General features: G+C 52.9%; 1 protein-coding gene across 1 annotated transcript; it reads left to right on the top strand.

The window, feature by feature from the left end:
- The first annotated feature begins 29,154 nt into the window (after positions 1-29,154).
- On the top strand, positions 29,155-38,783 carry CCR7 (chemokine (C-C motif) receptor 7). Its single transcript, XM_004684219.1, has 3 exons — positions 29,155-29,196; positions 34,812-34,861; positions 37,558-38,783. Exons 1-3 carry the CDS (start codon positions 29,187-29,189, stop codon positions 38,635-38,637), a joined length of 1,140 nt encoding a protein of 379 aa, XP_004684276.1. The 5' UTR covers positions 29,155-29,186; the 3' UTR covers positions 38,638-38,783.
- Positions 38,784-66,182: the final 27,399 nt, after the last annotated feature.

Genomic DNA, 66,182 nt, shown 5'->3' on the forward strand with positions numbered 1-66,182 from the left:
GAGTATTCCTTCCCGGCCCACTCCCCAATACAGAATACCCCTTATATACTAATAGCTCTCCTAGGCTGAGTAAGAACATCCAAAGCAGCGTGGCCCCTGCCTCTTGTCTGGTAGAAGAGAGAACTCTGCCATCACCCGGAGTCCCTGGGAATGAGGACTTTTGAGTACATGTATCCTGGAAAGCAGAGGGGGGCTCCTCTGGGTGGGCGCCTGAGCAGGAATCCAGCCTAGGGCCAGGGGGAGGGGGGAGCAAAGGGGGGGATGCAGAGCTGTGAGCCCGGCTCCAAGTTAGCTCACCTGCTCCACCTGGCCCCCAGCGCCTGGGAGAGCCAGAAGAGACAGGTGGACACCTTGGTCCCACATGTGAGATGGGACTGATTCAACAGCCATGTGGCAATCAAATTTCTAGCCACAGGAGGCCGATTCCATCCATTATGATGCCAACCGTATGCGTTAAGGATGGGGAGAGGACTCACGAAGCAACCTGGAGCAATGCACATGTTGTAGAGCTTGGTCCTGCCCAAGATAAACCAACTCCAGGGACAAGCACGACTAGAGATGAACCCGACACCCGACGGGAAGCCACCTGCCTAGCTCCCGTGCATCTGAGGGAGAATTAGGGATTACCTTTTAGTCTCTTTTCCAAACTAAGTTTAATATAGTGAAGCCATTTTCTTTAAAAAACAGGGAAAAAAATGGCCCTCCCTCCCTGGTGGCGCAGCAGGTTAAAGCGCAGCACTGAGAATCTAAAGCCGCTTCCGCATGAGTTCAATTCCCGCCTGCCCCGGAGGTGACCACATGGCGTGGCAGACCTCTCCTGACCCGCCCGCTGCTCCCCTCAGCAGTGTACTTCGTCGATCTGCCTGTTCTGCTCCCCACTCTGTCTCTGGTGAAGCCTCTCGCCGCGCCTGAGCCTCTGGCCTGTACCCCAGTTCTGTATGCACAAATAAATAAATCTTTAAAAAAAAAAAACAGGGAAAATATCTTTAATGTAAAGGTCACATGTACGACACGGCCATGAAAAATGAAGTCTAAAAACTAAACCGCTGCAAATCAGACCTATTACAAAAGAACCACAAAAAAGAACAGTCTTGGTGTAACACATGTGGAGTGACCAAGGTAGAGAAGAAACAAAAGTCTGCACAGAATTAATTCTCCTTTCCACTCACGGAGCTTAATTCTTCTGTCCATCTTCCCACACTCTGGAGCCCGAGGTGGTGTGGGAACACCCAGGCCAGAAGAGGATCCACCAGCCAAAGAGCCCCGGATTAGCTGAGCTGCCCCCAGGCGGGCTGGAAGACATTAATAAGAGGCTGGTGTCCTTCCAAGAGACGATCACTGAAGGATAACAAGCCAGGCTGCCGTCTCCATGAAGAGATGGAGACTGATTCAACAGCGGCTGGGCTGGGCTGGGCTGGGCTGAGCGGCTTCCTCCAGCGCCCCGGGTGTGTGCAGTGACTAAGGAGGGATGGGGTGCTAGGACACGCTCCCAGGTGCCACGGCCCAGCTCTGGGATCAGAGGACGGTCAAGTGCAAGGAAAGGCAGCTCCCTCCCTCCCGCATCCCTCTGTCCTTCAGAAAAGGCCTGAGATATTTTGTGTCCCTTTTAGACAGGAATGCTTCCTGCGCACCCAGGTTAAAAAAGGCACCGGGGACATCAGTGAGCCCCATCGCTCTGGTACTCCACCCTCAAGTGATGCCCATCCCAGACCCAAGGTCTGCGCATCATGAAGGAACCAGGTGTCAGCTTGCAGGAAGCTGAGGCCTTCAATCCCCTGGAACATTCACTTAGGGTCAAAGGTGGCTACCTCTTTGCTCCTTGCTCTGCACCCCAACTGGCTATATCCTAGAAAGACAGAGGAGTGGAATGGGCCTGGGAGAACCTCCATGGCCTCCCCTCCTGAGCCTGCAGGCGTGGCAAATTCCTTCAGCACCAGGGACTTATTTGCAAGTCTTCCACCACCTGCTGCCTAGCCCAGGCCAGTAGGCTGCGCCACTGTCTCTGGTTGTCCTTACTGGGGGCCGAAGCCTTCCAACCCCACCCCAGTGAGACATTCATGCTCCCAGGCCCTGGGGGCTTATGCTCAGAGTATTCCTTCCCGGCCCACTCCCCAATACAGATAGGGTCTGCTCCAGAAAAGACCACAGAGGCGCAAGGATGGCTCTCCCTGTGGGCTTCGCAAGTGCTCACCGAGAGCTTCATGGAGAGCCCAGGGTAGGCTACTCAGTGATGAAGACCAAGGTCCAGCCAGGACCTCATCCGTGTATCAGGGGGACTCAGAAGAAATGGCCAAAGGTGCACCCCCATGTGAGGACATCAGGGCAGGCTTCTAGGAAGTTGTTTGGCTCAGAAGGAGCAGTCAGAGAGGGCGGAGGTTGGGGGGGTAGAGGAAGGTCCCTAGAGAAGGGAAAGAAGGCCCCACAGACCCACAGAGCAGAGAGAGGAGAGACCTGCCAGGAAGGCCGGGGAGGGGCGTGTTTGGGGGCTTTGTCCACAGGTTCCAGTTCCCAGCCCAGATGACTCTCACCTAAGTCACTCCCCACAGGAGGCGGGGGAGGGGTCTTGGGATGTAGGAGGGAGAAGACCCAGTGTGACCATCCTGTGGCCTCAGGCTCTGTTCCCACACTCTGGCTCATTTTCAGTTCTGCTGGGAGACCCAAGGGCCTTGCATTTGATCTGAGTCAAGCAAAGTGAGGAGTACCCCTTCCCTGGGTGCCAGCACCCTGGTCTCCAGCTCCGAGTCCCAAACTCTAACCAAGGCAAAACCCACAGCAGGTGGGGTGCCCCTGCCCACCCAGTCTCCTGTCTGCCTCATGGCCAGCACCTCATTCTGAATTTCAGCTAAACCGCACCACCCATCTTTCCTAAGGGGCACGAGGACTTTCCCCTCCATTCCCTGGGACCATGGCAATTTTATCGTCACCACTGGGACCTCTACACGTGCCCACCCACATGACTGACTCCCAGCCTGGGACACTGAGCAGGCCTCTCTGCCCTGAAACTTGGCCTCAGAGACCCATGTGAGGCCACCTCAGTCCCCTCAGCCCTCTGGCCCCCCAACCCCCCACCTCCTCTCTGTGCTTGTGTCGACGTCTGCCCGAAGCTGGGAACTGTTCGCCTGCCTGCCACTACTCTCCAGGTCACCCCACCAGCCTCAGAGCTCCCCAAGGTGTGGGGGGGGGCTGGTTCTGAGCTGCCCCAATTCCGCTAAAGTTAGCTGTGGATGAAGCCTGGTGAAACAGCAGCACTGCCCACTCTGGACTCCAGGGATCCCTTCCTGGGTCTGGAGCAGGGATCCCCGGGAACAGAGTGCAGGGTCAGGATCTGCAGAGGGTGACTCAGCACCAAGCAGCTGGCTCCTGTCTTCCCTGGCCAAATGGCCCCACCCAGAGGACAGCAGGCCGGGCTCCCCGTTCACAGCCCGCTCCCCACCAGGTCTGGGTGAATCTCCTCTGCCAAGCTTTTGTGAAGAAACTCAACCCCACCACCTCTCCAAGTGGCTGTGAGTGAAGAATTGCCTCCTCCCCCGCAGAATACCGGTCCCCCACCCTGGTGTCCTGCCCTGGAACTTCTCCAACCTGCCAAGGAGAGCTCAGGGCGGCTCAGGACGCCCCCACCTGGGCCCACGCGGGGTGGTCTGTGGATGGGGCCCAACTACCAAAAAGTACGAAGTACTGCTCAGACCCAAGGGGATTTTTGGTTGTTGTCTGCAAGGCAAGCGGTGCTGTAAGAAAATTCTCCCCTCTTATTTTCACTTCCTCTTCTCTCTTTACCCTGGGAAGGGTAAATCCTGCAAAGTTGGGCAGCTGACGTGTAAAGTACCAAAACAACACTCCCCTGCTTGTGTTTACCAGGGCTCTGGCGGCAGCCACAAGACTGGCATCTGACCTTCCAGGCTCAAGGCCTGAAAGCATCACTGGGTCAGAACAAACTGTGGGGCAGAAGCGCCCGCTGTCCAAGGCACCAGCCTACTGCCCAGGGGGCAGCGCCAGCCGCCGGGCCGCCCCGTGCTCAGGCAGCTTAGCAGGGGCTGTGCTGGACCACACCGCCCTCCCCTCCCCTGGCCCTGGCCCGGAGTGGGGTGCGGGTGGGGGGAGGGCCCCCGAGGGTGCCAGCCTGCTCCCCTCCCCCAGGAGCCAGACCAAAGAACAGCGACTGAGGGGGAATCAGTCCCCTCGCCACACCAGCACCCAGCATGTCACCAAGCTCTGGGACCAGCTCCGCGTGGGCCAGCATGAACCTTAACACGTGTTTATGGGCACAGAACTGCAGCGCCAGGTCCCAGCGAAGGTGGGAATGGAGGAGGAAGGGCCAGAGAGACGAAAGGACCTGGTCAGTGGGTGTGGGAAGTAGGGAAGTGGAGAGCGAGGCGGCGTGGCCAGAAGTGGGGGGCGGGGGCGGCCTGGGCTCTCCCAGCCTACCCAAGAGCCAACCCACGGTGCCCTCCTCCAAGAGGTCTTCCCCGCCCCTCCACACCCAGACGCAGAGAGCCCTGTGTCCGGCCAAAGGAGGGGGCCGAACCTCAGCCACCGCGTGCCCGGAGCCTGGCCGGCGGAGGGTCTGCTTTAAGGCCTTCAGCGTTCTCCCGCCTGACTCAGACACACAGTCACACGCGAAGGGGCTGTTCCTTGAAGGCGTCAGTGACTGAATGGCGAGCATCGGCCGGCCCCGGATCGGGCACCGGCCCCCACACCCCCTCGGCTCCATGTAATTACGCCCGAGCTGGAGCCAGGGGCTTCCTCGCCATCTGAGAACCATCATCAGCCGACACTGACTGAGCTTCTAGGTGCAGGGGCCGCATGGAGGGGCAACGCGCAAAACCCCCTGCCGCCAGGAGTTCACAGCCGCTCTGCGCCCGCCTCCTCTGCGCCCGCGCCCTCATGCCCGCCCTCAGCACTTTGAGGCATGACTGTCCCTGCTCTCTCCCTGCCATTTCAGCTCCTCAGCAATACATTCCGAGGAGGAGGCATGTTTGCTGCCTGGTCCGCATCTGCATCCCCCGCCTCTGGGTGCAACCGGCCCTCCTGTTTTAATTAAAGTGAAGTCAGTGGAAGGAGCTTTCATCATGGGATGACGCGGGAATGTCCCGATGGCCACCCTGGCCGTGGGCACCCCGCCAGCCTTGGGCCTCTGCTGCGTCATTCGCTGCCTGGGGCTTCTTGCTCGGACACACACCTTGCTACTCTGCCACCAGGCTCCCAGCCGCGGAGAGTCTAGGGCTCAGCAGGGCTGGAGCGGGGCTGTGAGCCTCCAGGGTGAGCTCCTGCTGCCATGTGGGTGCTGTTCTTAGGCAGCATTTCCCACCTGCTGGGTGGAGTGACTGTCTCACTGGAGGTGGGTGCTAAAAGACACCGAGAACCTCACGTGCACAGAAGGAGGGGGCGTGGGTACCACAGCCCCAGCCTGTGTGGTTTTCGTACCTGGTGCAGCTTCTGCCGGCAGAGCACACAGCACTGTCTCAACAGAGATTGTTTTATGGAACAAAAAAATGTAGAGATACAGATAATGCACAAAAGGAGCTATTTTAGGTCATCACATGAATTGTTGCAAAGTGATAAATCCTTTCTTTGTAGCAAGTTTTCAGGATGTGCATTTGTTAAGTCTTAAAGTGAATTTGGGCTTGCACATCCTTGCTAAAAGTGGTGGGCGGGCGGCTCCCAACAGCAGTCCTGGTTTGCAAGCCCCTTTCATGCCCACAGCTCGAGGAAGGGGCTTCTGTTCCTGCCCTGGCCAGAAGAAAGCCTTCCCATTTCTGCAACAGGAATTCAGAGGACGCACTGTCGGACGAAGTCCTGCACTCGCCGTTCCACAGCTAATAAGTTACGTCCTCTGCATCCCTCTTCTGTTTCTCGCCATAAGTAACCGTGAGCTCCTCGGGCGGCTCCAGGCTGCCCCAAGGTGCTGATGCCAGCCTGCAGACGCCCCGCCAGCACCAGCACATGCACGGAGCAGCCCAGCTACACCCTGCAGCAAAGTAAAAACCAGTTCAAAGAATCAGCTCTGGGACCACATAAGGCTGAACTTTTTCACAAAAACTCCAAATCTTGTGCTCCTGGGTGATAAGCAGGGTCCTGTGGCATTGTCTCCACTCCCACCAGCTGGCCTTGGTGAAAGTGGGCCCTGGATTCCCTGCTCAGCCATGTTGCGGGCTAAGAGTCCCGAGGCTTCAGAAACACCTACCCTGTCATGTACCAGGAGCCCAGGGACCGTCGTAATTCGTTTTTGTTTTTTTTTTTAAGATTTATTGATGCATACAGAACAAGGATACAGGCCAGAGGTGCAGGGACACTGAGAGGATTCACCAGAGACAGCAGGGAGAACAGGCCGACGGACAAAGTACACTGCTGAGGGGAGCAGCGGGCGGGCCAGGAGGGGTCTGCCTGCCATGCCAAGTGGGTCAGCTCCCTGGCCGGGGATCCAACTCATGCTGCAGTGGCTGCCGCTGGCTTCACAGTGCTGCACTTTAACCCGCTGGGCTACCAGGGAGGGCCCAAGACAGCCCTAATTCTGACTGGTTTTCTCACTTCAGAATGGGTTGTGTTGGAAAACGTTCCAGCTGACATCTCTGTATTCCTAAATTGCCTGGGAGGCAGCTCTCTCAAATCATCAGAAATTCATTGGAATTTTTCTCTCCTCCCACTTGTTGGGTGGAGTCAATGAAACCCGAGACCCCAAGGGCTTTAGAAGCACAATAGAAAGACTCAATTATTGTCCACAACAGGACTGAGAATTTTTTCTCCTACTTTTTCCCCCTGGTGATTTACCAGTTGGGTGACTGGGACCCACTCAGGGCAGCATCCTTGGGTCCCTTAACCTTCCCTCCCACCACCACCACCCCCCACCTTTCCCCCCAGCCCCTTCAGATCCAACTTGCACTTCTCTTTGGAGAGACTTCAGTGAGAAACAAATAAACCTTTATCACTAAGTCTTTGTTGCTGAGCTTAGCTTTGCCAAATATTTCCCCTCACCAGGGATGAGCAGTGGGGAAGGAAGGAGAGGGGTGAGGGGTGGGAAAGCAATCATCACTAATCACTAAAAGTCACTGGAGGGGGGGGTTAGAAAAGCCACCTCCCAATTAAAGCTATTAACTGCTCATCAAGTTCTGTCTCTCCCTGTGGAGTCAAATATTGAATTTCAGTTGCCCGCTGGGGTCTAACTGTGATTCTAATTAGTCAGACACAAATCGTATGTCTGGTTTATTCTGGGGACTCTTCAGGATTTCTGAGAAACAGCAGCACCCTCACATCCACCATCTACCCTAACAAAAATATCTACACACTTTCGTAAATGTAGTCTACCTAATTCTGAGAACTCTCCTGGCCTGTCCCGCCTTCCTAAAATGTAACTGACTTCAGGGCTCTTAGAGCCGATTCATCCCCTCCTATAAGGCTACTTCTCTCCCCCATCACCGCTGCTCAGAAAACACAGACCACTATACAAACAATACACAAATGATGATATATACAAATGTGTTGTGGAAAAGCAGCTCACGACCTACTCAGCACACGGAAGGTTCCAGAACAACCAGCACTAGGAAGATTCAAGTTATAGCTTCTTATTGTCAAGCCAGACATGGATTGCTGTGGTCATGTCTCCGTGGTTTTCTTTCCTTTCTCGTGCCTATCAACATTGCAAAATATTTTGTGAACACTTTCATCATTGAAAACAAGTCAGAAAATATCCTACTTGTAAGAGGTTTAATTATGCCAACCCATCCCCCCAACACACGCATGTGCACACACACACACACACCCTGGCTCCAAATTAATATGCTGAAATCCTAAGCCCCAGACCTCAGAATGTATTTGGAGACAGGACTTTGAAAGAGGTGAGTAAGCATGAAGTCAGCTAGGCATAACCTAATCCAAGGTGACTAGTGTCTCTGTAAGCCGATGTGAGCACACAGACGGGACACACAGAAGGGCGGCGGAGCAAAGACAGTGAGGAGGCAGCCCCAGGAAGCCCAGGGTCAAAGAACTCAGGGACAGCAACCCAGCCTCCAGCACTTGGGGGAACTGAGTTCCCGCTGGGAAGCAGCTTCTACAAAACCAGGCACAATACCCATCTTTCACAGCCAGTTCAAATGCCAGCCAGATAAGAAGGCCTCACTCCCTGGCTTCCAAGCTTCCGTTGTGTGTCCTGTATTCAGCCTCACTGGAGTCACAATGGCTCAAGCTTTTGTGGGAACTGCCTAAGGAGAAGGTCTTTGTCCCATAACAGCTTTCACTTGCTAGGCTGGCCTGGGGGCCCAACAGGTGGCCGCTAAAATGAGGAGAAAAGAGCAGCACAATGAAGTTGCCCGAAGCCACTACAGCATGAGTTCGATCCCCAGCCAGGGAGGTGACCCACGCGGCACCCTAGGGACCCCTCCTGACCCGCCCGCTGCTCCCCTCCGCAGTGTACTTCATCAGTCTGCCCGTTCTGCTCCTCACTATCTCTGGTGAATCCTCTCACCCCCACACCTCTGGCCTGTACCCCAGTTCTTGTATGCACTAATAAATAAATCTTAAAATAAAATAAGGAGAGGCCTGTTCCCTGCACGGCCGCAGCGGCACAGGGCAGGTGTGCATTGCGGGTGGTTGTGGTTGTCCCAGGAGGGCACCACCTCTTACCAGATGGGTATCTGGGGGGTATCACACTTCACACCCAAACCTTAAGAGTTCGCAAAGCACTTCCACTTGTGCGTTCTCACTCGGTTGCCACAGCAACCAAGATGACCTGTTGTTTCCCTGTTCACAGGTGAGGTTACCCTCCTCAGAGATGGTGAAGAAGCAAAACATGTAGTTGTGAAACTTTCGGCGATGACAGCTGGAGTGTGCAGAGGGCACAGGTCCCCAGGCACCCTCCCCCACACGGGCACGGATGGCACCCCGGCCTGCTGCACAGACCAGGAAGTGGAGGCTGTGTGGGGTCACCCAAGCTCACACGGTGAGAAAATGGGGTATTGGCGGCTTGCAACTTTTACACTCACAATTCACACTCAGAACTGCTCCATCACATCACCCCTCCCCACATAAAAAAGAGTATATTGAGGGTAGGAGATGAGGGGACACCCAAGGATTGCTCCACAATTCAGATTGCCTTGTCTGGAAGGTCTAAAATAAGGTGAGATTTGCGCTGAGCCTCTTCTGACATAGCTGAGTGGAGAGGATGGGGTGGGGCCCACCTGCCTCACCTACTGCTGTTTACAGCTAGTCTCATGAGACAGATTTAACCACCCTATCCAGCTCCCCACCCCTAGCCCAGCTCTGGAGCCCCAAGTATGTGCCAGCCACTGGGCTGTGAGGTGCAGGGATGCAAAGAAGGTGAAGCGAGCCCCTGCCCCTCCCCCCCTCTCAGAGGAAGTCGGTCACACTAAGGAACAGTGATCCCAGAAAATAGGAATGGATTATACCGCTGGGTGCTCTGGCTCTCTGCAGGTCTTGCGGGGAAGCGCTGGTCCTGGTTCTGGCGCTAATTGTCTGTGAGACTTTGGACAAAGCACAGCCCATCCACCCGCGTCAGCTTCTGCACCTGGAAATGAAGTCACTGCACCTGTGTTACAGAATGGCTTCCAAAAGCACTCTGCAGTCATACAGGCAGTTTCCATTCCCTCTCTCTCTCATTAGAAATGTGAGTTTAATGATAAGGAAGTCAAAGCAAAGAAATAGGTTTAAAAGTCAACAACGTATAGATTAAAATCATGGGAACTGGGCCCTCCCTGGTGGCGTAAGGATAAGTTAAAGTGCAGCATTAAGAAGCTGGCCTCAGCTGCTTCAGCACAGTCCTATGCCCGGCCCCGGAGCTGACCCACATGCACAGCAGACCTCTCCTGTCTCCCTGCTGCTGCCCTCAGCAGTATACTTCCTTGATATGCCTGTTCTGCTCCCCACTCTTGTCTCTGGTGAATCCTCTCACCGCCCCTGCACCTCTGACCTGTACCCCAGTTCTGTATGCATAAATAAATAAATCTCTAAAATATATAAAATAAAATCATGGGAACCAATGGACACTCACATTTGTTTAATTTTTTATTAAACAAAAAATGAAGCCATCCATTCTCCCTGGCCCACCTTATGGTTCCACACAACCAAGAATTCCAGCTCTGGCAATGAGAATAAAGAAAAGCAGCTTTTTATTGAAAGAAAGGTAGAAATAGCACCCATCCACAGCTCACGTTCTACACCACTCCTGGCCCCAGGGTAAAAGACCCATTAGGTCACAGCACACACACACACACACACACACACACACCCCAGGATGGATGATGCTTTCAGAAAGCATGAAAGCGTATTAACCTCAAAGGCCCCAAGGGAAAACAGGAGGAAGAGGGTTAGGTCATAATGTGCAGTCAATAGTGGGCCCATCCGGATCCCAAGGGCCAGTGGAGGCCTCTCCTACTTCTGCCCCTCCGTCGGGCTCTCTCTCAGGGACAGGGACCGCCTGTCACTGGCTTATTTCACATATACTGAAGAGGCAAGAGAAAGTCTTACCCCATGGCTTAACACAAGGGGAATAAATTAGAGTATTGCCCTAATGACCAACACAAAGCCACCTTAGCCTTGGTATGTGGTTTATTCCTTTTCTTCTTTCCTTTTTGAATGATAGGAAAAAACATATTAAATGCACAGAGGAAAATTCTTCCATGTGGATCAAACCCTTGACTGCTCTCAGCCAGTCTCCCAAGTTAAATAGCCAAACACAACTTTAAGTATAGCCACTGCGATAAGATGACCCCTTCTCTGGCAGGTAAAGAAGGGAGGGGTCTTTCCCCAATCGGTCCCCTCTTCCACAACCTCTGGGCTATATAAATAACACAGGACCTTTGTGGATGGTTCTCAAAGTTTGCATTCTCAATCCACCCAGCAAATCAAGGGCCTTAGGTTTTATAAGAAAACCTCACCTTCCTGAGCTGCTGCAGAAGCCAAGAAGATGTGGTAAAAGAGATTTCCCAGTAAGTGTGCCCACAGGGTTCCGGGGCTTCACACAGTGAAGCCTCTGCCAGGCGACTGCTGCTGGGGGTGGGGGGCTAAGCAGGACATGATGCCATTGCTGCCATATGCACCTGCTGCCATAGAAATGTACCCAAATCACCTTCATTCATTCCTCTGACAAGCATTATGCCACCTCTCAGCCCAGCACCACGTTCTACAAGAGGGATACAGAAGTGCAAAGACAAAGTCGCAGTCTCCACGAACTCAGGGTCTAGAGGAGAAATAAAGACATCTCCATGCCTTCCTTCTCGCCCCTAGTTCCCACCTCCGTTCTATCACCCTGATAACAGGAAATGTGACCAGGTGGGCTGAGTCAAGTTGGAAAAAGTATAGGGTTGGAGCATTGACTACCATTTCGGCTAAGAACCCAGCAGAGTCCGAATGTTTAGAAGGCACAGCCCATCGCTTCTCGGCCTTTTGGCTAAGATCAAGGTCAGCCCTGAGCAGCCTCGGGGGATTGTCTGTGCAGTACTACTTGGGGAGGTGACTCTCTAGATTCCCAGTAAGGGACTTGCTTAAGAAAAGAGAAAATGTTCACAAGGCTGTACACACCACCTGGTCCCCTAGAGAAAAGAACATGGTAAAAGTAAAGAAAGAAGCAGGCAGCCAGGATTATGCTGCGACAGGCAAGCAAGAGGAAAAGGGGTGAAACGCACAGGTCAGCTCTGTGCAAGGGCCCCGCGGCCCGGCCCAAGGGATGGGGTTGCAGAACTGTTACCACCTGCTCTTTTCTGGCTGGCAAAAATATGGAAGATGAATGCAGGCGAGGGTAAGTAGAATGAACTCAAACCCCATCCTACCCCTCTATGACCCTAATAACTTTATGCCAAGAAGTTGGGTCTGGTTGTAGCTGGTTGTGTCTGGGGCTGGGGCTGGTTAGGACTCGCTGGGACGGATCAGGTCTGGTTGGGACCAGCTGGGTCTGGTTGGGACTGGTTGGGTCTGATGAAGCATACAGCTCAAATACTGCTCATGCTTTATGTGGACAAGTAGTCAACACAGAGACCTGAGTTCAAGTCTCGGCAACACGCTTGCTTGGAAGGAGCAAGCTTCAGCTTCCTTATGTGTGACCTGGGGGTCACCATCAGTACTTAGCATGGGATATTTGTGAGGATTAAAGGAGACCACTGTGTAAAACATCTGAACAGTGTCTGACAGTAAGACCCGCATCCTTGTTAAATCTTATTACCAGCTACAAGGAGTCTTTCCTGAACCTCCCACAAAAAGCAACCACGGCCCCATCTTGAAATCGCATGGTTGTCTGAATTTATGTTTCATTTTCTGTCCTTGAAAAGAAGATCCCTATTTGAGTCATACATATCCACAACATCTAGTTAGAATTCAAATGGCAAGTGAGAATTTCAATGATTCCTGAGAAAGGAAGAAAAAATAAAGAACTTAGAAGCAATGACGTCATTGGCTGAACTATGCAAGTTGTGCCAGCTACTGAGACAAAAAAAGGATGCAGTTGCTGCTGCAGCTTGGAATTCAGCTTGCTGGTTAATGTGGGCTCTGAAGCAGACGAGCTACAGGTGTGGTCCACGGGCCTCTGGGAATGCAGCTCTCCAGGCCTACAGCATTAAATCTGGACTTTAACACAATCCCCAGTTGACTCCTATGTATGGGAAACCTAAGAAGCTATGAGTTGCCCAGGGTTCTCAGCCTTGGCTACACATTAGAATCACCTAACGAGCTTTGAAAAATCCTGATCCCCAGGCTGTTTCCCAGGACAATCAGAATCTCCTGTGTTTTGGTCGCTCGCATGTTTATTCCGATATGCATCCTGGGTGGAGAAATATAGGTCTAGACAAACTCTACAGGTCAAGGACTAAGGCTCAGAGAGGCAAGCTGATCCAGGCAGGGTCACACAGCGGGGAAGGGACAGGGCTGGGACTCGAGCCCCCATTCCTCAGCTGCAGGGCTCTTCACTACACCGCTGCCCTGCAGCCTTGTTGGATAGTGGGAGGAGGGGAGGGTTCCCCCGGCTTCCCTTTGCGGTTTGGGGGCTTTATGGTTGGGTCCTGCGGGAGGAGCGTTCGGATAGCCTTGTGCCTCGGAACTGCCTGTGGGCCTCACCCCCTGATGTGGTGGCCAATCTCTGGCCTAGAACAGCCCGTAGAACACTCTCAGCCACCCAGACTGACCCTGCCATTCCCACAACCCTTGTCTTCCCAGAGACATAGGATGCTCAGGGACTGTCCCACCACCCCGGTCATACAGTTCTCAGAACTCAGGTGAGGTTTCTGAGCCCCCACCGGCCTGGCTCCTGGCTCCTCTCAGAATGTCTGGGACAGGCCCGCTCTCTACTCAGCAACCGCGATGTTCTCGAAACCATCGGGCTAGAGGCTCCCGTGACTTGTTTTTGCTCTCTTGTCAGGTTTGGGGGGGGTGGTGTATGTCTCCAACTCTGGTAGTGTCTGCTTTCTGGCTTGTTCTGGTGTGTTTTTGAAGTGGCTTTTTGTTATTCTGCCTCGGCTCACTCACCTTTCTCAGCAGCTGTGGAAAATATCGGCCCCATTCTGCACATGGATACCGAGTAAACAGCCGTGTGGCCGGCTGCGCAGATCTGCAGGGATGGGACTGTAGAGTCTGGGAAAATACACACGGGATACAGGCGGTGCCTGTGATCGAGGAGGAGGACAGGCAGGCACAGAGAAGCAGGAGGGACTTTCTAGGCACTGGACGAGCGCAGCCGGGCAGTCCTGTTCCCACTGGAACAGGACGGGATGGGGCTTCCGCTCCCTGGGCCACACACTAGGGAGAAAACTTTCTGGTCTCCTCGCCTGAAGACTGGGCTGTAGCCAGAGCGGTGCTGTCCAGGGTAGTAGCCACGAACCACTTGTGGCTACCGGAGGCTTTACATGTGGCTAGTGTGACTAGGAAGTGAATGTTCTTGTTTTTTTTTTTTTTTTCATACTTTTTATTTGAATGCAAACAGCTATGTGTGCCTCGTGCACCTGTCAACAGTGGCTTCCAGCGTGGCTGCACCTTTGGTTTACCTGGGGTGACCGGAGCACCAGTACCAATTCACTGGCTTAAAGGTATAGACAGAGCTTGGACAACAACTGGGTGACCAAAGGATTCCTCCTCCTCCACCTCCAACCCTGATTGCCTCCATCTGGGTTGATTTGATTCCTGAAGTTTTCACAATTTGAGGACCAAGGTGTTTTCTTAGAGAATTAACACTGGATACTGAAAAATGCCAGAACTGTCGTCCCGTCCACATAGAAAATTCAGAGAAACAAAAGGAAGAAAGGTTAAATGTCCTAAGATCCCACCACTCAAATCAAGGGTTAAAAAGAACTGATGTGTAAATCCTCCCACACATGTTTCTCAATTATAGTGATATTTTCTCCAAAATCACACTCATCTCCAGCCCTCCCTGGTGGCACAGCAACAGAAAGCTGCTTCAGTGCAAGTTCAATCCCCAGCCAAGGAGCTGACCCACATGGCGTGGCAGACCTCTCCTGTCTCCCCGCTGCTCCCCTCAGCAGTATACTTTTTCAGTCGGCCTATTCTGCTCCCCACTCTGTGTCTGGTGAATCCTCTCACCTCCCACACCTCTGGCTTGTACTCCAGTTCTATATGCATAAATAGACAAATGTTAAAAAAACTAAATCATACTTATCCCATGCTTCTTCCCATGTAACTGGCTTTTATCCCTTTGCTTATTTGCTTAACAAATAATTTGTTTCTCATCAATAGTAATGAGGACACAGCATCCTACTATATAAGCTACTATATTTATTTATCCAAAGCCATATTGATATTGGCCGCAGCTTTGCTATTGCTTCTTTTAAAAAGTTGCTATGGGGGCCTCTCTGGTGGCACACGTGGTTATATCTCAGCACTACGAAGCTATCAGCAGCCACTGCCGCAGGAGTTCAATGCCATGGCCAGGAAGCTGGCCCACATGGCACAGCAGACCTCTCCTGTCTCACTCACTGCTCCCCTCAGCAGTGTGTTTCAGTGGATCAGCCTGTTCTGCTCCGCATCCTGTCTCTGGTGCATCCTCTCACCCTTCCCCCCACACCCACACATACACACCTCTGACCTACACCGCTACCCTTGTATGCATAATTAAAAATAAATCTTAAAAAATATGCTATGAAGGATAGCAGTATCTTTATGAAAATCCATTTCTTCCCCCTTTGGGAGAGTGGAAAAAGAGAAGAATTAGGTCAACATACAAAACCCTAAGTAATTCAAGTTACTCTCCTGAAAAGTTGAATCCATTTACCTTCCTACTGACAGAGGCTGAGAGCATCTATTTTTTTATAAAAGATTTATTTTATTTATTTATTCAGACAAGAACTGGGGTACAGACCAGAGATTCGGGAGGGTGAAAGGATTCACCAGAGACAGAGTGGGGAGCAGAACAGGCAGAGTGACTAAATACATTGCTGAGGGGAGCAGCGGGCGGGTCAGGAGAGGTCTGCTGCACCATGTGGGTCACTCCCTGGCCGGGGATCGAACTCATGCTGCAGTGGCTGCAGAGAGTTTGATAGCGCTGAGACTTAACTAACCCCTGTGCCACCAGGGAGGCCCTGAGGACATCTATTTTGATGCATGTTAGGAACTGAGCTTTCTAGATTTAACAAGGTTTTTAAAAATGTGCTGCCAGCATTACTCCAAGCTCTGAAATTCAGCCCAGCTTTCTCGATCTGACTAGTCCAGGGCGCCTCAGGCGTGGGCAATAAAAATGAGGAGGTGCTGTCCTGACCCTGAGTACTCAGGGGAGGCAGGGAGTCAAGGGTTTGGCTTTAAGTCAGGGAAGACAGCTCAGATGCTTCAGGAGATGACTGTATCCCAGAGGAGGGAGGACCTGCTACTTCCTGGCAATGCCAGGGGGTCTGGGCACCGGGCATTTGCACTGGCTGGAGAAGGAAGTACAAACCCTGGCAAGAACGGTGAGAGGCGGGGACAGGCGGGGACAGTCAGCCTAGAAAAGTGTGACTGCCACAGTCTGCTGGCTCCTATATTTAGTCCCCATAGTCAGAAAGTTCCCCTTGGATCTACCAACTATCACAACTGCTGCTTACATCCCCTCTGTTCTTCGTGGTGGGAACAGGAGCTCACCCCTAAAGTCACCTTCAGAGACTTCTAGATCAGGACAGATCTCAAATATTGTATGGTATTTTTCTGTCTGGATTATTCATGCCCTTAAAAAAATAGAAAACATAGATATATTATGTCACCATGTCTCTTAAAAAGATTAATTGCCACAGACAAAGTCATAGGGCCAACGTTGGGGTCCTGAGCCTCAACCATCACAGTGTTATTAGGGGGCTTGTGACAGGCTCTCCCTGAGTCTGTGTGGACTAGGAGAATAGCAAATGATTGGAAAAGCATTTTGTTAAAAATGACAAGAACTAAACAAACAACGTGTGACTCCCGTGAACTTTTGGGTCCATGGTCACATCATGCAGTGTCTTGCCTTCCCTCTTTCTGAGTCTCTGTCTCTCTCTTTCTCACAAGTACACACCCTTTAAACACGCCTCTGGTGTCCCAGCATTTCAGGAGTAAGACGAGGCCCCAGAGATGGCCTTTCTTTAGCAGCTCGCTGAAAATGAATTAAGGAACTTGCCCGCTGTGGCTCTGAGAGAGGGGCCTGACAGCCAAGAGACCTTTGAGTGTGGGGTCCCTTTCCCACCCTCTGACGACACTACCCAATTCTGTCCTATCGCATCAGGCACAGAATGAAATTCCCCATCTGCCCGGCTTTCACACACACACCCCACCCCGGACAGTCCCCCACACGCATCACAGAACAAAAACAAAAACAACAAAGAAAAACACCCTGCCACCCCCTTGCCACCCTCACCCTCCACTGCACATTGCCCACATGCTGGAGTTCGTTAATTCGGGTTTTAAATACTAGAAATGAACTGGCTTTTTTTTTTTTTTTTTCACTTCTGCTATTTACGCAAAAGTGCATGCCGGGCCTCAGCACCAAACCCACCTTATTCAAATGTATTTTTAGATTTCTCAGCTATAGAAACCTACAAAATGCCAGAACGGGAAGGGTGATGCAGTCAATGAGAGAGAGGAGAGAGAAGGGGACAAGAGAGGAGAGAGAAGGGGGCAAGAAGGGGCCTTCTCCCAGTCACGCGCCAGGCAGATTCCACCTCCTTCCGCCCTTGCAGCCAGCGACTCGAAGAAACCCCAGTATCGATGGGGTTTTAAAGATACTGAAACTGAGATTCTGAGGAGTTCATCGAGTAAGTAGCAGGAGCTGTTCTGAAAGTGGGATTGACTGAACGCCAAGCCCTCTGGGCTGAGCAGCTCCCCCCCACCTCCGCTCACCCCTCCCACCCTCTTCACCCCCTCTCCCATCTCCCTTTTCTACCCTGCCCCCATCTCTCCCCTCCCCCACCCTTGTGGGGCAAATTCACATGCACCGCTCAACCTGACTGCATGCTCAAACTCCCTGTCTATTTGTCTTTTCTGCTTTGGAGCAAAAATAAGGGCAATCAGGAAGGTTCTGGAAGCCTAAGGGTTTTCACTGTGCCCAAAGTAGTGGCACAGACCTCATTGTAACCTGGGTGACCGACTCCTGCCCCTTGGGAATCTTGGTGGAAAGGAGCAATAAGGCTTGTCGGAACTTTCCAGAAACAGCTCGGGATGCTCAGGACCAGGAACTGCACAGAACTCCACTGTGCACTGAAGGCACTTAAATGTCTCTAAGCCTCTACTTCTCACCTCTTGGTTGGCAAAGATATGCCCACCTGGCAGGGTGGGTGTGAGGAGGGGTGAGATCACCTGAGGGAAGGGTCCAGGTCAGCTTCACACCCAGTAGCCGTTTCCTCCCTCTCTCCCTTAATCACCCCAAAGGAGAGGGGCGGGGAGAGGGGTGGAGGCCCCTGCCAGCTAGCCGGGCTGGCAGGGAACAGCAGTGCTCTCTCTGATTTATTCAGTCTCCAACCTTTACAGGCCGCAGGCGAGGACACTAACAGGGTCCCACGCGCCCCGTTCAGTCATCTATGTTATAAATAAAGCTAATCAGCTGACTGATAAAATAGTTTCTGTCCCAGGGAGAAAATCAAGGTTTCCATAATGAAGAACACTTCAGCATGACTTGAGAGGTCCTGTCCAAACGGGGGCTTCTCGGACTCCACAGAGCCTGCGTCCCAGCCCCAGCCTGGCCTTCTCATCCTGCTCCCCCATCTGCAGCCGGCCGAAGGGCTTCTGGACCCTGGGACCCGGAAAGTGACACAGAAGGGGAGGCGGGAGGGGGACACACACCCACGCTTCTTCCTGCCAGGGAGGAGAGTAGTTAGAGGCCGGGTGGGCCCCCCTGCCAGAGTGACGGACACTGCTGTCGCCTCACGGCTCACCTGCCCTTAGCAAGGATGCACCCAGAGCTGGAGCCACACCAGCTGCCTCCTCGCGGCCTGAAGTCCCACACCTGACATTTGAAGGGGAACCATCTTTGGGCCTGTGCTGTCCATTTGCTACCATCTTTGTCTTTTCCTACGGCTGGGTCAGGGGCCCAGAGGGAAGCTCTGATTGCATATGTTGCTCCTGACACGTAGCTCCTTCTCCTCGCTACCTGTATCCTTTGCGTGGCAAGGCTTTGCTCCCAAAATGATAGTCAGAAACTAGATTTGCAGTTGCCAGGGATTGAGGATGGAGGATGGGGTTGAGGATGGAAGAAGGCGAGGACCAAGGGGTAAGAGGCACTTTGGGGATGTGATGAAACTTTGTATCCTATATCTTCCCAGTGGCTACCCATTGGAGACATTTGTTAAAAACCCCAAAACTGGCCCTCCCTGGTGGTGCCGCAGGTTAAAGCACAGCATCGAGAAACTAAAGCCGCTTCAGCATGAGTTCGATCCCTGCCCCGGAGGTGACCCACATGGCATGGCAGACCCCTCCTGGCCGCCTGCTGCTCCCCTCAGCGGTGTACTTTGTCAGTCGGCCTGTTCTGCTCCCCACCCGGTCTCTGGTGAATCCTCTCACGGCCCCAGCACCTCTGACCTGTACCCCAGTTTTGTATGCATAAGTAAAATCTTTTAAAAAAAAAACTGTATACACTAAAATAAGTGACGTACTGTAGGTGAATTATATCTCGCACAATTATGTAATAAAGATTCTTCTTTCAAACCACATTCTAAGCAATGAGCAAGACCATGTCCAGGTGACTGTGCCTGGGCGCCTCTTGGTGCGTCTGTCCCGTCGTGCCTGCAGAGCGGTCCAGCATCGGACACACCTTCCTTGCGGAGGAAATCCCTTGTGGTCCTGCCGCCCCAAGTGCAAATGAAGAACTCAAACTCCCAGTCTCCCGTGCAGCTGGGACGTGAGCATGTGACCTACTCCCCACCCACCCGAAGCCCATATTAAGGGTTTGACTCAGCAGTCAGTGCTGTCTGCAGACCAGGGCTACCTGGGGCTTTCCTTTTCTGGTACGTGGGTAGCTGAGACATCTGACTTGGGGGCTTTCGGCAATAGTGAAACTGAGCTCCTGCTTCCGGCTAGTAGCATAGAGGGGCAAGAGTGAACCAGGATTTCTACTCCTCACCCTCTGCTATGCTGCAAAGTCTCCTGTGGGAAAACCCGTCACTTCTGCGTCTCCCTTTCCCCGTCTGTAGAATGGACCTCATGCTGCTGAACTCACAGGGTGGGTGTGGGCTTAAACGAGGAGATTCTGGACCTGGCATGTGGTCAGTGCTGAACAGAAATGAGCTCTCGTCCTCCACAAACAAGACCCTTAGATGGTGACCTGATTTGTCAGCCTGCAGCTCCCCCAGGTCAGGGACCCTGTGAATGTTCCTCAGACACCACCAGAGCTGACACCAGCCTGTGAAGAGGAAGGGTAGGTGGCTGGAAATACCCCCTGTTACCCTCTGGCTCCCCTGCCCAGCTCCCAACAGCACCTAGAAATGGCCAAGAGTTCATGAACCCTAGGTGGAGCATACCTGAGCTCAAATCAACAGAAAAATGTTTTGGTTTAGCTTAACCCCATGGGTGAGCACCGAGAATAGGCCAGCGGCTGTGTGAAGCACCTCTGAAATGTTAAGAAGCACAACTTCATTGTAACTGAGGGAGGGGGAGAGATGCACGCGCGTTGATGAAGCAAGTCGGAGCGAGGACGCTACAGAACATGAACAGCGAGCCCCCGACCTAAGGCGTCAGGCATGGGGTGAGGCCATGGGAACTGGGCCCTAAGAATGAACTAGGGTTGGACGGAGGGAGAAAAAGGCAGCAGCTCCCAGACCTGAGAAAGAGCATGTGAAAAAGCCCAGGGGAATGAAAGTGGACACTGCTTTGTGGAGCTCGAGTTGGCCCAGAGGGCGTAAGGTACAAAGTGGGTGCAGGAGGGGGTGGTTGGAAGCCCGAGCCGGCGAATGGGGGAGCGAGAAGAGCCCCAGGAGCAGGAGCCAGGGGTGCTCATCCAGCTGCCTGGGAAGGCTGGTTTGGAGAGGGGCCCCCATCTTTTCTTTCTGACTAAACATCTCTGAACCCACAGCTCTACCGAGAGATGGTTAAAGGGACCCCAACACGCACCCACAGAGGACACCCAGGCTCACTGGGTCCCACCCCCAGGTGAGGGAACATGAGGAAGGGCTGGGGGAACCTGGCTGGCTGAGCTGACGCGGGGCCCCACCCTGTCCCAGCTGCCCCAGCACATGGTCTGGGACTGAACAAGCTCAGCCTCTGCTTTCTAGTAACTAGTTGGTACAGACTCCGCTGCTAGACGCCAGCGTGATCGGCGGGCGGGGGTCCGGGTCTGCAGGGGGAGCGAGGGCCCCTCTGGACGCCTCGGTCAGCGATGAGAACCACCTCATCACTTTCTGCCCCTGCTCTTACCATGAGGCTACTTCAGTGGCTTCCGGTTGCCCCGGCCCACGGTGCCAAGATAGAGGTCACCGCAGGAGGCAGCACCAGGTTTCACTGAGAGTGAAAGGAGCCCCCGGATTCTGGGCACCCCCAGCCGCCCGGACGGCAGCCCAGCCAGGGCAGCTGGAGATCAGAGGACAGCGTGGCCAGCCACGCCCTGTCTGGCGGCCGAAAGTTCGCGGAGCCATTCTGGTAGAATAAACTCCCCTGCTTTCCCTTTCACCTTCCAGCAGACCCCCATTCTCACCTGGCCCCGCCCTCCCAGCCCGAGTGGGGTGACCTGAAAAACACAGACCCATGAACCCTTCCTCTCCATGCCCAGTAAGGAGCCCGCACAACAAAACAGGAAGCATCTTCTTGTCAGACAAACCCATTGTGTCTCTGAGCACTGACGTTCTGGCAGGCGAGGTGGCAGGAAACCACCCCCGGCCACCGCAGCAGGTGTCAGGGTGACCTGAGGCCCCCCAAGCCTCTGCCCAGCCCTCCTTCCCTTTTTTTCCCTCCTGGAGAGCAGTCTGCTCCGTCAGCAGCCCTCACGCCCCAGCATGATAACCCCTCAGCATACATCTGGTGGCCTCAGGCCTGCTTAGGGCCTTCCTAGGTCCCTAAAAAGAGCACAGTCCCTCGCTACATATCATTCCCAGTACTTTCCAGACCACACAAAAGGCACACGGACTGAAATGCAGAGCTTCCCTTTTAGATTTTCTGATTACAAAATGCAAAGTTCAAATCAGTTTTTCTCAGAGCATCCCTATCTGGCTGCAGCTTGGATGGCTGCAGCTGCTGTTGGACAGCCCGGCCCGGGGGTGTCCACCCTTCTCAGCTTCACGAAGACTGTTCCCAAGTGAAACGGAGGTGAGGCAGGTGAGATGTGTGAGCTGAGACTTTGCCCACTGAAGGACGGAGGGCCTGGAAGCTGTGCACGCTGTCAGTGGAACCAAAGAGTGCCTTCTGTTAGAGGCAGGATCAGCCTCCCTCAGGGGACTTGGGGTCCACTTCCTTCTGCTGGATCTCCCCAGACCTCCTTCTCTAGGTCTGGATGGACGGATGGACAAGTAGAGGAGAGGGAACCGGTCATCCCTGGGATGACCTTCTGAAGAAGGTCTCTGTTCTCTTTTGCTCAAAAGTGGCCCTGTTCTTGTTTATAACAAGGAACTGAGTCCCTAGCAGAGTAAGTTATTCTGTGACCTCCCGTTGACCGGGTCATCCACAGACTGAGTGACTTGCTGAGTGTTTCTTCCAGTTCCTGCTCCCTGCTCATTCTCAGAACCTTTTGTACCCTTCCCAGAGAACAGGGCGCAGGCACCTTGTCTGAGGGCACCTTTCCAGGCAGAGAGACAGCCACAGACCGAGCCCTTCAGGTCATGCCTAGCGTCACCCTGGCAGAGCAGGAAAAGTCCCTTGTCTTGAAGTCAAATGTCAAGTCAATTTTAAAGTCTCGTTTTCCTTAATCAAAACATTGAAACCTACCAAACAACAGCTTGGGGGTTAAGTGAGATAAGACACAAGAATGTGCTTAGAAGTATGAAAACCTCAAACAAATGTGAAGCCTTGTTATTTTCCATCAGGCGACACACCCGTTGGTCATTAGTTGACTGTGGGTTATTAGGCCTTCAAGTCCTAGCACTTGGCCCAATACGAGGCTGACAGAGTGCTCAGGAAATGGGTGCTGGCGGGACAGATGCGAGACTCCACGGATGTAACGCAGTGAGGAGCAGTCAGCTCTGGAAAACAGTGCACACCGTCTGCTTCACGTTCACCTGGGGGAGAATCACACTAAGGGCATAACAAGCAAAAGATATGTCACATGCCACATGCAACCAACTCCTTATGCAGGTAACAAAGCCCAGAAACCAGAAACCTGGCCCAAAGCGTGCATCTCCCCTATAAAGAGCCTGAGTTAAACAACGTGGCTCAGGTAAATTCCCTGTCTCGTGACCCATCAAATTGAACCATTCCAAGACAGGAGCAACCTGTTCAATGTCTCCTGGACCCAGTTTCTGACCTTGGCTCTTGCTACTGACCACTCACCACTAGCCTCCCCCCTTCACCTGTAACGTCCCTGCTCACCTGGGTCGTTTTTTCCAGAACCTTCCTCATTCCCTTTCTATGTGCTCCTCAGGCATATCAGGCTTGCCTCACCCACCCCATTAGTTCTTACTGCATTACACTATATCGTCTGTTATTTTTAAAATATTATTAAATATTTAATGAGTAAAGGTAGAAAGAAAAGTACAATGAGATCTTTGTCCAGCACAAGCAAAGCATTGTCAATACAGTCTTAGCTCCTGGGTACCCCTCTGTTTACACCCCCTTCTTTCCCATCCTGAATTAGTTTAGTGGATAGCTTTCATGTGTGTGCTTATACTTTCACTGCATATCGGCATTTAGCTCCCTCTTTATTTTCCTTACCTCCACCTCTGAGGAATGAAATATTGTGTTCACCCCCCAAAATTCATATATTGAGGTCCGAACTTGGAGATGGGGTCTCTAAGGAGGCAAAGGAGGTTAAGTTAAAGTCATAAGGGCAATTCTAATTCTGATCCAAAAGAATTAGTGTCCGCTTCCTCTCATTATCAAACCACTATTGAACTGTACCAAACCATATAAAAATATTTTTTAATCACGTCATTTTTCAAAACAATGTAAAGACTGCCCCAAAGCACTTTTTGTTTAGCCTAGGATAGAAAATGGTTTACATGTCACTACTGTATAAGCCGATTTGGAAGTCGCTATGGGGGTTGAGAGGAGAGAGGACAATGAAGGTGGACCTGTCTGGGCCTCAAAGGGTGAAATGGAACTTAGAAAGTCATTCTGGGTGTCCTACATTATACCTCTCATGGAGCACAGACTCTCAGTCAACACTCATTAATTGCATGCCAGTATGGGCAGACAATCAGTGTCGGGAAGTACAAGGGAATCCCCATTGCCTCACTCAGAGACCAGCTAAGAAACTGAAACTGAAGGTCAACGTACGCAGTGTTCACACAAACAGCACCAGAGGAGTCAGGAAGGATGAGAATGCAAGGGCCTGGGATCAGCACCACCAGCGGTACTTAGAAGCCAGAATCAGTACAGTGTTCCATATCACACCCTCCCCACAACATGGTACATCTGCCACAAAACCCCCCCATCACTCCCTGTGGACTGTGGACGCCACAGCTCTGGGACCTTCTGTGGGAACCAGTACCAGCTGGAGAAGCAAGGAAATCCTTGAGGATAACAAGGATGATCCTGACAAGGGAAATGGAAGCTAACGTGGTTCAATCCCACTACTCTTCAGATGGACAACCAAGAACCAGAGAAAGGAAGTGACGTGCCCAAGGTCACACAGCAAGTTTTAGCAGAGGCGAGACTGGAACACAAACGTCTGCCTCTAAGTTCATTTTTTTCTTAGAAGCATCTGGCACATGGAAAAAGATACCTGGAAGAAATTTCTGGAATAGTGCCAAACTGAAGTTGCCCTCACCTCCCTTATCTCTATTCCAGATAGAATCCCTGAACGTCCTCTTCATCTCGTTCAAAAGCTTGCTCATATCTTTAACAGCAGTGGGTCACAGATGCCAGTGATAAGAGCAGCCAAAACATTCGGACCGGAAGAAGAGTTCAGTGAGGGCTTCTCATGCCTCTATTTAGGGGATTTCAGATATCAGAGAGTGGTTAAGTAATAGGCCAGGTGCCACAAGTAAGTCCTGACCAATCACAGGTGCCAAAGCTTAAGTGTCTCCTGAGCAGTTCAATCTCCTCACATTATACTGCAGAGAACTGAAGGCCTCCCTGTTTGGCTGCCTGCTCACCCACAGGGGAAGGGGTAACTTAGAAAATGACTATCTTTTCTCCTCTTCTATCTCTATGCACACTAATTCTATTAAAGTTCTTTTACACTATTAAAAAAAAGAAAGAAAGAAAGAAAAGAAAACTGAGGGCCAGAGAAGGGAGTGAAGGTAATCCAATGTTGTACAGGGAGTTTGTGAAGAGAAAGATTCACTGCACCATACTCTGCTGGATAGTCTTTACAATTCTGGAAAGAAGAAAAGCTATTCTATTTGTCCATATCCCTTATAGGCCCAGGCTAACTTGGATTTTCTGCCTTTGTTTTAGGTAGAGCATCATGTCGAGTCTATACTGTTCATCACTGTAGGCAACAGTTTCTTAAATGTGACACCAGAATCACAACTGGCAGCATAAGTGATCTAATAGTAACTTCCATGCATTGAACTCCTTGAGAACAGGAATCCTAATTCATTTAGGATTGACAAACAAAACGTCCACTCTAGAGTCTTTAATATAGGGAGTTTGTTATATGAGGGTTGGAGGACGAAAGGGCTACAAAGTCAAGTGGATGGTGAAGCTACTCAAAGGTTAATAACAGCAAGGAATTGCCATCATCCCTAGAGAAGGAGGCTGCAGAAGAAGGTTGTGTTACCAGATTCCAGAAACTCGGGCAGGAGCTAAAGCTTAGGTGAGGCACCACATAGGTTAGCTCTCGTTGATGGACTCTGGGATGAGAGACACTGCTAGCAATGTGTTTGGAAGCAGAGAAAGGAGCATCCTAGTAATGATGGAAAAAGAGACCCTATGAGTAATGCCAAGAAGGAGTTGGAAATGCTGCATTAATATAGACTTAAAATTATTTATAAGCATGGGCCCTCCCTGGTGGTGCAGCGGGTTAAAGCACTGCACTAAGATGCTTAAGCCACTTCCGCATGAGTTCGATTCCCGCCTGCCCCGGAGGTGACCACATGGCGCGGCAGACCTCTCCTGACCCGCCCGCTGCTCCCCTCAGCAGTGTACTTCGTCCATCTGCCTGTTCTGCTCCCCACTCTGTCCCTAGTGAATCCTCTCACCCTCCACATCTCTGGCCTGTACCTCAGTTCCGTATGAATAAATATTTTTAAATCTTTAAAAAAAATTATTTATAAGCACAATGGACATTTTATAATAAAAAATCTAATCCATCAAGATATAATAAATAACATGTATGCAGCTAAACAACAGAGCTCCACAATACATGAAGCAAACACTGACAGATTAAAGGGAGAAACAGGAGACATAAACATTGGGAGACTTCAATAGCCTCCTATCAACAATGGATACAAGTAAACAGTAGATCAAGGAAATCGATGATATAAACACTATGAACCAAGAGAACCTAACAAATTTCTATAGACTACTTCACCCAACAACAGCAGAATATACAATCTTCTCAGATAGACAAGGAACATTCTCCAGAACAGATAATAAGACATAAGACAAATCTCAACAAATTTGGAAAAATGTGATTATAGAGTACATTCTCTGACCACAATCAGTAGCAGGAGGAAATCTGAAGAATTCCCAAATAATCAGAGGATCAAAGAACTCACAAAGGAATTAGAGAACACATTAAAATTAATGAAAATGAAAACCTATGTGATACAGGTAAAACAGTGCTTAGTATCACTCATATATAAAAAAAGTAGAAAAAAAGAAGAGCTGACATAACCTTTCTCCTTAAGAAATAAAAAATAATAATAACAGAATAAACTAAAACTAACCCAACTAAAATCTAGACTTACCTTGATACTAAAAACATACAAATAGGTCATTTGAAATAAAGCTACAGATCAAAATCCCTTATAAACATAGATGCAAAAATCCTCAACAAAATATTAACACACCAAATCTGGCAATAAAGAAAAAAATTATACACCATGGCAAGTGACTTATCCCAAGAATTCTAGATTGATTCAATCTACAAAAGTAAGTCTCTGTAATATAACATAGGGAGTCAAATAAAGGGGGCGGGGGGAGAAAAACCACCTTAGTACTCACAGAAAAAGCTTTTAACAAAACTAAGACTAGAAAAGAACAAAGCATATAAAAATTAACTCCAAATGGAGGAGAGTTAAATGTCAGAGCTAAAACCATAAAACTCTTAGAAGAAAACAGGAACACATCTTTGAGAACTTGAATAAGGCAATGGTTTGTTAGATATGATCTGAAAAGCACAAGTAACAGAAGAAAAATTAATAAATCAGATTTCAAAATTTGAACGGTTTGTGCTTCAAAGCATGCCATGCAGAAAGTGAAGTAACACAGAGAATGAAAGAAAATATGTACAAATCATAGAGCTAATAAGTAATTGTATCCAGAATATATAGTGAATTCTTGCAACACAGCAGTGAAAAAACAAATAACCCATTTTAAAATGGGCACAGAGAGCCTCCCTGGTAGCACAAGGGTTAAGTCTCAGCACTATCAAGCTATTGCCAGCCACTGCAGCATGAGTTCAATCCCTGGCCAGGGAGGTGACCCACATGGTGCAATAGACACATTCTGTCCCACCTACTTCTCCCCTTAGAAGTGTATTTCTGCTCTCCACTCTATCTCTGGTGAATCCTCTCACAACCACTCCACATCTCTGGCCTACACCCCAGTTCCTGTTTGCATAAATAAATTTTTTAAAAATAAATCTTTTAAAAGAATTTTTTTAAAGATTTATTTATTTGTGCATACAGAACTGGGGTACAGGCTAGAGGTGCAGGGGTGGTGAGAGACTTCACCAGAGACAGAGTGGGGAGCAGAACAGGCCGACTGACGAAGTACACTGCTGAGGGGAGCAGTGGGCAGGTCAGGAGAGGTCTGCCACACTATGTGGGTCACCTCTGGGATCGAATTTATGCTGAAGTGCTTTAGCTTCTCAGTGCTGTGCTTTAATCTGCTGTGCCACCAGGGAGGGCCTAAAAGAATTTTTTTTAATGGACACAAAATTTAAACTGACATTTCTACAAAGAAAATATGCAATTGATCAATACATACATGAAAATGTTCCAACCTCATTTGTCATTAAAGTAAAGCAAATCAATGGCGTGCCTGCTGACAAAGGGGTTAAGTCTCAGCACTAAGAAGCTGTCCACAGTCATTGCAACAGGAGTTGGATCCTCAGCCAGGGAGCTGACCCACACGGCACAGCAAACCTCTCCTGACCCACCCACTGCTCCCCTCAACAGTGTGCTTCATCGATCCGCCTGCTCTGCTCCCACTCTGTCTCTGGTGAAGCCTCTCACCCCCCACACCTCTGGCCCATACCCCAGCTCTTGTATGCATAAGTAAATTTTTTTTTTAATAAAGAAAATCAAAACCATAGTGAGATACCACTTCACACCCATTAAGAGGGCTAAAAGAAAAAAGAAAACAATAATAACAGCTTTGTTCAAGGGTGTGAAATCTGCACAAATTGCTGCTAAGAATATAAAATGGTGAGGCCACTTTGGAAAACAGTTTGAGGGGTTCTCAAAATACTGAACATAAAGTTGCCCTATGAAGCAATAATTCCATTCCAAGAGACATACCCAAGAGAAAAGCATATGCCCACACAAAAACTGGTACATGAATTTTCACAGCAGCATTATTCCTAATACCCAAAAAATAGAAATAGCCCAATGTCCAAATGATGATGGATAAGCAAAGTGTGGTGTAGCCACTACAGGTATATTACTAGGCCGTGAAAAGGAATGTGGAAGGGTGGAAGCCGTAACATGGGTGAGCCTTGAGCACGTTGTGCTGAGCCCACATGTAGAATTCTATTTCTGTGACTTTCCAGCGCCAAAAAAGTGATAGAGACAGAAGTAGACTGTGGTTGCTGAGGGCGGGAGGTGAAGGTGGAAGTGAGTAGTTATTGTTAATGAAAATTGGCCGCGAGGTATTGGGGGCTGGGCGTTGGCATGAAGAGTTGTAAAATTGTGATGGTTACAAACTCTGGGATTAGACCGAACCTACTGACTGGTACCCACTTAAAGGGTGGGCTTTAAGAGATGTGAGTCACATCTCAAAAAGCTGTATTTTAAAAGAAAGGAAGAGACCCAAAAAGATGAGAAAAAGAAGACACCTGAAACGTCCCCTGCTTCCTGCCATCACCTGTCAGTGCCTCCCCTTGGCCAAAGCCGCTCAGCAGTGGGAGGACAGAGCGGGTGGTGTGAAGAGCTGTGGCGCCGCAGGCGAGGGAGGGGAGGGTCTGGCCTCATGCGCCCCTGCCTTCTCGGCCCCCAGCCCCGTCTCAGGCTGCCGTCAGGCAGGGGATGTTGGGCCCCGTTCCCCTGTTTTAGTCTGAGCACCTCGAGGCTCTGCCATGCTGCCCGTGGGGCTTTTTGAATGTAAATTGGCCTATGATTCACGATCCTATGACCAGTGACGTTCCCCTACTCCTGGGTCCCGAAGGCCCAGGGGTGCCGGGTAAGGCAGGTTGGAGGAGGAACGAGTGGGAGTGGCAGGGAGGGGTGGCTTTTCTCACAGCTTAAAAAGGGGCTCTATACCACTTCCTCCCCAGACTGGGGGAGCGCCAGGCTCAACCAACACAGCCTTCCTGTGTGGTTTCAGATACCAAAAGCACCATGGATCTGGGTGAGTGGACCTCTTTGTTATACAAGGAGGGGTACTGGGGTCACTCTGACATCCCGACTGACTGTGATTTGGGGATAGCGGTGGAGGGGTGGGGTGCAGAAGGCATGGGGTGCCTCTAGAGAAAATCAAGTTCTGCTTTGGTGGGAACCGGCTGTTCTGTGGCAGTGTCACCCTGATCGCCTAAAGAAGGGGGCACCTTTGAGACCGGGGAGGGGCACACTCGGTGCCAGGGAAGACAAGGGAGGACAGAGTGTGTCCTTCTCCAGCGGTGCCGGCTGAAGAAGGAAGCAGGGCTGGGTTGGTGCTGATGAGGACAGTGGGGTCTTCTCTCAGCTTGGGGTGAGGGGGAGGCCCTCGGGGGTCTGTTTCATCAGGGGGCTGGGCATGACCCCTTCCCTCACCCACCTGGTAACAAGGGCTTCAGATCCGCTCTCCTGGGGGTTGGAGGGTTGGTGCACAGAGCAAACGGGATGCAAAAGCTGCAGCGGCGGCTGGCTCTGTCTGCTCCCTGGCGCGGCCCCTCAGCTTTGCACCGGAGCCTGGCAGGGTCAAGGCTGGGTGAGCCACATGGAAGAGAAGGGGCATTGACTCGAAGAAGTGTCAGCCTGGGCCTGATGCACAGGCCTGCCATGCTTGTCTATCCCCCCGTGCCTGACGCAGTCTGAACTAGAGAGAGGACGAGGGATGCGCCCAAGGGTTCAGGGGGGTCCATCCAGCTCCAGACGCCCCCGTGATAAATCTCGGCCAGAGAGTCAGACGCAGCTGAGGGGAAGAAGGTCAGGTTCCTGGACGGCTCATTCTCACTAGCGAGCAAGGCACCACGGCGGCCTCAAAGCCACAAGGGGGTTGACTTTAAAAAGTGAAGGTTCCCTGCGCTGTCCTCACGCCCTCTCACCATACCACAGCCTGTCGCCTTCATCTCCGCCCAACCCGCCCTCCACTCACCAGAGCCCTGGGGAGACTCAGCAAAACAGTGGGCTCCCCACCCACTGGCAGACGGCTCCTGAGAGGCACAGTCCGGCCCTTGCACCTTCTTCCCAGCCCAGTAGCTTGGGGTGTGAGCAGAAAATGTATGTGGGGTGAATGGATGGCCCCGGGATTCCCAGTTGACATTCATTTTTTAGTCTCTTCCAATGTGTTCTTCTGCCAGTGGCGTGGTCTCAAGTGGACATCCACCCCAGTGGCCACCGCCCTAGGATTCAGGTGAAGGTCCACTGGACCTCCAGCCTCTGGGCTCGACCTCTGGGGGGAACCAGCTGTGTCCCAGTGGGGAGCTGGCTAACGTGAACGCCGGGGTTCCTGGTGCAAGCTCATGTGGTGTAAATTCTCCCCCCAGGGCTGAATCCCAGCCGTCAGCTCATTTCAAGTGATGAAATGAACACAGGAGGACCCCTCTCATTCACCCAGCTTGTTTGAGCCCGCACCCCACAGAGGGTCCACCTGCAGCCCTAAGTTTGGGGGAGCCAAACCTGCAGGCTTTGATGCATGATGGAGGGGCCAGGGCTGAACATGCTGTAAAGGGATGATCCTCTGTATCACTCAACTCGAGAGCTCCAACGGCCAAGCCCAAAACACTGGTAATATCAGTAGGAAGGGAAGCCACTGAGAAGTTTTGCTCAGAACAGGCGCCAGAGTTGGGGGGACAGTACCGTTGGTACCGTTAGGAGGCTTCATCTGCCCAGCAGAGAACAAGCAGTCGATAGAGGGGGCCGAGTTTCTCTTACACAAAGTGAAAATGCCAAACCAGGGCTGAGCTGATCTTTTTCGCAATTTGAATGAGCATCCCGGGATGCTCCCCACGCAAGCACACTTCACTTTGAGATGCAGGGGACAGCATCAGATTTCTCCAAAGAAGAGCAAAGCAGCTGGGAGGCGCCTCTCTCTCATGGGGAGATAGCAGAGGAATCCCGCCAATCCCTCCCAGCCTTCAGAGAGCTCTGAGAGCAGAGACTCTGCAACTTGAGAGAGATGTAACCCTTGAGGTTTTGTGTGGCTAAGAGAATGCGCTTTAGCCTGGAAGCCGCCGGAGCCAGTGAGAGGCTTGTGTTTTAATAAAGTGGGTTAAAGAGCATACATGGTTTGCGTTTCAGAAAGCGCTTGGTGGCAACAAAGCCTTATACCAGGGCAGAGGTGAGGCCAGCTTGGAGATGTTAGGCAATAGAAGCAGCAGGGCCTGGAAGGAATGGGAGACAGCGGAGGGAGGGCCGGGCCCGCTTCCTGCCCACTGAGACCCCACCCCAGCAGGCTCGGCAGAAACGGAGCGTGACCCGTAGAGATCATTCCACTCGCTCCTCAGATCCATCCCTTAGGAGCTGTGTGACCATAGGCAAGTGTCCTAACCTCTCAGGTTGGGGACAGAGAGTCTCTACTTTCTGGAATATGGAAGGGGTAGCTGCCAAGGTGTTAGGAGGGGAAACGCATAAAGATTAAAAGACAGCTCAGAAGAGCAGTTAAGAGGGTGGTTTCTGGAGTAGATCAAGTTCAAAGCGAGGTCCACGATCAGTCAGCCCAGCTGTGGGACTCTGGGAAAGTCTCCGTTTCTACTGCGCTTCATTTTTCTTAATAAGGGGGATGATACTAGTCGCTGCCACGTGAGGCTTGTGAGGGTGAAGTACTGTTTTGTGGAAATGGTTTGGTGCCTAGGGAGAGTCCAGTGAAGGTGAATGGCATTAAGTGGTTGCTATGGCAATGACTGCCAAAACTCAGCCAGCGCCCACCTGTCCTGCTATTGTCTGACAGAGTCCCCCAGGCCTGTCACCTTCTCTCCAGATTCCTATCCACTTCCCCATATCTCCCCCCTCCCTCTCGCCTGCCCCCAAACAGAAAAATGTGTGGCAGATGAGGAATTCCAAAAAGAAAAGCTTGGGGTGACACCTGGAGGGCCTAGAAAATGTGGGCCTCAAGTTAAAGGAATGGGGGAGCCATCTCAGTCAGCCATCTCAGACACAGGAAGTTTCTCCTGCTGGGGACTCCTAGGGAATTTTCTCTTTGTGCTCATCACTACTAGAAACTCAAGAAGTCAGAAAATACCCAGCACACAAGTCTACTACCCCTGAGAGTCCCAGCCTCACTGGTCCCACCCAGTCTGCTGCCCAAGCAGATGCTTGATGACTTTGTAACAGGCAGAAATGATCTGACTCATGACCATTGACCAGGCCCCCTGTCAAAAAGTTCCCCTAAATTCCCATTTGGTTACCTTTAACCTTGGTTCTTACAAACGGCCAGTTCTAGTCCCACAAGATCTCTGCTCATCCGTGACCATTTCCAACAGACCTGAAATGAGAAATCACCCCTACACACACACACACACACACACACACACACACATATCTGCCCCCCTCTAGCTCCCTCTCCCCCAAAAGGAACGGACAGGCACAGGGAAAGGGGCCGATGGAGTAAAATAGAAACACAGTTCTTACATCTCATGTTTCACCGTTGTGCCTTATTAAACCTCAGAGTTTTCTCAGTTCTCACTACAGTCAGAGCAAGCTTTCTCTGGAGTAACTGAAAGCCTCCACTTGCTTCAAGAGACCTCCAGGGCTTCACAGGGGAGATGAGTCAGTGGAGGGGGGGCGGGGCTTTGAGCCCTGAAGACAGTGTGTTTCAGGGCAGAGCCCAGGGGCTGGGGAGGGTATTTCAGCCAGCAGAGGAGCAGGGGTGCTGGAAGAGGTGGTGTTCCCACCCAGAGCCACATGAGCTCAGGCCCACCTGGGGTCAACTGGACGCTGCACTGCTGCCCCTGAAGTAGGTGTGGCTAGAAGGCAGGGCCAAGTCAACACCGGGTTGTGGGGCTGGGGTGGGGGGTCGGGGCAGTTGGGTTTGACTGCCCTGCTAAGTAGCCGGGCTTACACGATCTGCTAGTAGCACGCAGCAAAACTTGCTTGAGGTGGGAAAAATACCAGTTTATTTATGCAGCCTGCTATCTTTCCTCCTTCCCCCAGGTACCCCCGCTATCTTTCCTCCTTCCCCCAGGTACCCCCGCACCCAGAAAGAACATACAGACACACCAGCACTAACTTCCAGCTTCCTGTGGTCTATGGGTGTTCTGCAGTGAGTTTCCAGCAGGTGGCGATGTGGCCACGGACACGGAATTTTAGGGACCAGGCTTTCTCTTGGGAAACAACCACTAGTTTGCTGGAGAGCCACACACACACACACCCCTCCTAGCCCGGGACCTCAGGGGTGCCTGAGGCAGAGTCCCAGGCTTTTCCCTGCCACTCCTGAAGCTGCAGGTGTGACTGGTCTGCAGGGGCTGCCTTGGCATTCAGTTACTGATTCTCCTGCCAGGCCAGACCCTGCTTGGGAACAGAAAGTCAAGTTAGAGGGACGCAGCACCTGCCATGGGGGTACCAGAGACGTCCACATCAATTACCTTGTCCCTGATCTTCCTCAGAGGACTTCAGTTCAGGGCCAACCTTCAGCTCGGTCACAAATTGGAACTAAACAGCCAAATGTCCATCTTCAGTCCTCAGCACGGGGGCCTGTGGTCCTGGGAGTCTCGCCTGGCTGTTCAGACCCAGGGAGAGCTTCCTGGCTTCTGGAATGTTCCCTAGGCAAGCTGAGTAAGGCCCCTTTCCACAGCTGGCCATGTTCCCCTCCCAGCCATCCTCCAAGGCCCCGAGCAGGGACAGGTTCAAGGAGAGTGCATACAGAAACACTCCAGTTACACAAAAATAAGTAGTTACCTCAGGGAATGGTCATCCTACCTCACTGCCCAGGGGAGTCCCTTCAGGCCACTTTGGTGTGCCCTCCCTTAAAAGAAGGGCAAGCAGGGCATTCATTTATTCATTTATTCATTCAGCAGCACCCACATACTGGGTACCTCCTCAGTTCTGAGCCCCACAAAAAGGCTGAGGGGTTGGGTCAGCCTGTTTTGAGCCAGGTAAAGTCAGCGCTAAGTGAATGTCAGTGAAATGAGGGATTTGGGGGAAGCAGGTGGGTCCCCAAAGCACTCTCCCCTCCTTGAGAATAGGAAACCTCGCTCTATCGGCCAGTTGTGTGAAATCACCTCATTTCCTCGGCCAGCTCCCCTAGGTGAGAGTCAGGGATTCACATCTGGCTACGCTCCCCCCTGAGCAGAGGAGAAAAGTTCCCTAACTCCTGGCACCGGGCTAGCACACTCCACATCACAACAATTCACATAACACACGAGCCACATAGCACGCGCCAGCACGACAGCAAGCCCCGCACAAGTACACCATGTGCACAGACACCAGCCTCCCGTTCTGCATAGCACAGTGAGCTGAGCCGCTCAAACCCAGAGGGGGAGGTCAGCGGTAGGGAGGCGCAGCCCCGCAGCGTGGGCGAGGCCAAGGTGGCGGTCCAGCTCCAGAGCGCCCGCCCGCCCGCCCGCCCGAGGAGCCCAGAGCAGAGAGGCTGCCTGCATTCTGATCTGCTCCTTTATGGGACATGGGAGTGAGGGAGGAAGAGGAGGACAGGGCAGGGGCACTTGGCAGCCCGCCCGGCGCTCTGAGGCGCAATCTGGTTCTGATGTTCTGTTTCAAACGCAGGCCCTGGAGCCCGTGACGAAGGTTCCAGCAGCCCTGTCTCAAGGCTTCTTTAATAACAAAGAGCTGCCCCGGCCAGCAGTAACTTTCTCACCTTGTCTCCCGCAGGGAAACCAATGAAAAGCGTGCTGGTGGTGGTTCTCCTTGTCATTTTCCAGGTGAGGCCTCCTGCCGAGTAATGTGCTGTTCCCTTCTGCACACCCCCACCCCCAAGCGTACCCCTCCCCAAGCGTGGGGTTCTGGTGGGGAGCTGGGTATTTGCTGGAAGGAAATAAGTGTCCCTGACACAAGCCCCCTCGCCACTCATTAAGCTGATGGTACGGCCTCACATCTGCTGGGTGACCCTAGAAAACCACAGATGTTCTCTGAACGGCCCGGCCCTTAGTCCATTAAATTATAGCATGGGAGGGTAGAGTCAGGTGTCTTCCTCACCCCCTTCCCCACCAAGGAGACAGAAACAGGGCCCGGCTCGGTCCTTGGAGAGAGAGGAGCTACAAAAAGCAAAAACGGAGGTTGCAGGGGTTGCCCCCAACCTAAAGCTGTCTCCTGGCCCCAACCTTCAGCTGGAGGCTGAAGGGAAAGAAAGACCCATTTTGGGAACTAGAAACCCATCTGAGACCCATTACTGGGGAGCAAGAAGGGGCGGGTCCCAGCACTGGGGAGAGCGTGGGATGGAGCACAGACTTCCCAGGGGCCTGGATTCTGCCACAGCAAAGGCCCTCTGGTTTTCACAGCTCTCCTCAGTCCAGGAGTGGAGACCATCTGCCTCTACCAGGTGCCCGAGTCAGAGGAAACCCTAACCTGGAGAGTTATTCTTCCCCGTTTGTGGGGGCGGGGAGCTCTCCTGCAGATCTGGAGGGACGGTGCTTCAGAATCTGGCTCTTCCCCAGGCCTGGAGGCCAGAGAGGCAGCTTTCCAGGAACTCTGGCCAGAGGCAGGCCCCAATTGGGCACAGTTCCCAAAACCCCATTCCAGAGGCCCCCCTGGAGCTTGGGTTGCAGCCCAGGGCCTGGCCCCATTCCCCATCACCACACCCTTCCCTTCTCCCCTAGTGGGGAACTCGAAGGGGCTGCACAGCTCACGATGGATGCTGGGAGGACAGGGGTGGGGGTGAGTGACAGCTCTGGTCTGGGCCACAACTTAGATTGGGTGGGGGTGGGGGTGAGGGGGGCCCAAATGGGACAGGATGTGGTGGGGTGTGGGTTGCAGGGGTGTCAAGCCTGGTAGCCCTTTGGCGGAGACTTTAGTTAAAGGGGGGTATTAAAGTCTCTCCTCTTTAGGGGAGTAGTTAAAAGCAGAGTGGAAAAAAAAGCAGAGTGGGGTGGTGGGGTGCACACATCATAGATGGGGTACACTGCCCTCCAGGAAGGCATGCCTGAGGTCTCGGGGCATTTCCCTGGGCATCCAAGGACAGCCAGTCCCTCCCGGGATCCCCAGCTACACCCCTGCCAGGACCAGGGAAAGGCGGTTGCACTGACAACTTGAGATAGCAGTGTCCAGAGAAAGGCTCCCGAGTGCTAGTTCATCCTCATCCTGTGCCCAAGCTGGCCAGTGATGAATCCAGAATCAGAAAGTGAGAAAGAGACAGGAGAGCCAGGGGCCGGGTTCCCTAGCCAGGGGGAGGCCACATCTCTCCTCAGAGGCCGCCTCTTCCAGCTCCCTTGACCCCTCCATGCCCCAGAGCATAGGCTGCCTGGGACCCTCTTCCCGGGGGGCACCAAGCTCCCTGAGGCCGTCTCCCGCGTGGTGCAGCTCACCCGGACACAGGCTCAGCCACTGTCACTGCAGAGAGCTGTGTGCTGCCTCCTTCATTGATAAAATCGCAGCGGCTGCCTGAGCCCTCAGCCTGTCCCGCAGATGCTAAAAAAAGCCCTGAGCAGCTGAGCCCTGCTGATTGGGATCTGCCGGAAGACAGAGGTAGAGTAGGAGGTTGGGGGTGGGTGGGAGCCAGAGGGGGGGGGTGCCAGAGCTTCCTGGGTGACAGCTGAGGGGCAGCAGGCCCACCGCCCCGCCACCACGCAGGCAGCGACTGGAGCCCGGGCGCAGGGGCAGGGCTGCCCAGCTCCTGCTGCACGCTGGGCCCACCCCCACCCACCAGCCACCACCCGTGATCCGGGCAGCTTCCCCCAAATCCAGGACCTGCAGGCCTCTCAGCAAAGCCTCCGCCTCCCTCTTCCGTCATTTCAGGCCCCCTCAGTCTTAATCCAAAGGGGATGTCCCCTCAAACGCTGTGTCTTGTAGCCCCCTGCCAAGCTCTTCCTCCCAGGCTCTACAGGAGGTTCCAGGAAGTCGCACTGTAGGGCTCCCTCTCTCCTGGGGCCTCCAGCCGGCAAAACCAGACCCCCGTGGAGGCAGATGGGGCCAGAGCCCGGGCCTCTCCATCTGAGGAGAGAGTGCTCCTCTCCCCTCACAGATGAGGAAACTGAGGCTCAGAGAGCTGCCTTCCACCCACCAAGGGCTCCTCTGACCCCGAAGCCCACTCTTTCCTGCCCACCATCGGCCCCTGGAAGGGCAGTGCCCCAGCCTGGCAAAACCAGACCCTTCCTGCATAGGACACACTTAGCCTCTCGGGCTCCACGGCAGCCTCCTCGCCAGGACCGACGTTTGGACTAGCTCCTAGGGCAGTTCCCAGGCACGTGAAAAGTCAAGACGTGCTGACTTCCAAACTAGAGAGTTTAGGAAAACAGAGCCCAGGGCCCCGCCCCCGAGTCTCTGGTTCTGTGGGGCCCCAGATCCTGCAGGGGAGATGGGGGGGGGGGCAGGTGCAGAGGGCCATGTTTTGAGACCGCTGCTCTGGGCCCTCGGGGGCAGTGTGCCCACACACGCGCGCTGAGTGCCTGTGCTGCTCCCCCAGGTGTGCCTGTGCCAGGATGAGGTCACCGACGACTACATAGGCGATAACACCACAGTGGACTACCGGCTGTTCGAGTCCGTGTGCTTCAAGGACGACGTGCGGGCCTTCAAGGCCTGGTTCCTCCCCATCATTTACGGCATCATTTGCTTCCTGGGCCTGCTGGGCAACGGGCTGGTCATCCTGACCTACATCTACTTCAAGAGGCTCAAAACCATGACCGACACCTACCTGCTCAACCTGGCCTTGGCGGACATCCTGTTCCTCCTGACCCTGCCCTTCTGGGCCTACAGTGCTGCCAAGTCTTGGATATTTGGTGTCCAAGTCTGCAAACTCATCTTCGGCGTCTACAAGACGAGCTTCTTCAGCGGCATGCTCCTGCTGCTGTGCATCAGCGTAGACCGCTACGTGGCCATCGTCCAGGCTGTGTCGGCGCACCGCCACCGGGCCCGTGTCCTTCTCGTCAGCAAGCTGTCCTGTGTGGGCATCTGGATCCTGGCCGTGATGCTGTCCACCCCGGAGCTGCTGTACAGCGGCCTCCAGAAGAGCACCAGTGAGCAGGTGCTGCGGTGCTCCCTCATCACGGAGCACGTGGAGGCCTTGATCACCATCCAGGTGGCCCAGATGGTGGTGGGCTTTCTCATCCCCCTGCTGGCCATGAGCTTCTGCTACCTGGTCATCATCCGCACCCTGCTCCATGCACGCAACTTTGAGCGCAACAAGGCCATCAAGGTGATCATCGCTGTGGTCGTGGTCTTCATCGCCTTCCAGCTGCCCTACAATGGGGTGATCCTGGCCCAGACGGTGGCCAACTTCAACATCACCACCAGCAGCAGCTGTGAGCTCAGCAAGCAGCTCAATATCGCCTACGACGTCACCTACAGCCTGGCCTGCGTCCGCTGCTGCGTCAACCCTTTCTTGTACGCCTTCATCGGCGTCAAGTTCCGCAACGACCTCTTCAAGCTGTTCAAGGACCTGGGGTGTCTCAGCCAGGGCCGGCTCCAGCAGTGGTCATCCTGCCGGCACACCCGGCGCTCGTCCATGAGTGTGGAGGCCGAGACCACCACCACCTTCTCCCCATAGGAGGTCCTGTGCCTGGACAGGCGGCACCTCTCCCAGGTCCCCTGGGTCAGGGACAGGGAGCAGAGGACATGATTCCAGACCCACAAGCTGCTGAGGGAAGGAGTTCTGGCGGCGCCCTGGAGGCAGGCCAGCCCGACCCTGCTACCTCCACCGCGGTGACTGAGCAGCTCCCTACAAGCACCAGCAGTGGACGTCAAGAAACAAGTTCTCAGGCCCTGGAGTGTGGGTGTCGGTGGGAGCTACGGGCGGTGGAAGGGGCCTGGAGTGTCCAGAGGCCTCCCTGAGATTCAAGGACCGAGTCAAGGTCTTCCAGAAGACAAGACTTTGCCTCCGAGTCGAGAGACGGTGGAGAGATTCTCGGCTTCGCGGGGGTGAGGGGCCACCGATGAGTGGAACCTAAGTCCCTGGGTCTCTCCCTCTTTTTCCACTGCCATGGAGCCAGCAAGCAAGAAATGGGCGCCCCGGGGCCTCTCCACAGCAGGCCGGTGCAGTCAGTGGGGCAGCTGCCCTTCCAGGCTCTCTGGGGGAAGGGTGTGGTGTTTCCTGCTGGCCAGGCTGGCAGCCTCAGGGCCAAAGCTATGTTCCTAGTGAGGCTTCTGGGAGAGGGAGGGAGGATCAGCCCTTCTCAGGTCTCAGCCCGCAGGAGGGAAGGAGAGAGCAGGAGAGAGGCTGGAACTGGGGAGTGGATGACGCTGCGGCTGCTGAAAGGCCAAGAGCTGCTTCTTTGCCACCCGACAAAAAAACTCTCATCCTGTTCTGCTTTCAATTCACTCAGAGAGCACATTTTACTCATACACAAATAAATAAAAGTTTTCCCTTAAGGAAACAATAGCTTTAAAAGAAAGGGGGAAAGTCTGGTAAATGGCAAATGAGTGTTTTCTTGTTTTGCAAACCCTGAGGCCACACCTGACCACCCCATTTCCTTTCTCCCCATCTTCACTTCTCAGAGCTGCCCAGAGCCCTGAGGCAAGCTTGGGCCCAGCCTTGAGGTCCCTGATGGGGAGTGGAGAGGGAAAGCTCAGGCCAGTCACCTGCGAAGCCCCCTCGAGAGCTCGTGAGGCAGCGGGCAGGGCCTGCATTGTGCTTTGGACAGAATCAAGCTGCCCCTGGAACCTCCGTGGCCGCGTTCTCCCCTAACCCTAGTGCCTCACTCTGCTTCTCTGTCCCAGCTGAGCCTGGAACAGACATGCTTGACCCATCAGACTTGGTGTTTACAAGTCGGGCCTTTCTCTGGGCTCGAAGACCTCAGCTTGTGGGATCAAGGGGGCCTGGGATGGAACTCATGTGCTGAGCACCACAAAGCCAGGCACTTGGGAGCCTCCCTGGTGGCCACCGCTGCCTCGATGGCCTTCCACAGGGTGGACGCCATCATGGAGGGGGGCACCCAGGCCCACTACTGTCCCCTATCACTGGGTACTGTGTCCTTATCACTGGGTACTGTGACCCACCCAGAAACCTTCTTCCAGGCCCAAGAGAAGGTTGGTCCACCACGCTGTGAGATGGGGGTGGGTGTGTGGGGGTTCAGTGGGGCAGAAACTCAGGACCTGGGATGTTGGAGACGCTCACACCAGCTCATTCCAACAAGCGAGGCTTGTTGAAAAGGAGCTTGCTGGCCCTGAAGCCACTGTCATCCCATCAGCACAACGCACGAGCCTCCACAGGATCCGCGGGAGAGGTTGTGGTGTGGACACGGAAAGAGATTAGGGACAGAGAACAGCCCTCGTCCTGAGGGGTGGGTTGTCACCGAGTGATCGGGAACAGGGAGCCCAGCCAGTCCCACAAACACGCCATCTCAGCTTCAAATGAATTTTTCTAAAATTACTAGATGTCTCCAAGTATTTACAAAGACAACAGAACCCCGTCAGTATCAATTTCCCTAACTGCTATATCTCGGGCATCTGACCCTGGCTGCTGGCTGTGTTTATGTGTATCTACCCTGCGCGCTGGGGAAACCCCGGGAAGAGGGAAGGCCCCCCCCCCGGGCCTCTCCCCCTCTCTCTCTCATCTCACAGCCCCCACAGCTGCTCCACATCTTCCTGAGGGAATCAGCCCTTTGTGCCTTCCCTCTCCCCAGGCCACAAATGGGTCCCCTCAGCTGGAAGCGCACCTCTCCAATCAAGGACTCACAGAGCTGCAAGGGACCTCGAACATGAGCTGGTCTGATGTCCAGTCATTCTCTAGATGGAGAAACCAAGGCCCAGAAGGGAGAGACTTGGAATTGTAAGACATAGCTAAGTCCCCTTGGGGGCCCTGGGAGAGGCAGGGTTTCAGGAGGTGGGTGGGGACATGAAGCTCTGGAGCCAGGCCGGAGTCAACTCTCTCTACTGCTTCCCAGCTGTGTGACCTTCAGCTGTTGCTCAACCGCTCTGAGTCTCAGATTTCTCCACTGCCCCGTGGAGGGGGCCGGTAAATACTGAGCGCCGTGCCTGGAACGTTGCGTGTGGCATGAGGAGCATCCGAACTGCCCTCCGGTTCCCTGTCAGCTCTACTGCTCAGGCTGGCTGTTCGGTGTCTCTGCCTCAGTGTCCTGGTCTATGGTACAGTGGGCACAATATCAGCGTAGCTGCCTCCCAAGGTTGAAGAGTGAATGGATTCTTATGTGTAAAATGCTCACAAATGCTTATAAAGGTGTAATCATCGTGTAAGAGATAGTTAATAAGTGGTAGCTAAAAAGTAAGATAGCTGTTCACTGCAAGAAAACCAAATTCAATTCTTTAACCCCATTTCCATCCCAAACAATTTAAAAACCAAGTGAGGGGGTCAACTTTCAGTCTATTAGCCCATGCACCCCACCAACTGTCCAGGTAAGTCAGCTGAGGCTTAGCAAAGGAAATTACTTAGCTGAGGTCTCTTGGGAACTCGGAGCGAAGCTGGAGCTCGAGCCCAGGGCCCAAGCTCCCACCCTGAGCCCTTCCCTCACACCTCCTGCACCTGCTCACCTACCCCACACCCACCCTGCACAGGCCACCCTTACCCCAAACCGGCTAGTTCTCTGGCAAGCACAGTCCACTAGTCCTGTGCCAGCTCCTTAAGGAGAATCCTCCGACCCCGCTCAGACAGTTCTGTCCTCGCCACTGGATCACAAGCATGAAATGTAAAAGAAGCGTGGCCATGGTGGCAGACCCCACAGACATCCATGACTGATCCTTCAGAAAGGATTCCCTCTGGGAGCCAGCTTCTCAGCTGCCTTCTGTGCTGAGGAGGAGAGCTGGGTCTATGGAGGGGGTGGGGTGAGGTCGAGGCAGAGGCCTTGGGGAGCGGGCCCAAGGTGGGGGAAGCTTGGCAGGAGTGGATTCCAGGGCTAGCTGCTGGGGCTGGACTTGGGAGCACAGTCACGCACCCTGTAATGTTGTTTTGGTCAACACCAGACCACAGCATGACGGTCATCCCCAGCCCCGTGGTGACGTCATGAGACCTTTTGGCAACAACTTTATAGCTTGTGTTTACTGTGTCTCTTGATGGCATCATTATCCTCTACGCTGGACTTAATGTCATGTTGTTTCACTCATCGTGGCCCCAGCGTGTACAAAATCCACCGCTGACGCCGCGTTCCCACGATGACCAAACGGAACGGCCTACGGACGCGTTTCTCAGAACCACTCCCCATCAGTAAGCAAAATGTGACTGTGCTCTCGGTGTGTAGAAAGACATCCCACACACACTCTCACACACACACACTACACACACATTGATTCCCTCACACATACTACACACACTTTCAATCATATACTATACACACATCCACTCACACACACCACACACACATTCACTCACACACACTACACACACCATGCACATACCACACACACATACTACACACACATTGATTCCCTCACACATACTACACACACACTCACACACACACCACACACATTCACTCACACACACACCACACACACATTCACTCACACACTACACACACCATGCACACACCACACACACACTACACACACATTCACTCTCACACACTACACACACATTCACTCACACACACACTACACACACTCTCACACACTCTCTCACTCTCTCTCACACACTCACTCTCATACACTCACTCTCACACTCTCACACACACACACACACACACACACACACGCCGCCCTTCTCCAGGCTCCCAGTCTCAGGTGAGAAGGGCTCTATCAACCTTACAGACAGATAGACCTGGGACCTTCTTCACTGACTGGGAGGTTTAGAAATGGCCGTTTCCCTGATTTAAGCCCCTAAAAAAATCCCAGGGAGAAACAGAGAGAGCTGTTTTGCCCCTTCAATTCAAGACAGCCCCTCTGTCACCTCCCAGCCCTGCCGCAGGGCCGCGTCCAGCGCTGGAGGGTGGATGCCTCACTACCCGCACTCCCCCATCATCCGTCTGGAAAGAGACGCAGACAAGGCCTCTCTGGCCTGGCAGAGCGGCTCTGGGCGGGTGGGTCTGAGGCAGACGCCCCCACGGCCTCCTGTGTGTGTGGCCCGACCAGCCCTCTCTGCTGCCGCCAGTTCTTCCCCTCCAATGCACTTTGGGGAGCAGCGAACCTTATTTTGCCTGTTTGCTTACGCCAGAGTTCGCGTGCTGGGTGGTTCTGTGTCCCAAGAGCCACGCCACAGCGCGGCCTCCAGGTTCTCGCTGCTTGTAGATAAGCCTCGGCCTGCCCTGCAGAGCCGGGTGAGGCGTGGCGGGGCTCCCGCCCCCCCCCCCCCCAGGGCCATCGGTTCTGCAGTCAGACACCAGCAAGAGGGCAGGTGATTTGCCCCGAGTCATCCGCTGCCTGTGTCAGAGCTTGCTGAGGATGAGGGTTTGTATTGGTTCTCAGGAAGCGCCTGCCCGGGTCCACAGATGCCTCAGGTGCTGCAGGCCACACGCTCCCAAGCCTGTTCCCCTGGTTCCCAAAGAAGCCAACATGTACCTTCACCTGGTGTGGCTCATGCAAACTGCACCCCAGGGGCCGAGGGGGAGCAGGATCATGCTAGGATTGAGGGTACATTCCTCTCCCCAGGGGTGGGATTGGGCTCTGCCTCCTGCCTGGAAGCCTGGTGTCCTCCCGGACAGCTGACTCCCCCTCACAGCTGTCCTGCCTCGACCAACACACTCAGCCCTCTCTGGACACCCCCACTTTAGGGAGGCTCACCTGTAAGAGCTGCTGCTGGTGCCCCCTGGACTTGAGCATGCAGGAAATGGGGAGCAAAGACAATGAGGGGGAGCTCTGAGTCAACCCAGGAGACACCCCCTGCCTTCACTCCCAGGATCAGACAGGCTTAGGCCCACCTGGAGTCCTTTGATCTTTGGCAAAGGCAGAACTTGAATTTTCATCCAAGAATTACACTAGTTCTGTCTCAACCTCCCTCTCAGTATCCCACCCCACTGCTACCTCCTACCCCCAAACTTGGGGTGACTGGACTGCCTAGAACTTGTGAGCTTTCACTGAGAGGAGCAGACAGAGATGGGTAGCGCCAGGGCTGGGATGTCAGAGGGAAATGTGGGAATCAGAGCCTCAGGGCAGAATTAAAGGGCCTTGCCCAGGAGGGAGGTGCCAGCCCGACTACAGGGAGCTGTGCTGGGTAGGCAGCGTCCTGCCGCATCCTGATGGCCACAGGTGAGGACGCTGGGGCTTAGGAGCACAGCCTGAGACTAACGGCCACCTTCTCAGGGCTGGTGGTACCACACTGCAGGCCACCAGGCCTGGTCTCACCTAATCCTCACAACTCTCGAGAGTCACTTCACAGGTGGGAAACTGAGGCTCAGGGAGGTTGAGTGACTGCAGAGTCACACAATGCCGTGTGACCGCCACCAGTTCTAGGCCCCCCTACGAAGGCCAAATAAATGGCTGCTTGTTCCTTGCTGAACACTGTGGATGTGCCAGTTACGCCAGGCGTCGAGCTAGCTACAGCCGACATTTCTCACAGCCCACTCAACCCACTCGAGGTGGAGCCCAGTAACAAAGACAGCCCACCATTCCAGTGTTTCTTGACCCTCTGCCCTCCGCAGCCACCCCAGGCTTCCTCCGTGGGCAGCCCTGGGGACCATACACTCCAGAGAAAGGTGTCCCCGCCTCCAGTCCTCCATGCCCCCAGCTGTGAGATGAGGGAGCTGGACCAAACGGTTTCCATCGGTCCTTCCAACTCTGAGGAACGCCGGGTACGTGTCCAGTGGGGTCAGTGGGCTGGGCTCGGGGCATGTGGTGCCTGAATGGTGTGCAGGCCTGTGGGAGGGGCTGAGGAAGCAGCCCCACCCCCAGCTGTGGTTTCTGGTTGAGGCCACCTAGGCAGCAGGTGGGGGGAAGTGTTTGTCACCCTTACAACAAAGGCAGTGAAATAAAAGCCTCCCGGGGCACTATGGGAATGGCAAAGGCGCCAAAAATAAAATGCACCTCTCCTTTGATGGGCACCAGCAGCTTCGGAGCCTCCCCCACCCCGCCCCCCACGGGGTTCTAAGGGAAGGGCTCGGATTTCAAGCCTGAGTACCAGTACACACACACACACGCGCGCGCGCGTGCGCACACACACACGCACGCACACACACACGCACCACACTCACGGGTAGAAACCACCACTTCTCAGATCGGAGCTCTGTGCCATCACTGTCACCAAGGGCCCTACACGCCAGCGCACCCACTCCCGGTCTCCATCCTGAAGTTCTCCCCATCTAGCCTGAAAAGACCCAGCGTTTCCTTTAGGGCTGGGCCCTGCGGGCTCTGTAACTGGTCCTGCTGGCATGTTCGTCCCTGAGCACACACACATCGCACTGACAAAGCACCCTGACATCTCGTCCTCTGCTCCCTTTGCTTCCCAGCCCAATGCAAATGTGAGAGTGAACACAGCCCCTGCCACCACCCCCACCCCCCCAGGCAGCTGCACTGTCCCAGGTCTCTCCGCACTCCTCAAGTCAAGCAGGGCCCCCCAGGACCTGGGACTTTTTCTTTGTCCTCTGCTTTTTTATCCCCATCCCTCACCTTCCCTATTTAAGTTCGTTCCAGACTCCGTCCTTCCTCTGAGGGACCACTGACGTGTTAGTGGGTGCAAATACAAAGGAGTTAGTGGGACGAGAGATCAGCTGCTAGCGGTGTCTGGTTCCGGGTGCAGTCACCCACAGCACAGAGGGAAATAGCCTCTAGCCTTCATTTCTCACCAGGGCTGAGTGCACTTGCAACCACACACTCCCACCCCCTGCACACACACCCCACCCCACCTGCACGTATGCTCATTTAATTTACTAAGAAGGAAACTGAGGCATTGTTGTGAAATGACGGGTGATCAGCAGAGCCAGGGCCTGTGCCCTTCTGAATGCAGCCCCTTATGTGATCAGCTACACAGGGCCTTCCTCTCCCCTCTCCCCCGCCCCCCGAACCCCACACACAGTGGGATCCCCTCCCAGGCGGGTGGGGGACCAGCCAGACCCAGAGGCCTGGCCGCCAGGTGCCTCTTGTCAGAACAAAGGGACCTGGCATCTAACCTCCACACTGGCTTTACCATCCGTGTCACCTGGACAAGTGATTTATTGCCGCAGCCCCGGTTTCTCCATCTATAATCAGGCCCTTTCTTGCAGCAGTTGGGAGAATTCCATTCAATGGGATCATGGATATAGGTGTGTGTAGTAACTGCAGAGGGATGTGAAAAGAAAAACTCTTTGATTGTCTTGCTCAATGGCTTCTCATTGGAAAATTGATGCATAACGAGGGTCTCAGCTTGGTGGTGACGTGACAAGGCAGCCTCCAGCCTGGAACACAGTTTCTGGGGAGGGTAGAGACAGTGACAGGAATTGTCCCCCTCTGGTGTGGGGACCTGCCTTGACCGTCCAGGGAGAATTTCCCCCATGGGAAACAGGGATGAGCCCCCCGGACACATGAGAACAGAAGTCGGTTGAGTGAGAGGAGCGGCCTGGTCACACTGTGCTCCCCTACCTACCCCGCGGCCCCCTCACTTCCCCAGGACAGCCTTTTCTGACCACAGCTTCAAACACCAAACTCAACAGGTCAACCTAACAGACCGAGTCCTGACTGACTGACCGGTCCAGCCCAGCATCTGGGACACAACAGGCCAAAAGCACATGTGGGATAAATACATGAACCATGAACTAGCGGTGTTCCCACACCCTGACTCTGAAGCTGAAAATCAACCTCAAAACACCCGCATGGCAGAAGGATGCTGAGGCGGCCCCCCTGCAGGAAGAAGCCCTAGTCAAGACCGAGTGAGGGTGCCCTTTCAGACACCCCTGGAAGAGACCCAGGCAGTCAACAGACCGCCTTGCTCTTGACTGTCGACCCCCCCAGCCCGGGGCACAGGGTCCAGGCCTTGGGCCTTGACTTGGCAACTCCACAAATAGCTGCCTGTTTCCATGGGAACTGAAACCCCAGTTTGTTTTGCCCTCCCAGGCACGCTGTAATTTCCAGCACAGTCTGTGCTACGTCAGCCTCCCGTCACAGCCTGGCCCGAAGCTGCTCCTCGAGTTGGCCCCCAGCCCAGGGCAGCGAGCTGGCCTGACCAGGTCATGGCTAGGCTCCCAGCAGGGCCTCCAGAGACAGTGGGCTCAGCCCCCACCACCTGCCGCCCCTCAACAGAGGTGCCTGGCAGATGCTTGGAGTTAGAGTTGAGTCTTTGAACCTCCCCAGGGAGGCCTGGGGTGGGGAGGGTGTGGATATGGCCGGGGGCTCGATTCCAGTAAGAAGTGGGAGGGAAGGAAAAGGTCTCAGTCTGGCAGCAGGGGCCCCAGATCGGTAACAGATGATTTCTGGCTGCAGGGGGAGGGGAGGCTGTGTTCTCAGGATTGGAACCTCAGCTTCTATTGTCTGAGCTTCTAGGAGGAAATAGCCCAGACAGAAAGCAGAGAGAAGGTGAATTTAAACGATGAGAAGAGGGCGAGAGCGGCCCTGGCTGGAAGAGGCTCTACTCTCCGTCCCTCATCCCATTTCCAGTCTAGGGTCTGGGGAGACAGGTCCCTCTCCAGCCAAACCTTGAGGTGACCACAGCTCCACCCAGAGACTGGCGCCGCCCAGCCTTGGCCTGGGGGTAGTGTATGCCCAAGGACCCAGCTCAGCCCACTGGAATCCGGGGCCTCTGCCTCCTGCCACCCCACAAAGGCTCTAAAGAAACTTCCCTCTGCAAGTGTTGGGGAGCACAGCCAGGAGCCCCAAACGCAGCGGTGTCTGGAGGCCTTTGAACTAGGTCCTTAACCTCACTCTTCATCAGCATAACAATAACAGCCTTGCCTGCTTCCTAGCACTGTGGGCAGGGAGGTGAGGGAGCAGGCAGCTGTGAAGCGCAGGCCTCCTGGAGCCTCATTGCTGTACTACCTGTGGGCAAGAGCCACTCCTGGGCGGCCTAACCCGGCCTAACCCGCCACCCTGCCCACAGAGCCCCCAGCCACGCAGTGGGGAAGCTGCTTTTCTTCAAGCCCAATTCCCCGATTACTCAACAGTCTGCCTGGGGAGGCCTGGGGCTGGGCACGTGGGGGGTGGGGGGGAGAGGAATGCTGAAAGGGAAACAGGATGTGGCGGCTGTCCTCCCCCCAGCCTGGCAGCCACTGACACTGCCTTGAGGGACCCATGGCCTGGGGAGTCAAACCTTAGAGACCCGGTGGCCCCAGGCTCTGTCCCTGGCCCTCCTGGCCGCACTAGGAGGCGACTGCAGCTCCAGCTACGTCCCCACGCCCGGCCTGTGTGGTTAACAACAGTCAAACCACTGACCTGATTTTCTGCAAAAAGGAAAAGATAACAGGGCACTTCCACGTAGGCGGAGCACACACACTCACATGCACAGTGGAAACTTTCTCCGTCTCCTCCACAGGAACCCAGCCCTGAGCGGGCGGCTGAGCTGGGTGTTTACCTGAGTTCCCGGAGCCGGCTGGGCCGTGGCCTCCCACGAGGCCCAGCCTCTGTGAAGTGTCTGCTTTGGGGCAGGCTCCAGCAGACGAGTCCAGGCCCCCAGGGGTCCCCGGCTTGGCACCAAGAATGGGTAAATAGGGCCCTCTACCTCCAAAAGGACTTGAGAGGTCTGGGGTGAAAATGTGTGCCAGAGAAACAAATAACCTCCCGAGCCTGCACTTTCTACAAACCCAGCCTGACCGCAAAACTGTCTTGGGGTCAGATGCTGCCACTTATAAGTGATGAGGTCTCCTCCTGGTTAACTGTTGGTAACTGTTTTTATTTTTAATGACCACCAAAGGGTAGCCGCCTCCCTCTGCCCACCTAAGACAACACCCAGAGGAGCAGCTGAGGGGATGAGCTCAGCTGAGGGGATGAGCTCAGCACGCAGACCACCCGCCCCCCGCAAGGTCTTAGAGACCAGAGCTGAAGGGGACATTGGAGCTCCCAGGCCCACTCCTTGGGGATCTGCCTGAGGCCTGAACACCCTCAACCTCTGCTCCCAGGTATCAAGGCGCAAATGGCAGCACCAGCAGCTCCTGGAGCTTATAAAAAATGCAGGTACAGGGGGCCACCCTGGTGGCGTAGGGGTTAAGTCTCAGTGCTATCCTGGCTATGGTCTGAGTCTGACCCCCCCAATCAGGGCACAGCAGACCTCTCCTGCTCACCCGCTGCTCCCCTCAGCAGTGTATTTCAGTGGATCCACCTGTTCTGCTCCCCACTCTGTCTCTGATGAATCCTCTCATCCCCCACGCCTCTGGCCTACACCCCAGTTCTTCTATCCTCCCAAAATTTTCTTTAAATGGAGGTGCTTGGGCTCCAGACCAAGGAGATCAGAATGAGCCTTCTGATGAGATCCTCAGTTGACTCCTGGCCCAAGGAGGTGAAGAAGACTGTCCCCCACACTGGCTCAGCGTAGGCCTTCCAGGGACTACTACTCGACCCAAAAAGTTGCCAGCCACACCCCCCTCACTGACCCCACCCCAGTCAGTGAGACGACATTGCAGATGGGCCGCCACAAGCCCTCCAACGTGGAGAAGCGTGTCCTCTCCCGCCTCCCACCCCACCTCCCAGACTTTGCCCTCAGGGACAGTGGTGGACAGTCTCTAAGCTGACTGCTGCCTGCTCAACTGTGCTTGTATCCCCCCAACACAACACGCCCCCTGTTAGCCTCTCTTTGGTTCTCCAGCCCCAGACTTGAGTCAAAGCTTGGGCTTTCCCCACCCCCGCCCCAGCAGGCACTCAGCACCCCACTGAGCCCCAGCCCTTCAGGGAGGGAAGCTGCATTGTCAAGACAGTTTGAACAGGAAAGCCATTAACAGCTATCAACACCCAAGGGTGTGAATATCATTGATTCTTTTACTGCTATTAACATCTTAGTGTGAATTAGCTACTAGTTGGTTCTTTTCCAATTGGCTGGCAGAGAGGAAGGGAGCTGATGGGGTGTCTGGACTGTGAAGGTTGATAGGAAACTCTGGTGTCAGGGAAGGGGAAAGCGGAGGTCCAGCTGGTCTCCACACCCCCTCCCTGGATTCCTAGGGCGGGGCTACCTAGGAGCCTGTCTCCCCGAGGTCAGTGCCTGCGGTGGGACCTCGTTTCCGGCTCTCCTGGCTCCTGTCTGAGATTCCCAGGAGCTCTAGCTCCGCACTGGTGTCCCCTTTCAGAGCTCCCCCTTCTGGGAAGCCATCCCCCACAAAGGATGGAAGAGAGAGGAGGAGGAAGACTGGTATTTAAGGGGCTGTAGTGCGGGCTGGGCACTGTGCTAACTCAGAGCATCACGGATTCACTCACTTCTCACCACTCTGGGGGGTGGGACTGTTCCGAATCCGAATCTCATTTCGCCATGAACCTGAAACTGAAAAGGGATGGTCAGGGGCATCAACCAGTCCCTCCCCCCAGCACCCCCTTCTCCCCCGCCCCCCGTCCCCCACCGCGAATAAGTGGCAGAGCTGCCCAGCTCCCACCACCTGCCAGGTCTAGAGAAGTGAGGACACGCGTCTGCTGCTCTCCTCCAAGACCAGCCCAGAGCTCCTCATGGACCTCTGGGGGGAAACTGGCAAAATAAGCCCCCCGTGCCGAAGGCTCTTCCCACTCTCCTAGAGCAGGTTAACAACAGGAAAGGGCCACGGCAGCTGCCGAGCACCTGCGGGTTACCCTTCTCCTTTCCCGAGCCCACAGCTGGGCCCAACGACACTGACACCCCAGCCCCTGCACCCTCACTCCAGGGCTGTCACCCCCAGAAGCCCACAAGTGCCTACTGTAACATGGCCGGTGTGGTCAGACCCCGGGCACGCAGGCTGTGAAGTCCTGGGAAGGTGCTGGGTGGGGCCTTCCCACCAGGCCAAAGGGGCAAGGGTCTCTCCGGGCTGAGTTGTCAACAGCACCAAATATCCGGTCCTCGGCCCACCCCAACATTTAGGGGTCTAATACTGCTGGAACGCAGTGCTAGCGGCCGGATGCCATTCCCTTTCACGGGGAGCAGCACGCACTGGTACCCCGGGTCACCCTGACGCACAGCTTGGTGGTTGCCTCTTGGGAGCTGATGTGTCCCAGCATCCCTCTGCTGACCGGGCCTGGCACCCAGAAGGCCAGGGTGGCTCGGAATGAGACTCGGGTTCCATGGAGTGCGGCTATGCCCGCCTCCCAGGCTGCTCTGACCGGAACAGGAGAACTCTGGGGACAGCCAGCAGCGAGGAATGCCCCAATCCAGCACCCAGAGCCGCTTCCTTCCTAGGACAACAAGGTAGAAAGAGATGAACCCTCTCCCTGCATGGAGGATGCGGGGGTGCGGGGGGGGGGGGAGCTGGACCCCAAGCTGGCAGACCTCCCAGAAAGGAGATTACCATATACCCCCTGGGATCCGGGGGCACCCCGAGGAAGGATGGGGGTGGACAAAGGACACTGTCTCCTCTTCTCCTTCCCAGTGCTCCTCCATGAACCCCAGACTTTGTCACCACCCAGCTTTCTCTTTTCTTCCTTCCCTCCTCCTCCCCCATCTGTCACTCTTTATTCTCCCCCACCCCCATGACCTCTCATGACCACCCAGCCCCGGCCTCGGCCTCCACGCTTGGGAACTTCCACCCCCCTTATCTGGACACTGCAGGCTTCCTCGCGGGCTGCCAGCACACCCCTCCACCCTTCCCGCCACTCACTCCTGCTCCCTGAGCTCTGCCTCTTTTGCCTGCTCATGGGATCCCCTCAGCCCAGCATGACCTTCCCACCACCCTGGGGAAGCTCTGCCTCTCCTTCAAGGCCCCTTCGCTCCCCTCCCGTCAGAAAGCATCACCCCTTTGCCCTTTGCCCTCCCATCAGAAAGCGTCACCCCCTTTCCTAGGCTCCCACCAGCTTTCCCACGCCTTGCATGGAAATAGCAGCAACAACAATGGTTATGGAAATCTTGGCTTCCCCTTCCGCAAGGCAAGGAGCTCACCCTGGATGGTGTCCCATCCCCACAGCCTTGAGGTGGGATCTTGATCCAGTTCTCACCCATAACCTGAGCTAAAGTGTGGCCAATTTGGTGGGAGCCTAGGAAAGGGGGTGATGCTTTCTGGTGGGAGGGCAAAGGGGGTGATGATTTCTGATGGGCAGTGAGGGGGCCTTGAAGGAGAGGCAGAACTTCCCCAGGTGGATGGGACCTGCTGCCTGGATGTCCATGACCAAGATGACCTCGGAAGCCACATGCTGAAATGACAGAGCCATCAGCAGCCTGTCCTGTCCCCTGAATGAGCCTGTGGCCTCCCAGGCATCTCCTAAGCCTGTGACAGGAGCAAGGAGCAGGGTCCATCCTGTCCAAGCCACTGTCATCCAGGCCTGCTGTCACACCAGGCAGCCTGTCCTGACCAGCACTGGAGGCCCACAGGGCAAGGAGTGCTCACTGCATGCCAGGCGCGTCCAGCATGCTGACAGAGCCACGGCCCCGACTCCACACAGCACCTCCACAAGGGGCACTGTGACCCCCTACTTTGTAGGTGAGGATATTGAGGATGAAGGATCAGGTGATTTGGCAGGGCTGCCCAGAGCACATATGAGTGTCCTGGAACCGGAGAGGTGAGCCCACACAGCCGCTGGGATGCGCCGAGACCCGCCCCAGGGTGACTGTCCCTGGGCGGACCAGGGTGCTTTGGCCACAACTTTCCCTTCTGCAGAGAAAGTGTCTGACCTTCGCGAAATCGTTTCCAGCCATTCCCACTTTCTGAGCACCTGCGAGGCCTTACACAGGGCTTGCTCGTCAGGATGTCAGCTTGAACCAGACGCCAGCCAGGTGGGGACGGACCTTGTTTTTGTTAATCTGGAAGCAGGTTCTGGGAAGCGCAGTGACCAGCCCAGTGTGGAAGACGCTGGGTGTGCTGACTGAGCTCCCCCTTCATCCCACCAGCCCTCCCACTTCATCCTCCCCACACCCGGTCCACCTCACCTCCTCTCCCCCAACTTCCCCACCTCAGTTTTGTCAGGTGACCCCTGACCCAGGAGGCAGCCAGGGGTTCCAGCAGGGCAGGGATGGAAATAAAAGAAGAAAGAGTATGTGTGTGTGAGTGTGTGTGAGAGTGAAAGTGTGTGTGAATGAGAAAGAGTGTGTGTGTGTGTTAAGTGTGCACACACGCGCTTTCCAACACTCGTTCTGGCTCTAGTCTTTGGCGGACCGGAGTAGAGCACCAGAAAGCACCAGAAAAGAGAGTAAGTACCGCAGGCCGAGGGAATACGTAATCAGAAGCCATAAGTTGATAGAAACTGCAAGTATCATGGACAAACCTCGCCCTTAATCCAACAGGAAATGAGCCCAAGGAAAAGGACGGACTCAGTGGAAGCACAGAAAGACAACAGACACAGATGGAAAGACAAACAGACCCAGCCCCTTCTAGCCCACCGAAAGGATGCCATGACGTGCTATTCTCTGTTTTATCTGCAGGAACTGCGCTCCCCTCTCTCAGACTCGCACTCCATGTCCTTCACACACCACTGATGCCCCTCTCACTGGGAAAGAGCCCAGAAAGCCACCAGGCCACAAGGGGGCGTCCAGAGACCGTCGGACCCAAGGCCTCAGCGCCAAGACTACTAAAACAGCCCTAGAGAAACACGGACATCACTGGGGATCCCGGATGGACTGTCCTGCAAAAATTCAGGCAGAGAGGTGGTCAGTCACTGGAGAAACCGGACTGAGATGGAAAGCAAGACTCAGTGACTAAACAATAGAAATAGTAATTTGTATTCAAAGTTGAACACATGCTAGTGCAATCACATAGCAAACAATAGCAGGTTTAATGCTCCTCTCTCCTCTGTGAGGTTCTGTAGGACCAAAATTCCTGTTTTATAGACGACAAAACTAGTGTCAGAAAGATAAACAAAGCCAGAGTGATCTCAAGGCCTGTGGCCCACAGTTCTCTCCGGCTGCTAACTCTTGCTCTGCACCCCGCCATTCCACTTCAGCCCTCCCACTTCTCAGCCCACCGGGGACCCCTCGCCCTGTCACCAAACCCTTCCTGGGAGTTTTGAAAGCCCTAGAAGCTGATTTGCTATGAATAAGTAGCTTGTGGGCTACCCCTTCTCATTCTGCATATGGATGTTGACTTGGCACAACTTTTTCAAAAGCAATAAAACAATTCCTAGCAATACCAAAAGTTGTTTCTCTTCCTCTGACCAATAATCTCATTGTTGGGAATTTATTCCAAGGAAATAATTCAAACGGAAGCCAAGTGTTATCAGCCCAAATGCGTGCACTGAAGTCTTTCTTTAAAGGTCAAAAACTGGGAATCTGACTAGGGATGTGGTTTAGAAAAGTAGGACATCAACATGATGGGCAATCAGGCCTGGAAAACCACAGCTGGTCGCCTGGGAGGGGAACCAGCGAGCTGGTCCCACGGGGTTCACCGTCACGCCCCGCCGCACCGGCGGATTTCGCGTGTTTATCAGGGAGAAATCTCTTCACATACAAAACAAATTCATAGACTCCACTGCTCCAGAAGAATGGAAGAGAAACTGAAGTACAACCAAAATATCACACTAAATGATTCCTGGCATTTGAGCTTCTAAGGCCTAGGTTCTAATGATCTGTGGGGTTTTCTGAGCGACTCACACATTGAGGATTGGGAGAGTTCACCTCTCACGTGGCGGTATTAAACGACACAGTTCTTCATATTAAATTCTGTGGCCATAGCTGGTGTAGTGTCTGTTTTCTCACGCAACCCTGATGGACACAGGCCCAGGAAGCTGAGGGCTGCTTCTCCCTGATCTTGAAAAGGAAATACTTCAGGGCCCTCCCTGGTGGCGCAGCGGGTTAAAGCATAGCACTGAGAAGCTAAAGCCACTTTCGGCATGGGTTCGGTCCCCGCCTGCCCCGGAGGTGACCACATGGCGCGGCAGACCTCTCCTGACCCGCCCACTGCTCCCCTCAGCAGTGTACTTCGTCAGTCAGCCTGTTCTGTTCCCCGCTCTGTCTCTGGTGAAGCCTCTCACTGCCCCTGAGCCTCTGGCCTGTACCTCAGTTCTGTATGAATAAATAAATAAATCTTTAAAAAAAAAAGAAAAAGAAAAGGAAATACTTCAAAGTTAGCATGCCACCTAGATCGGCTTATGTGAATACTCTTGTGTGGACAGGGGTGGATCTGATAACCTTTGCTGAATTATGCCTTGTGTTTGTTATCTATGGCTGCAAGTAACCTAAAATGTAATGTCTCCCACGACTTTTCCTCTCTCATAGTTTCACATGTCCACAGGCACAGCCTAGCTGAGTCCTGTATTTCAGGGTGCCCCACAAGCCACCGCGAAGATGCAGTCCAGGGCTGGGGTTCTCTGGACTGGGGAAGGGGCCCCTTCAGAACTCCCTCAGGCATGCTGGAGAATTCAGGGTTCCCAGGGGGCTGCTGGCCTGCAGGCCATGATTGCTTCGCTGCCAGTTGCTGGAGACCACCCTCCATTGCCTGGCGCCTGGGCCTGGCACTGGCGGGGGTGGGGGTGGGGGGGCAGAGTGGAAGTCTTGGTCTACACTAACCTCATGTCAAAAGGGACGTGCGCTCCTGTTCGCCATATTTTACTCATTAGCAGCAAGTCACGGGTGCAGCCCACACCAAGGGAGGCCCCACACGTGGGCGTGGGCGTGGGCGTGGGCGTGGGCTCTGCCTACCACACACTTGAGCGCTTGCAGCATCTCTACAACAGAAAGCACACTTGCCTAACAAGGACGTTTTCTAAGTCGGTAGAAATAATGGCTCTCATCCCCCAGTGAGATGAAGGCCCCGGCGGGCTGGGAGTGAGTCGCGTGGCAGACTAGAGGGAAAGAGGAGCTTTACGAAGAGAGGGGTGACACAGACACTTCCAGAAGCCAAGTGTCAGAGAGGGAAGCCGCCTCGCTCCAACTCTGAAAAGGCTAAGAGGTCCCTGCCTCAGGGCAGTCACTTGAGTTTGGTTTGGTTTGTTTTGTTCCTTAACCAGCCCAAGGCCTGGCCTGATGTGGCCTCATCTCCTCTCTGGGCTCAGCTTCCCCCATTCTGCTCAGCTCCCTGGCTCCAGCCCCAAAGGCCTTACAGACCTCTCCCTCCTTGCGATGTTTCCCCTCCCCAACCTCTTCCTGTCCTCAGGGCCTCACTCAGGGAGCCTTCAGACCTCTGCTTGGACACCACCTAGCAGAAACCTTCCTGAGCCTCCAGGCCTGGTGCCCTCCCTGGAGATTTTGCATCTAAAACTGTAAGCCCCTAAGAGATTTTTCAAAAGGCACAGGTTTGGGACACCCAGCCCCCAGCTACCACAGGAAACCACCCTTCCCCACCTCACCTTACTCAGCACACCTACAATGAACTGGTCAGTTCCCAAGGGTCAGGTCCACCTCTGCTTTGTCCAAGTCAGTGGGAATGAACAGGAGAGAGCGGGGATTCGGGAGGGAGATGGACGGAACCTCAGTGTAGAGGGGGCGGGGACTGGAGCCAGTGAACACTTGCTGCTGATATGAGCAGGAGAGACCACCGGGCTGCATGGGGGGTTGGGTGCGGGACGACCCCGATATCATGCAAGACCTGGCATCAGACTAGGGGCCGGGCCCGGGCCAGCTCTTCCAGATCTTCCACAGTCCCAGAGCAGAAACCAGAGCCTTTGGGCTCCCTCCAGGACAGCCTGATTGCCCACGGCCCATTGTTTGGGACTACAAGTGACAAGCTCAAAGTTCAGGGTTGCCAAGCCTAGAACATAAAAATACAGATGAGCCACTACTTTGGCATTTCAGGTTAGCAACAGATAATGCTTTAGAATTGGTAAGTCCCAACAGGACATCGCATCTTGTGTTTTATCTGGCAATGCTGCCAAGGCTTGAGTTGAGTCTGGAGTCTCAAGGCCAGTGACCATGTTGGTTACAAGGAACTTCTGGGGAGAACAAACCCCAGGGTACCCTTCTTATAACAGGCCAGACCCCAACCAATGACAGCCATTACCACATAGTACTAGCGCAACATTAGAAGTAACCTAGACATCCTTTAAGAAGAGTGGATTCATGTTCTAGGCCTGCTGTAACAAATACCACAATCTGGTGGTTTAAAATAGCAAAAATTGGGGCTTCTCTTGTGATACAAGAGGTTAAAGCACAGAACTGTGAAGCTGTCCACAGCTACTGCAGCACGAATTCAATCCCCAGCCAGGGAGCTGACCCACATGGCACAGCAGACCTCTCCTGTCTCTCCTACTGTGCCCCCAGCAGTGTATTTCAGCACATCTGCTGTTCTGCTCCCCACTCTGTCTCTAGTGAATCCTCTCAATCCCCTCACCTCTGGCCTGTGCTCCAATTTTTTTTATGCATAAATAAATCTTTAAAAATAAATAAATAAATAAATAACACAAATTTATTTTGTCAGTTCTGGAGACTAGAAGTTTGAACTCAGGTGCGGACAGGGCTGTGACCCCTCTGAGATTCTGCATAGAATCTTTGCCTCTTGCTGGTGGCCGTGAGCACTGGTGCTCACTGGCGTGTGGGTGCACGGAGCCAGTCTGTGCCTCTTCCATTCTCCCTGGGTGCCTCACTCTTGTCTTCTCAGGAGCACTCTAGCCCTATTGGCTGAAGGCCTCCCTAACAAGTCTGGCCTCATCTGAGCCCCATTACATCTGCAAAGATCCTATTTCCCAAAAAAGGTCACAGGCATACATACCAGGAATTGGGACTTCAATATATATTGGGGGGGAGGGGGGTTCCCAATTCAACCCATACCAGAGGAATGGATAAATTAGTGCACGCCCTCTGAAAGCCTACAATTAAGTATGCAGTTTGCTGGAAGGATATGCATCGCCTGTTATCCCTATTAGCAAGTGAGCTTGAAGGGAGAAAGGGAACGATTGCTTTTTATTTATATTTGTTCCATATTGCATGAACTTTTATAGCAAGCATGTTGTTAATTTGTAACTTTTGTTAAATGGTTGACCTTTTTCTACTGAAAGGCCAGTCCTTTGGAAGCTTCTTTCTTAGGATTTCCTGAACATGGCGGTTCTGACGAGGCTGCTGAGTCAACTGCAGCTGGTGGACCAACCAGCAAGGTTTTCCCTGAGCAAGGATAAGTGAGAGCTAGCACTCACATCGCAAACTATTCAATTATTTACTAATTCTTTGTTGATCAGAAGAGTGAAATGCTTTATCTATTCACTTCTGTGTTAATTAATGTCTGTCTCTCCTACTAGACTCTGAACTCCAGACTGGTGAAGCCAGATTTGTTTTGTACAACATTGTATAATCAGCCTCCAGTACCATACTCATCACAGTAGGTACACCATCAAAGTATGTTGACTAAATGGAAGACTAGCAAATTGAAGACCAGGAAAGTCAAGTCACAGAGCAAATCGGTGAGGTCCAAGACAAGAAGACTTTATCTTTCTCAATCCACGCCAGTACCTTTAAAAAAAAAAAAAAAAAAACATGCTGCCCATTTTATAGTGAGCTCAAAAACATATCACCAAGTCAAGAGAAGTACTGTCTCATCTAACTGTATTTTTCCCACTGGGGCTAAGTATTCAACAGTTGTTGGGGTTTGTGGGTGCTATTTATCATACCCCTAAGTTCTCCAAGTTCTGGTCCAATTGCAAATAGTCACAGGAGATAAGCAGAGATTAAAACGTCAGCTTTATTGCTGTTCCAGATGGACTGGAGGATGTGGCTTAGACCCAAAGCCCAAATGGGCTTCCTTTTCCTCCTTCCCTTATTTGAACTTGCCCACCCACTCACAGCAGAGCAGCTGGACTATTGAAGTCCTCCCAAGCAGGTCTTGTGTCTGCCTTAGTGCTCAATGCCTGGAGGAGGCAGGAGCAAAGATAACACACATTGTTCATGGTTAGGTCAGTCCCAGAGAGACAGCCAGGAACGGGTTGAGCAAAGCACACTGGATGCCTTTCCCCAACCACACCAACCTAGGAGGTCAGTCCCCCTCTCCCAGGAAGAAACCCATGAAGGAGATGCCAAGAAAGCCCAAAGATTTCTTCAGCTGTATCCAAGTTCTATCAGTTTTATGCAGATAGAGAAGGGAGGTGGGGAGGAAGGAGCCCATTCTCCCTCACTGATAGCCTTCAATTCACTTACTGCATTTTCAAAGACTCTAAAACCTTCTGTGTTCCAGGGAGCAGCTCTGAGGCTAAAGGTTGTGTCAATGGAAGGTACCTGTGCTATAAAACGAACAAATAAAAACAGAAAGGTGAACATTTGTAACTTAAACTAATAAGCGATTTTTTTTTTTAATGTAATGGGAAATCCAGAGGTAGGCAGCCCTGTGTTGGAGTGAAGCTCCTTGGCACCACCCAAGACCAGATCTGTCTTTTTGCTGCACTGTTTGTTTGCCTTTGACAAAGGCACAGTAAGTTGCCTAGACATTTCTACAGAGCAGGCAGGAGGAAGGGAGAAAGGCAAAGACACAACTAAGTTTCTTCTTTTCTTTGTTAATTAGGAAAGTAATAGCTTTCCTGGAAATTCCACTCAGTACTTGTGTATTTGCATCTCACTGACCAAAATTGTGTCACTTGCTCCACCTCTCTGCAGGGGGCCTATGACATTTCACTTTTAAGTAGGCAAAATTAAATTAACTCAAATAAAGGAAGCACAATAATGAACATTGTGTAGTTGCATGACTCGCCACAAAGGTCACAAAACTGTGGTGAAAGAAAACAGCACATATAGTCAAAGAATTGTTTTCACAAAATGATCTAATGGGAGGGGGTTTGGCCAACCTTCAAGAAAGATATTCTCTCTGCAAACACTTTCAGAGCATAAAAACAACACTATGATCATGCTCTAGAGCCAGTATAATCTTGATACCTAAAGAAGAGAAAACAGGCACTAAATAACTACAAATATATGTGAGAAATATGTTGTGATTATTTCAAAACCAAAGATGTACTTCTTATATATCACAATATTGTAGTCCCCAATACAGTAAATGAACCAACTAATTAATCAATTAAAGCTTTACACCAACCTAACTTGCAAGCTGACAAAAATCCCAATGTTTCCTTCCTCGTTTCTCCCTTGTTTTTTTTTTTTTTTTTTAAGATTTATTTATTTATTCATACAGAACTGAGGTACAGGCCAGAGGTGCAGGGTGGTGAGAGGATTCACCAGGGACAGAGTGGGGAGCAGAACAGGCAGATCAATGAAGTACACTGCTGAGAGGAGCAGCGGGCGGGTCAGGAGAGGTCTGCCTCGCCATGTGGATCTCCTCCGGGGCAGGCGGGAATCGAGCTCATGTGGCAGTGGCTTAAGCTTCTTAGTGCATTGTTTTAACCTGCTGCGCCACCAGGGAGGGCCCCTCCCTTGTTTTATTATAACATAGCAAATAACTTTCTAAGAAACAGTATGTGGGAAGTAACTCTTAGTTCTTACTTATCTACAAATGTTGATCTGCCCTCGTACCTAGTTAGACAGTTTCGCTGGGTATCAAATTCAAAATCAGAAGTCATTTTCTCAGGACTTTATATATTATCTTTTAGCATCAAGCAAATCTGGTAGGAATCCAGTAACTTTCTGATTTTCATTCCTTTGAAGGTGACTTATTTTCTCTTTTTGAAAAATTGTATGGTCTTCTCATTTTCTGTGGTATTCTGAAATCCCCAAAATCCTGGGTGTTCTTTTTGGTGGAGATTTGATATGCTCTGTTAGTTTGAAGAGGCTTTTTGGTCTGGAAAAATTGTTCAATTGTTTATTTGAAAATTCTCACCATGGGGCCCTCCCTGGTGGCACAAGTGGTTAAGTTGCAGCATTATGAAGCTGTCCACAGCCACTGCAGCATGAGTTCTATCCCCAGACAGGGAGATGACCCACATGGCACAGAAGACCTCTCCTGTTTCCCTGCTGCTCCCCTCAGCAGTGTACTTCATCGATCTGCCCGTTCTGCTCCCCACTCTGTCTCTGGTGAATTCTCTCTCCCCCACCTCTTGTCTGGCATGTATAAATAGATAAATATTTTTTTTAAAGTTCTCACCATGTTTTCTCTTTTTTTCCATGAAATACTTATTGTATAGTTAAACAGGGACTTACTGCACTGGGTTGTTTTGTTTTGTTTTGTTTTGTTTTTATGTCTCTTATCTTTAATAAAATTCTGTTTCTTTCCCTATTTGTTTTATTTTCCGAGAGGTTAACTTGACTTAATTTTTAACACTTTCGCTGAATTTTATATTTTATACCCAGGGGATTTTTTTTTTTGTTCCCTGATTGTTCCATTTTTATAACACCTTGTACAGATACTGTGTCTTCTTGTATTCTCTAAGATTTTTTTTCTACCTATGTACTGTTTGTTTCCTCAGGTCTTATTTTCCATTTGTTTACCTTAAGTGTCTCTATTTTATGGCTCAGCTTTCCTTAAATAACTTCTGGCTTGTAGTCATCCATTCATATTTAAGAATGAAGCAGTATAAAAATTTCCTGGAAGCTCTGCATACAGATAAGTGCAGATGAATGGTAGGCTTTGTTTCAGAATGAACTGGTCTTTATGTTTGAACTTCTAAATGTCAGCTTGCAATATGCTTTGGTCTAAGTTCCCACCTTAAACTCCAGTTCTCCCAGTCTTCCTCAGACAGTCTAACTTCTTTAAAGAAGAATTTTCATTTTACAGGAAGGAGCAATATGGGAGTGGGCAGAGTAAACACCTAACTGAAGGGCCTCCCAGGTAGCCTAGAGGTTAAGTCTCAGTGTTATGGCCACTGCAGCCCCAGTTCAATCCCCGGCCAGGGAGCTGACCTACATGGTGCAGCAGACCTCTCCTGTCTCACCGGCTGCTCCCCCTCAGCAGTGTATTCAGTAGATCTGCCTGTTCTTCTCCCCACTCTGTCTCTGGTGAATCCTCTCACACACACCCCACCCCCACCCCTCTAGCCTATATCCCAGTTCTTCCACACAAATAAATTAAATTAAATTAAAAAACACCTGCAGACTTTGTATAGAAGGGTCAGGTAAATTTACTATCCTGTTTACAGCCTTTCAACTAAGCCCCATTTTCAATCACATATCCCCTCCCATACTCCACGTGAAGCCCATATAGCCAAGCCCAGGCTTCTGTGGGCAGGTAACTCCCATCTCAGCTGCAGACCTGCCATCTGCCTCCCAAGTGGTAGCCTCCTCTGTCCTGTTTACTCTCTCACCCTCCTCCATCAAACCACTCCTCCATAACCTTGCCAGTTTCTTTTGTACACAGACACCCTTCTCCAACTCCCTTTCTTGGGAAAAAGTGTATGTTTATTATTTATTTCTAAAGCTAGAAGGCAAGGAGACAAGTCCATTTGCTTTTAGCCAGCCACCCTGGGCTGGAAGCCACACGTCTTGTGATGAGGGGTGGTGGGCAGAGAAGGGTGTTCTCTTTTACAGTTTTGCATGGATAGACCTGAGCAGACCACACAGTGTTTCTAATCAACGACACATTTATAAAAATTCAAAAATATGCACAGAGATGGAAGGAAAAAAATTGTATTACATAACATTTGAGTGTGTTGATTAAAATGTTTTAAATATGAAACTAAAATCAGACATGTCCCTAAAGTACCTCTTCCATAATCTTGAAAGTTTCATAAACTATACACAGGAAGCCACTGGCCTAGTGAAAAGAGCATGGAATTTGGAGTCAAGCAAACCTGATTCAGTTCCTGGTGCCACCATCTGTTGTCTCCAAATGTTAATTCCCTCATCAGCACCTACCTCCTCAGATTACTGGAAGGATTAAGTGAAATGATGTACATGCACAGGAGTAAGTACTGTGGCGTACTCGGTGGCGTAATAATGACCTCCTCCTCCCTCTTCATACCCAGCTACTCACTGGGCCCCAATTTGTTCATTCTATTTCTTCCTCTCTCCTTCTCTGTCTCTTGGGTTCTTGCTCAGTCTTCAAGGTTCAGAGCAGATGTTCCCACTTTGACTACTCCGAACCCCCCTCACACAAGATGCCTCATTCTGTCTTCTGGGCCCCTCAACCCCTGTTCGCACCTGCCTTATAGCTTCAATCCCTCTTCAGCAGAGACAGCTGTGCACACATCTGTCCCTCAGCAGAGAAAGATTCCTTAAGGATAAGCAGCCCAGTCATGACCTCAGATTTCCCTGCTATCCCTGGGAGAATAGTGGGCACATAGTGGGCACTCAATAAATGTTGGATCTCATTGAATTACCACAGGCCAACCTGGACGATGGAGAGCTTTAGTCAACCACCAGACTGAGATATAAAAACCAAGCTACGACCCAGACAGACAGATTCTAACTTGTCCACAAAGCAAACACCTTGTTCCTTTCTAGCAAGAGTTTCTGTTGTCATAATGACCTCCACCCCCAATCCTGCCACTTCGCCGACTTCGCCAAACAAGCAAACACTTTCAACTCAAGACAAATCCTGGTTTGACTTGGCCCTTACCTCACCCCATGAGACAGAGTCAGGGGACCGGACAGAGCTCATCAGGATTTATGGGAACCTACCGGGTGTGGCTAAGATCTTTCATTCGCAAAAATGACATGTTTAGCTCTAGGGCTGGGCTGCGCAGGGTGCTTTCTCTGTTATTCTTCTCTGTGCCACCTTGGGCAGCACGTGTAGGAGAAACCATCTGGAGCCCTGACGTCTCCCCTCCCCTCCCTCAACCTGGTCTGCCCACCCAGCGAGGCCATTAGTCAAAGTCAAGATACGGCATGGTCTGGGAGCCTGAGGACCTTGTTCTGGGACCTCGTCAGGAGCCATAGGATGGAAGGGCACAAGGCCACCGCCCAAGTGTGTTATCATCAAAGATGGCAACAACAAAAAATAACTTCAAAATAACTTTGCATGTTTGCTTGAATTCCTCAACCCTAAAAAAAAGGGGGAGGGGCCTCCCTGGTGGCGCAGTGGGTTAAAGCACAGCACAGAGAAGCTTAAGCCACTTCCATATGAGTTCGATCCCCGCCTGCCCCAGAGGAGACCACATGGGCGAGGCAGACCTCTCCTGACCCACCCGCTTCTCCCCTCAGCAGTGTACTTCGTCGATCTGCCTGTTCTGCTCCCCACTCTGTCTCAGGTGAAGCCTCTCACCCTCCGCATCTCTGGCCTGTACCCCAGTTCTGTATGAATAAAATAAAATAAATCTTTTTTAAAAAGGGGGGGGGGTATTAGATCAGTAGATCCCAGCAGTGCTTCTTAAGCCTCTTTTCCCTCTTCTCTCCCCTCCCTCCAACCTTGCACTGCTCCCAACCTGCCTCCTCTCTTGGCTTGCCCTGGAACTCATCTTTCTTACTCCCTCTGTCCAACCAATTCTGCATCACATTCACCTAAGGATTATCCTGACAAACCAGCAGACTCCTCAGCAGCTGAGCAGGCAGAGAAACAGTACGCCAAGTGGGGGTTTTCTGCAGTGAGCAGGGCAAGGGAATGACAGGAAGGCACCGTCATGCACGAGCACTGCCGTCATCTAGTATTACCTCACTTAAGCTTCACAGGGGCTTGATAAGGTTGACGCAGTTATCCCTATTGAATAGATAAAAAGTCTGAGCTTACAGAGTCACAGGTGACCACTGCAGGCCACTGGTGAGTGGAGACTCGAACACATGACCGCACCCCAAGAACTTGGGGAGATAGGATGACCTGAGGACAGGGCTCAGGGAGCTGGGTGTCCCCGGTTGGGTGACTCAGGGCTTTGAGGGAACTTGCTGTAAAAAGCATTCCCTGGGGTGTGGCAAATTCCTCTTCAATACCTCAGGATACATGTGTTTGTGTCTGGGAAGTAGATGAGGTGACCACGAGGAGTTCCCCTCGGCTGTGGTCCATTTCCTACAGCTCAGGGTGTGGGAGGACATTCCTCCATGCAGAGCCGCCGGTTCTGGGGAGATGCCGGGAGGGCCGCGAGGGACTGGGGATGCTCACTGAGGGCCAGACAGGCAAGGGCCGAGAGCCTCGCTCACTGAGGGTGTCCGACCGCGAAGCGCCTGTCCCCCACCCGCGAGGCTGCGAGGGAGGTTTGCCCCACTTCACAGATGGGGCCCAAAGCAGTGTCAGTGTGGTGGGGAAGTCAGGGCCAGACTCACACCCAGACTTCGACTCCCACCCCGCCCTGCAGACCACCCAGGCTGCCGGGAACAAGCACACGCTTCTACACCCCAGACCACCCCAAGCTGTGTCTCAGACAGGGCTGACACTTCTCTTTTCTTCCTGGGACCACCAAGTGACTCGACATGAGCCTTCCGGGGCAGGCCCAGGGGAACTTGTCTTTCTGGTTCTTTCCTGGGGAAGGTACTGATGAAAGGAAGAATGTGGGTGATAGGACCAGAGGAGATGGGCCTGAGGGCTGGAGGGCCAGCGGGCGCCCCATGGGGACTTCCACCACAAACCAACACCCGAAAGGAGGTAGGCTACAGTAAGGCTGTGTGGGGCCCAAGGAGGCGCTGGCAGAGGGTGAGGGCTGGACAGGGAGGGCCCTGAAAGGGCCCCCTTTGTGGGGGTCTAGGGGTGCCAGGGAGGTTCTGATAATCAGGCTCTGGGAAGAAGCAATCAGTCCTCAAGGTCCTGTAGGACTCCAGTGTCATGGCACAAAAACAAAACAAAACCCGCCCTCCCTCGCCAAAGGGGGAGACCCAGGCCTTCCTTGGAGTGGGGCTGGGGGTCCCTGCTCCCAGAGATACTTCAGAACTCCTCCAGGACTGCACCCTTCTCCCCCCAGGGAAGGGCAGGTGTGGAGATGAGTCATCTCTGCACTTCCAAGGAAAGTGATTCAGAGGCCGGAAGACAGACAGGAGTGAGCACCTCGCTGGACTCCTGCCCTCACCCAGTGTGCTGCCCCAGGGGCTGAGGGAGGTCTTCCTGAATTCCTCTCCCAGAGCCCGCAGCCTCTCCACCAGCACTCAAGGCCTTGGCAGGAGACCACCCACTAAGAGCTCCTCTCTGCCTGGCCAGCCTGGGCACTTTGGGGGGGCGCAGGCCCCCCACACTGAGAGCCCTCCTCGCCAGGCTCAGCACAGAGCAGTAGGCGTGTGTCAGTGTGGGATGAACAAACTGACAGCAAAGTACAAGCCAGTCACAGCCGGGTCTCCACACCTAAGGCTGCTCCGCTGGGAGCTGCCACGGCCTAGGAAGGGGTTCCCCCTTCCTCACTGGACCACCACCCCGTTCTCAGACACACCACTGCCAAAGAATCTTCCAAACATGTCGGCTGACTTCCTCAAACACTGCTGCTTCTACTGCTTCGGGGATCAATCCAAAATCTCTACCCCAGGGCCCCCAGACTGGAGCCCTCCCACCACAAGTCTGAGTTCTC

The sequence above is a fragment of the Condylura cristata genome, unplaced genomic scaffold (assembly GCF_000260355.1).
Source record: "Condylura cristata isolate star-nosed mole 26May11 unplaced genomic scaffold, ConCri1.0 scaffold00017, whole genome shotgun sequence".
Taxonomy (NCBI): domain Eukaryota; kingdom Metazoa; phylum Chordata; class Mammalia; order Eulipotyphla; family Talpidae; genus Condylura; species Condylura cristata.

Coding starts and splice junctions, on each gene's coding strand:
- CCR7 (XM_004684219.1), top strand. Junction 34,862..37,557: donor TTCTCCTTGTCATTTTCCAG/GTGAGGCCTCCT, acceptor CTGCTCCCCCAG/GTGTGCCTGTGCCAGGATGA.